The sequence below is a fragment of the Silene latifolia genome, chromosome 2 (assembly GCF_048544455.1).
Source record: "Silene latifolia isolate original U9 population chromosome 2, ASM4854445v1, whole genome shotgun sequence".
Lineage (NCBI taxonomy): Eukaryota > Viridiplantae > Streptophyta > Magnoliopsida > Caryophyllales > Caryophyllaceae > Silene > Silene latifolia.
In genome coordinates, this window is record NC_133527.1 from 4,232,225 (window position 1) to 4,293,172 (window position 60,948).

A 60,948-nucleotide genomic window follows, 5' to 3' on the forward strand; every position below is an offset into this window, starting at 1 on the left:
GGAAAATATATCTGTGTTAAAGCGTTTTTCTTTGGCCCCTTCATATGGAAGCGAGATGGCTAGTCAACTTGCTAGGGGAAAAGTAAAGGGATAGCAGAATGGGATTTGTATTAAGAAACCTTTGTTAGATAATTTAAAACAAAAATGAAGGATTCTTAAGCTAGCAACTAAGCAAGTGCGCATTTATATTAAAGGCACATAATGAGCGACATTTTTAAATGTAATAGGTAGACTCCACTTGTCTTGAAAAGCTCATGGTTTGATTATTGTGGTCGTTCAACATGTTACTTAATCTGAGCAGAGGGAAAAGATCCAAGTATATTACAAGGCGATTTTCAGCAAGAAGTCAAACTTGTTGAGTGGCGGCCAAATAGTGGAAGAACACTTTCAGTAGCATGCAAGTGAGTTTTTCTACCCAAGTTATCAATGAGTCCCCTTTTTGTTCACATGTTTAGCGTTGGTGTCTTGTTTTATTAGCCCTTATTAACTTTTTCCTTTTTAATCCTTCAGAGGTGGAATTTGCATATGGGCTGCTTCATATCCTGGCAACCCAGCATCTGTAAGACCTGGAGCTGCCTCTTTTGTGGGTGCCATTTCCAAGGGCTCTGGCATGAGATGGACTTTGGTGGATTTTCTTAAAGGTCATGATGGCGAGCATATCAGCTCTCTTTCTTGGAGCCCTGATGGAAGATATCCTTGTTTTGTCATTGGGTCATGTTGTCTCCCTATTTTTTCTCCCGTATGTTCTCATAAATCATAATTGCATACATTGAGACTCATGCAGTGTTTGAATTTGGATTGCGATTTGTTAAGTGAAGGATAAAGATTTATTAATGATTACAAACACTTAGATATAGAGTCAATGCCATGTTTCATTTATGTGGCACACGTATACCTTTTCTGACAGTGGTTCCTGGGGTAGAAAGAAAAGCAATTTTTTAGCTTTTGGTTTTTGTGTCGTTCAACATAGTGGAAGACTAATGTTTTCATGCGATACCTATGGTAACTTGGTAAGTCTGCGTTCCATTCAATTATCATACAAGATGACCCTGTATATACTTTTTGTTTGAGATTTTGACACTTCACTCCTATAAGGTCTCTTACTCCCTGCTTTTTCGAATGTTAGATACTCTTAAACAAGGTGCTTATTTGAAGACTTAGTTACATAGAAATTCTTAGTTAATAATCTTTTTCATCATCTTCCAAGCCCGTTGGCAAGTGCTACTGTCATAGGGCATCTAAGTCTCTATGTATCTTGATGTTGACAATGACTGGAATCAAATTTACTTTTTTCTATCTATTTTGCTATTAGTTTTTGTAGCTTTCTTCCCTGTCCCCCACACATGTGAATACTTTTTACTTGTGCTCTGTACATCCAATCTCTTATGCATAATTGCAAACTACTACTTTCCTTGACTAATCAGCACATATTTGGCGACTGGATCGTACGAGAGCTCAGCTTTTACCATATGGGATGTTTCTCAAGGTATGACTAAGTTCTAGCTTTTTGCATCTCCTCCTAGCCCTCGTCCCAATATTTAGTTAAGGAGAAGACGAAGTCTAAACGCTGAACGATCTGCTAGCATCTCATAAGTATTTTTCAACATAATTTAGGATTGCTTGAAATTGGTTGAGCTTGAACACAATAAGGACTTTATGTGCTATAAGGATATCTAGAGTGTGAAAATGACCTGCTAATTTTCATTTGAGTTTTGACTGTGTTTATGGGTTAGAAGTAAGTTGTCTATTGCCCTTGAATATTTGGGCTCTGATAATTTTTGTGTGGTTTTACTAAGGCCAGTTATGCGTAGTTTTTTTGTTTGTCATTGTAAGAAACAGTAATTCTTAACACGCGCTGGCCTAGTCGCCTAGCACATGTGAGAAAACCCATAGATATAATGCTGGTTGGAGTACTCCTTGTTGTAGTTGTTTGCTTAGAGTACTAAAAGATGAGGAGTCTTTGATATAGCCTTATACTGCATAGTATTGCTGCCCTGACCACTAGTCACCTCATGGCATGCCTAGTCATGTTGCATATGTTGCGTAGCCTGAGGAAGTGACACATCACTTGAAACTTCAGCAATTTAGCTCACACCTCTTTCTGTCCAGCGACTTATCGTGCCTGCTCCTTGCTTCATCACCCACATGCATCACTAGTTGGTAGGATCCAGCTTGCTCCATTTGATGCATCATCTTGGCCTCAAAATTGAAAGTCACAATTGCCATGCGCTTGCAGATTCATTGTACATGGGAAACCCGTGTTCCATTTATTTGGCATGAAATACAGGGTTGTGGCTGAGAAAAGCAACCGTTAACATCTAAAATCTCCTCCTATTGATGCATCTTAGTTGAACATTAATGAGGCATTGGCATTACTTAACAGATTATACGACAGTTTCCTCCATGTATGGAAGTCCAATCTTTACTTGGTGATTTTATCTTTGTTTTGCTGACTTAGGGATCGGCACTCCTATTCGGCGAGGATTGGGCGGGATATCTATGTTGAAATGGTCACCTAGTGGAGATTACTTTTTCTCAGCAAAGTTGTATGTTCCTGAACCTATACAAGTTTTAATATTTGATACATCATTAAGTTCATTGAGTAATGACTTGCTCCTTTGTAGTGACGGGACATTCTATCTATGGGAGACAGTGACATGGACATCACAACCATGGTCTTCAACTAGTGGCTTTGTTACGGTAAGTGAAATGTCGATCACATACCCACAAAGGTCTTTTTGGTTGAATTGTGAACTGGTACTGTGTCAAGACATTGGCTTCATTACATTTTCACTATATGTTTAGTAATAGATGTATGGCATGTATCACTGGACTGTAAGCCATCATGCGAAATGTCCTGTTATTAAAAATCAAGTGAACTGGAGCCTATATTTGCTCCAGTTCTACTTGAGTGCATGACTTTTTTTTTTGCCTGTATACTTTTATTTGCCACAGTAATTAATTGACATGAATACACTGGCCATCTTGCTTAGTAGGTATATTTCTGTTAAACTCTGCTTAGGGTTACTGGCTAGTTTTACTAAATTGGTTTGAAATAGAAAGTCTTTACTGGTCAAGGTTGTCTAATTTAGGTGTATTCTGTTATAGTGTATGTGCTTACATTTGAGGGTCTCGGTGATGGCTGTGGAACGTATGCTATCCTTCCGAGGTCATTTCATAATTTGTTTCTAAGAGAAAAAACGATTAGTTCCTTTAAAATGGTCGTGTTTAAATGTTTTTTCTTACAGGGAGCAACGTGGGATCCCGAAAGTCGTATGATTTTGCTTGCCTTCTCCGGGTCTTCTACATTGGGCTCCGTTCATTTTGCATCAAAGCCTCCATCTCTTGGTGCGTAAATTTTTCTGCTTTGTGATTTTTGTATTTTTATTTTAAATTTTAGTAACAATTTGTTTGCTAGCCCATGGATCTATATTTATTTCCACTACCCTTTTAATTTTTGTTTCACCTGCAGTTGCACACTTGCTCCCAGTCGATCTGCCAGAAATTGCTAATCTGACGGGAAGGTATGCGTATTAGTATTTTTTAATAGTTCTTTTTGAGCCAATTGCATGTGTTTCCTTGTCACCATAGTAAATCCGAGCTGCCACGAGTTCACTGCTCACTAGACTACTACCAGTATTATATGATGTTATGCTCTGTTTGAATAGGAATTCCCTAGGTTATTGGAGTGTTTCAGATTTATAGACCTGTCCTATGAAAATTCTAGTTGGTGTGCTGTGGATATTTCAGATTAATAGTCCCGTCCCAGTTATTCTTCTTATTGGTTCTAGAGTCTTTGATAATGCTTACTTCTGTGCTTTGCCAAGCATTTTCACTTTCCCACTTTTGATCTATTGTAGTCAAAGTATTGAAAAGATAGCTTGGGATGGCTCCGGAGAGCGCCTAGCCGTGTCTTTTAAAGAAGGCGATGAATCATATCAAGGCCTAATTGCCATCTATGATGTTAGGAGGACTCCTCTAATTGCTGCAACACTATTGTGAGTCTCTCTAATTCATTTATTGTGATCACTTCATTTATTTTTGGGGAGAAGGCGCTGGGTTTAAAGCATGTGTATTTTTGGGGAGGAAAAGCTCCGTAAAGCACTTCTTATTGTTTGGTGTCCGTATGACTTGTCGACAAAGGTGAATGGGTTCATTGCATTAACAATTTAACGCATGTGTATTTTTTCGGAGGAAAGCTCCGTAAAGCACTTCTTAGTGTTTGATGGCCTGACAAATCTACAATGGGAAATAAATATTCAAGATATCTGGTTATAAATCTCGCAAGTTTTCTCCTCGTACTGTAGTAAATGCAAAGAGTATGTACTCTGAGTTAAGAAATCGATGGAACATTAATGTCATCTTTGCTCAGCTCTTTTGATATTCGTGCGGTGACTTAGTATTCACACGCAGCCTTGAACTTCCAAATTTGATGGACTGTAGCAGCTAAAGACTGCATGCCTCAGTAGTTGCCTAGTTGGTCCCATCTTCCCCTTTAAATAGTTTCTGTACCTTCACATTTCTTGGTTTAAACTACTAAGGATTTTGGAAAGTTTTTCAACGGGGGATGAAATACATCCAGACCTCTTTTGAAAATATACAATACAGCATAGAAAAAGATGTGAAATATTCACAGTGGCTGTAGGACTTTGAAGTTTGAACATACTAGAATCTCATACATAGATGTTCCACGTAAGTGCTCATAGTAGGCTCTTATTAATTTATTAGCAAGCCAGCCACAAATGTCTTGAAGATGATATTTGTCTTTGAGAAAATGAACATGCACTATTGGACCCTTGGAAGGGGTCCCCAGTAAGGTAGAGCAAAATTTAGTGTTCTTTTCTCACAGTGAGGTATTTTCTTTTGCTCTCGTGGTGCTCTCCATCGAAAAAATAGAGATGATTCCCCTTTGTGCTCTTAGAGAAAAGCAAAGGAGAGGTAGCTCTTCATGCCATTAGAGAATGTCCAATAACAAAATATGGAGGGCACTTCCTCTCTCTTCCCCCCCCCCTCCTACAATAGTAAAACTCTACCACTTGCTCTCCGTCTTATACTTTGGTATGATAGAAGGTATATTTAATCTCAAAAGAAATTAAAAACATTTTATTTCTTACACATCTACTTGATATGACCCTACTTTTAAGAGAATTGCTATCTACCTTCTTTTTTCTACCTTCTCTTCCACCCTTTCCTCTCATAAACGGCTAAAATATTATATATTTTGCCTCATCCTTGCCACCCGTCCCCACACGATATATTAATTTAACCGATTGTGAGAGGATAAAGGGAGAAGGTGGAAGAGAAGGTTGAAGGGAGAAGGTAGATAGCAATCCTCTACTTTTGGGGGAAGAAAATAGTCAAACACATAGAAACTTCCTCTTGGTTCTTTTTCCCTTATATATATATAGAGCATGAGAAAGTAAGGTGCTTTGGGCAAAGAGCACTACTTTTTGCTTTTCAACAGTAGTGACCACCTTTGGAAGCACTCAAAGAGCTCTTTGCTGATTCTCTATTATAAGAGCATGTACAATAAGGGGCTCTTCAAGTTCTCTCCAAGGTGGTTCTTATTGTTTGAGAGCAAAAAAGTAATGCTCTTTGTCCACAATAGCCTACTTTTTCATGATCTCATTGTGCTATCCATGGGAAACAACGGACACAAGCTCTCTATGTGCTCTTCCCCAAGAGCAAAGTAAAGCTAGCTCTTAAAAGTGGGGCCATATCAAATGAATATGTGAGGGTTAATATAGTATTTATTTTTTTGAGATCAAATATAAATTTAGTGGGACTCATGTATAAGATAGAGGACATATATGAGACGTTCACTATTGTAGGTGTAAAGTTGGTTTTAGCTCTCCAGGGGACGGAGTGCAAATGGAGAGCAAAACAAGTGCTCTCCATGATTTGTTAGTGTGCATGCTCTAAAGTCTAAATGGGAGGGAGTGCAAATGGAGAGCAAAACAAGTGCTCTCCATAATTTCCTGTTGTACATGCTCAGAATGCTCTTCAAATGGTCCCTATAGTGGGAGAGCATAAAGGGTGTTGTTTTTTTCCCACTACAAATAGGAACTCTGCAAGTGATTCTCATGCATGCCCTGACTCTCCGACACGGGTGTCGTGTACGCGTGTCAAGTGTCGGATACGGCTATTTTGTGCGGATTTTTCAATTTTTTGGTCTAAAGTAAAGTGTCGTGTTGGTATCGGACAAATAGGTGTCGGATACGCGACACGGCAGCTAAGTGAAGTGTCGGAGTAACATAGTTCTCATGTGCTCTCCATGAATAAATAGAGGAGCTCTCTTGGTGCTCTCGGGGAAGAGCAATGAGAGGACCAAATTTGTTTTGCTTTTTTTTTTTTCTTAAATGTGAATGTAAAAAAGATGTAGAACACCTTTTTTTGCTCTCCATTTAATCTTCTATCCTTCAAGAGCAAAAATTGATTCTATCTTTATAATACTCCCTCCGTACCAATCCAAAGGTAACATGGTAAAAATTGGGGAAACCAAGAAAAGAGGGTAAAAGTGGGGGCAAAAGAGGAAAGCAACCTTGTATTATTGGGTTGGTGTGTGAGCCAAAAGTTGGTATTTGTGTAAATATAAAGAGGAAATAAGGGTATTATTGTCAATTTACAGTCCATTTATAGTATGTTACCTTTGGATTGGCACGGACACTTTAGGTAAGTGTTACCTTTGGATTGGTACGGAGGGAGTAGTAAAATTCTTTTTTCGCTTTCTTACATGCTTTCCGCCTCAAATATTGGACCCATCTTTTTTATGCCTACATTAAAAGAAAGTGCGAAAAATTTTTATCGTCTTACATCTTTTACTTGTAAGAACCCGCTTAAGATGGAAAACTATCTTTCCATTGCTCTTCCCCAATATAGCTTCTCTCCATGTTTCTTCATGGAGAGCATATTAAATCACTTAGAGCATGCAAAAAACAAAATATGGAGAACACTTATTTTGTTCTCAGTTTGCGCTCTCTCTTTCTCTCTCTTTTGAGAGCAAAATGCAATTTTACACTTACAATTGCAATACTCAATGACATGCTCTCCATCTTATAATTTGTGTTCTCTTAATTTGGTGTCACAATGTTTATGTTTAATCTCAAAAGAAATAAAGAATATATTCTCTCTCTCACATCTACTTGATATGACCCCAGTTTTAAACGGAGAGCAAGATCTCCGTTACTGGGGAAGTGCTTAGAGAGATCCTATTCGTTTTTTCCTTGGATACATGCTCTCCATCTTATAATTTGTGTTCTTTTAATTTGGTGTCACAAAGTTTATGTTTAATCTCAAAAGAAATAAAGAATATATTCTCTCTCTCACATCTACTTGATATGACCCCAGTTTTAAACGGGCTCCCCGTTACTGGGGAATTGCGTAGAGAGATCCTTTTCGTTTTTTCCTAGGAGAGCAATAAAGTTCAGGATAAAGTAAGCTATTGTGGGAGGGAGGGAGGGGAGTTACCGTGTGTGCATGTCATGTAATGCATCCAGTGGATTATCAGAGGGCCGGGTAAAAAACCCTAGCAACCTGCGTCCTCTATTTCCTTTTTCTGCTAGTAACCTAGTATTGTAATGCATTACTGATGTGCTGTTTATCCATGCATCCAGTGGATTTATCAGAGGGCCTGGTGAAAATCCCAAGCCACTTACCTTTTCTTTCCATGATAAGTTCAAGCAGGGACCTCTTCTTTCTGTGGTATGAATCATTTTCCTTGTTAACTTTCACTCATTCAGTCATTCTTGTATGAGACGGTCTTCAGAGTTAAAAGGCGGCGCTCTGATGAAGTTAGTGTGAGACCGTTCCACAGTCAACGGTTAAAGAATGGTTAGAATGGCATGAAATGGTTCACTAATAAAACTTGTACATAATATCAACAATGTGTACTAAATAAAAGGGTTGCTAAAAACACGCTAGGACTGTCTACTATAAGAATTAGCGATCTATTACATGAGTCCTACTTTTTCTAAAACCAATTTAGGGGACTTGCTTATCTGAATTCTAAATCTACCGCTTCTGCTGCCTTCTTATTTTTCAGTGTTGGAGCACCGGTTTATGTTGCACATACCCTCTTCTTTTTCGTTCTCATGTTATTCCTTAGTCGAGGTAGGTCTCTTGGATTATCATGTTTCTTTTTTAGTTATCAATTCTTCTTTCAACTGAAACAACTATGTACACGCACTCAGTTGCATTTTTTAATGAATTTTGGTGGCATACTCTTGTCATCTTGCATCTGTCATTCCGCATTTCTGTCTGACATTAGTTAATTTTGCAGGCTGTTCGCTGGAATTTGTGAAAACTGTTATCTCCTAGTGTGTGATCAAGGATGTATCAAATACCATTTTGTTGAAGAGTATGTTAAGGTAATTTCAAATTGTATATGAATCTTCTTGTGGGTATTGCTTCCTTGTATTTGTTTTCGAAATGGAAGTACCATTATTTTCTCAAGGTCAATAAAATAGCCGTCTTTGTGACCAATATAAGATACTCGCGCCTTGCTCTTTCAAGTTGGCTGAAAGTCGAAAGCCACTTACTTGGCGTTCTTTTCTTGCCAAAATAAACAAAATAAATTCTGTTACTTTAGCATCCAACTGCTTACTAACATATTGTCCTCACATTCATGCTCGATTGTAGGCGCCATTTGCCAGATCAAAATCAGAGTCAAAGTAAGAGGAAAGTATACATGATACAGTCTCCCAGTTGAAGGCGAACTATGAAACGTACACAAGTAATAGGCGAAACAAAGCAACTGGCTGTTGAAGGCTTCCTATTATTGCAGAACTTAATCTGTATATTTGTATTTTAAACATTCCTTTTGGACAGTTGTATTTATCATTTCAAGTTTTGATCCTGTGTCATTTACTCTGCCTTTTGATCTCAACATCGAGCACTAAGGTCTCTAGTGTTACTCAGATTACGATATTTGATTCAAGAAGTGCAACCTCAATGCCAAGACAATATTTAATGAACTCAAGAGTTTGAGTATCAGTATAATCTACGTTGCAAAGGCACAAAAAAAACGCCTTCCTCTCCCTAGAAAACACCCCAAATAATTTAACTTTGCACCAACGCTTTTCCCCTCACCCCTCATTGCCACCCTTATCCTGCCCGGCTTTTCGTCGGAGTTTGGGTTGCTCCATGGCCTGGCTCCGGCAAAAGGTTCACTTCTGACTTCTCCAATCTTGATCCCTCCTGCTTGATTAAACCCTCTCGTTTCTAAGATCGATCCTTCTTATCCTTTGGTTTCGACTTTGCTGTGGCAATTTTAAATGTGTAATACACGGTTTTGGGGATTTCAGGATCTCGAAATAAAAATGTCTGTAAATCATACAGACGGTTCCTCAAGTCATATATAGTAGCCACACAAATTTTGAGAACCAACAGAGGACATTTGATGGTCCCGGAACGCGATAAACAAGTCTCTAACAAAAATCGGGTACTCCTTAAAAGTAAATGAATATTTCTAATTTAGGATTGAAAATCGAATACGGTAACTCATGATGCGACCCTAACACGTAATAAAAAAAAACTAAGAGGAAATGAAACATGTCACGGTACGACCTCCCAAACGGCTCAATTTTAAGTGTATAATACACGGTTTTCGTGTTTGCAGGGTCTTGGAACAAAAAAAGTATGTAAATCATACAGATGGTCCCTCGAGTCAGATGAAGCAGCTACACAAATTTTAAGAACCAACATAGGACATTTGAGGGTGCCGATACGCGATAAACAAGTCTCTAACGAAAATCGGGTACTCCTTAAAAATAGATGAATACTTCTTTTTCAGGGCTGAAAATCGAATATGGTAACTCATGAACGACTCTGACACATGGTAAGAAAACTAAGAGGAAAAGAAACATGACCCGGTACGACCTCCTAAATGGTTCAAACTTAAGTGTATAATACACGGTTTTCGTTTAGGGTCCCGGAACAAAAAAGTGTGTAAATCTTACAGACGGTTCCTCGAGTTAGATATAGCAGCCACACAAATTTTGAGAAGAAACAAAGGGCATTTGAGATTGCTGGTACGCGATAAATAAGTCTCTAATCGGGTACTTCTTAAAAATAGATTAATATTTTTTATTTAAGGCTGAAATCGAATACGAACTCATGAAGCGGCCATGACACGTGGTAGAAAAATTGGGAGGAAATGAAACATGATCCGGTACGACCTCCCAAAAGGTTACAACTTAAGTGTAAATCATACGACCTCCCAAACGGCTCAATTTTAAGTATATAATACACGGTTTTCGGGATTTAAGGTTTCCGGAACAAAAATTCCGGTAAATCATACAGACGGTGCCTCAGGTCACATAAAACAGCCACATTAATTTTGAAAAACAACAGAAGATATTTAAGGGTGCCGGTACGCGATAAACGAGTCTCCGGCGAAAATCGGTTACTCCTTAAAAATAGATGAATACTTCTTATTTAGGGGTGAAAATCTAATACGTTAGTGAAGCGACCCTGACACATGCTAAAAAACTAAGAGGAAATGAAACATCACTCGGTACGACCTCCCAAACGGCTCAATTTTAAGTGTATAGTACACGGTTTTCGAGATTTTTGGGTCCCGGAAGAAAAATGTCTTTAAATCATACAGATGGTTCCTCGAGTCTGATAAAGCGGCCACACAAATTTGAGAACCGACAGAGGACATTTGAAAGTGCCGGTACGCGATAAACAAGTTTCTAACGAAAATCGGGCACTTCTTAAAAACAAATCAATACTTCTCATTTAGGGCTGAAAATTGAATACAGTGACCCATGAAGCGGCCCTTCACACGTGGTAGAAAAACTGGGAGGAAATAAAACATGACCCGGTATGACCTCCTCAAACGGCTGAATTTTAAGTGTATATTACACGGTTTTCGGGATTTCAGGGTCCCGGAACAAAAATGCCGGTAAATCATACACACAATTCTTCATGTCAGACAAAGCAACCCCACTAATTTTGAGAAACAACAGAGTACATTTGAGGATGCCGGTACGTGATAAACAAGTCTCTAGCGAAAATCGGGTTCTCCTTAATAATAGATGAATACTTTCTTACTTAGGGCTGAAAATTGAATACAGTAACTCACGAAGCGGGCCCCTGACATGTCTTAGAAAAACTGGCAGGGAATAAAACATGATCGAGTAGTTCAAAATTAAGTGTATAATACACTGTTTTCGGGATTTTAGGGTTCCAGAACAAAAATATTTGTAAATCATATACGCGGTTCCTCGGGTCAGACTAAGCAGCCACACAAACTTTGAGAAGCAATAATGGACATTTGTGGGTGCCGATACGCGATAAACGAGTCTCCGATGAAAATCGGTTACTCCTTAAAAAAAGATGAATATTTCTTATTTATGGGTAAAAACCGAATACGGTAACTTATTAAGCGACCCTGACACTTGGTAAAAAAAAACTAAGACGGAATGAAACATGACCTGGTAAGACCTCCCAAACGGCTCAATTTTAAGTGTATAGTAGACGGTTTTCGGGATTTTAGGGTCCCGGAATAAAAATGTTTGTAAATCATACACGCAGTTCCTCGGGCCAGATAAAGCAGGGACACAAATTTTGAGAAGCAACAATGGACAAATGTGGGTGCCATACGCGATAAACGAGTCTTCGGCGAAAATTGTTTACTCCTTAAAAATAGATGAATACTTCTTTTTTAGTACTGAAAATCGAATACGGTAACTCATGAATCGATCCTGACACGTGGTAAGAAAACAAAGAGCATAAGAAACAGGACCCGGTACGACCTACCAAACGGCTCAATTTTAAGTGTATAATACACGGTTTTCGGGATTTCAGGGTCCCGGAACAAAAATGCATGTAAATCATACAAACGGTTCTTCAGGTCAGATAAAGCAGCCACACTAATTTTGAGAACCAACAAGCGACATTTGAGGGTGCCAATATGCGATAAACAAGTCTATAGCGAAAATCGAGTACTCCTTAAAAATAGATGAATACTTCTTATTTAGGGCTGAAAATCGAATACGGTAACTCATGAAGTGGCTCCTGACACGTGGTAGAAAAAATGAAAGAAAAAGAATCATGATCCGGTACGACCTCCTAAATAGGCTCAAATTTAAGTGTATAATACACGGTTTTCGGGATTTCAGGTTCCTAGAACAAAAGTGTCTTTAAATCATACGAACAGTTCCTCGGGTCAGATAAAGCAGCCACACAAATGGTGAAAAGCAACAAATAACACCCGAGGGTGTCGGTACGCGTTTTAAATGATTTCGGACGAAAATCGGGTATTCCTTAAAAATAGATGAATACTTATTTATTTAGGGCTGAAATCGAATACGATAACTCGTGAAGCGACCACAAACATGTGGTAGAAAAACTGGGATAAATGAATCATGACCCGGTACGACCTCCCAAACGGCGATTTTAAGGGACAGGGTGCCGGAACAAAATGCGTCCGTAAATCATACGAACGGTACTTTGGGTCAGATAAAGTAGAGACACAAGAAGCAACATAGGATATTTGAGGGTGTCAGTACGCGATAAACGATTCTCGGACGAAAATGAGGTACTCCTTTAAAATTGATAAATACTCATTATTTATGGTTGAAATCGAATATGGTAGCTCATGAAACGACCTCGGGCACGTAGTAGTGAAAATGAGAGAAAAAGTAAAATAAATTGGTTTGACTTCTCGAATAGCTCAAATTGAAGTGATATACACGGTTGTCAGGATTCTAGGATCCCAGAATAAAAATGTCTGTAAATCATGCAGATGCTTTTTCAGGTCAGATAAAACGGCCACACAAATTTTTAGAAGCAACAGATAACATTTATGGCTGCCGATACGCGATAAACGAGTCTATGACGAGAATCAGGAACTCTTTGAAAATTGATAAATACTTGTTATCTAGGGCTGACATCGAATACGATAACTAATGAAGCGACCTTGGACACGTGGTAGAGAAAATGGGAGAACAAGAAGCATGACCCGGAAAGACCTCCCAAAAGGTTCAAATTTTTGTGTATAATTACACTGTTTTCGGTAGACCTGGCAAAAGTAAATCGAACCCGAATAACCGATCGAAATTATCCGAATCGACACCTGACCGTACATCCGAAAAGTATAACTTCAACTTCATCCGAAACCTGAATAAACCTGAATTGATTCGAAACTGAACCGAACTTATAATATCCGAATTAGACCCAAAACTGTTTCAACTCGAATCTGTTTCAACTGAATTTTTTGATCCGAATCGAAACACACCCGAACCGATTTCAACTTGTATAATAATGACCGAAATCCAACTGAAACCCGAAATGACCTGAATGTAGTAATTGTCATTTGTAAAACAAAAGAAAAAAGATAATCAATTATTCAATTGTTTATATACTTTTTTTTTATAATGGTACAAAAATTACTTAGTACTCTAAATATCCAGCTTCTTACTACCCATTATTCTTAGTCCTACACTCGACACTCCTACATAACAAATACTCCCTCCTATTCTACATAACCCTCCCCTTTCATGGAGGGCACGAGAATTAAGGGAGGGGAGTATTATATGATAAAGTATTGGAGTGGGGTAGGAGATTGGAGAGAGGAAAGGTATTGTGTGATTAAAATAAGTATTGTTGTGGGGTAAGGTGATTAAAATAAGAATTGTTGTGGGGTAAAGTGATTAAAATAAGATAAAGTATGAGTATTATGGGGTATTGTTGTGGGGGTGGGTGATTAAAATAAGTATAAAAGTTTGCCAAATAAGGAAATAGGGAGAGTATTGTGAATAGACGAAAAAGGAAATAGGGAGAGTTATTTAGAATAGGAGGGAGTATGAAATATGTAGTAATTGTCATTTTCCATTTTCCCCCACCATTTTTGTCTTGCTTTTCTTTTTAATTGATATCATAAGACACATTATACTTATGTGAATACTAAGTATGGATGGAGCACACATGTATCTTGAAAAGGTTACCATGTATCCAAGCTTTCCTCCATGTAGACTTCTCTTTTGAGTTTTACGACATCATGATCCATGTCATGAGTCACATGACAGGAAGTGAATTTTAGATCAATGAATGTACATGTTACAAGTATGAGACGAGGAAGCTCACACCGATAAAGCAAAGCAATTTGCCAAAAACGGAACATTTTATTCGCAAACAAACTTGAAGCTTACACAGATAAAGCACCAGCAATACTGATGCGCACATATTCTGTAAAAACAGTGAACTTGAAGAATAACACTACAAGTGAGTTCCAAAATTGAAAAACTTGTTTGCAAACATTATTAGGAATCTAATATGGTCTAAAAAGGAGTAAAAAATACAAAACTACATGAATTCCAGAATTCAAGTAAAAAAAAGAAATTATGAAGACGACAAGAAGCTTGACTTCAAGATGATGATTGAATTGTGGACCATTCTACGTCTAGACCTTGGAATTCGTCCTCTTCAATGGCTACATAGATAAAATATATAAATTAACAAATTAATTAGAAATAGGAAAAATGTAATAATGGGAAGAAATAGACAACTCAATGTAAAAACGACTTACCTTGATAGCCATATAACCAACTACGTGTGGTAATCAAAGCCTCCACATTTTCAGGAATATAAGAGCTCCTCCATTTATTCAAAACCCGGCCTCCGATACTAAATGTAGACTCTGATTTTTGAAGATAATCTCAAAGCAGGGAAGCGGATGTATATATAGACAGGGATATGTAAATCAGTAAATGTGTATCATCAGCATATGAACATGCTTTGGCGGTAAAACAAAGCATTCCCGCCCTCGTTTTGGCGGGTAAAAAGATAATTAGCGACAAAAATATTAGAGATTATCCAATTTTTATGAGGCAAAATATAATTAGGTCCGTGTTTAATGAGTTGAAAGACTAAAGGAGAGAAATCGATTATCTTTGCCATATTAGATCACGATTTTGATGGACAAGAAATCAATAATATAATAGAAAAGATTTCATAAAACAAAGAATAACCAATCAAAGGGGTAAATCTCAAAATTTTCAGAATCAAAATAATAATTCATTGATTGATTAAGAATAATTAAGTATTTACTTACCAAAAAAATAACTCCTTTCAATCTTTACAAAAAACTTGTGGTAGCCCTCTGATGACTTGCGCGCCCAAAAATCTTGTAATATCTTGGGGCTTTGGATCGTCATTTTGAGCTTTTGTTAATGGATGTGGTATTTGGAAATGATTAAATGAAGAGGCAAAGGAGATTAGAAGATTGATGAAGAGATATCAGACAATGAACAATTAATAAAAGTAGAAAAGTAAGAAAACAAGAGGTTGGGCATTAAGAAAATAGGACACGTCAAAATTGATAGTCAATCAATTGGTATATTTTTAATTTTTATTACTTAATTACCGCCACAATTTCACAAAGTAGTTTTTTTTTTAGACGGTCTAAATATAACACGAGAAAATTAAAAAAATATACTTTTTTTAATAGAATGTCAACAAATTATTGTTTCAGATGAATATACGATCATTTTACGATAAATGTAAATATTTTCTGATAAAATATTAGGACGATCTCAACTCTTAAGCTAGACGTAGTCATTTAAAATATTAAGATAAACATACATATTTGGTCTATTTTTATTCTTTAAAAAGAACAATCTAGAAAGTCCTTCCGTCTCGATCATTTGTTTGCCTTTGGTTTTGGCATAAAAACCAATGAAATGGAAGGGAGCTAATTATTAGATGACAAGTAGAACAAGTGAGTGTGGATAAATATGGATAATCTGATTGCTCATTAAAGACATTTCTAAAATAGAAAGACAAATAATTAATCGAGATACCCCAAAATGGAATAGGCAAATAAATAACCGAGGCGGAGGTACTATTCTTTTGGAGTTAATTTCAGCTCATTTCAGCAGTTCACTTCATCTCTATTTAGTTTAGCTTCATTCAGTTCAGCTCTTGTCTTCACAAATTAACTCTTACTTAAGTTCAGTTCATTAAGTTCAAGTTCAGTGAAGTTCATCTCTATTCAGTTTAATTCAGCTTCATTCAGTTCATGCTTGAGCTCTTCTCTTCACAAATCAACTCTTACTTAGATCAGTTCAGCTCCATTAAGTTCAGTTTAGTTTAGATCTATTAAGTTTAGTTCAGTTCAGATAACTTCAGTCCAAAAGAACACGGTCGTAGTATAAGTTAGGAGTATAAATTTATCTAACTAATTAACTATCTTGTCAATTTATAATTTTATACATATTAAAATTTATAATCGTAGTACATTTTGTGATATTCGTCTCTCTCGTGTATGATTTACGTATTTCATATCTTAATTTAAGTTTCTTGAGTTCTAAAATAAAATCTCGAGAAACCCGATTTATGGATAAATTTATATTTTTTAACTATTGTTACTTTGTTAGTATATAGTTGGATTTGAGTAAGATGTTGATGCAAGCAAAGTATTAGGATCGAGATAGACTCAAGACTAGCTCAAGTTCAAATTTTACCAAGCTCAATTCGAGCTTACTTATAGAATTCAAAGGATACATGAGTCGGATGATTTATAATCTTCTTTAGTCAAATAATATTTGTTTCTAATAGTATTTAAGTTTCTTTTACATATACATATGTAGGGTGGGATAGAATGGACATTTGATGGAACTCGAATGATAGATCATTAGTTAAAAATATATCAATAATTAATAAAATTAATTATAATTGGATAATAACTAATGTCAATTCGAGTTATTTTAATGTTCAATAGAGATTGAAATATTACCCGAGAAAAAATTAAAAATCGTTTCAAAGAAGAAAATCAAAATATTCAATATTTATAAATTATAATAAAAACCCAATCCCTTGACATCCGATCCGAATATGGCCCAACCCGAATCTCATCTGCTCCGATATTGACCCGACTCGAATCTCACCTGCTCCGATATTGACCAAACTCGAACCTGCACCAAACCAAAATATGTACAACCGATTAAAAGCGATAACCGAATCTAACCTGAACTAAACCGAACTGAAATCGAAATTAAAAGTTAACCGAAAGAACCCGATCCGAAAGAACCCGATCCGAAACTGATCCGATTGACCCGTTTGCCACCTCTAGTTTTCGGAAGTTCAAGGTCTCAGAACAAAAATGTACCAAAATTGACTCGAACTACATCAACTGAATGTGCCCCGAAATTCGAATTGATTCGACCAGGCCCGAACTTGACCGAGCTTTGTTGATCTGTAAGTCTGTAACTGACCCGGCCCGAAAATGACCTGATATGAAACCATTAAACTCGAAAATGACCCGACAAAACATAATACTAATTGAACCGAAAAGACGTGAAATGGTTTCTCTCTCTTATTCATTGACTCGACAACGACCCGCCCGCTATAACCCGACCCGCTTGACCCAAAACCCGAAATGACCCAATCTAGTCCGAATTAACCCGGAATCAATAAAAGACCCGAATTGACTCGCCCAAACTGGTCCAACCCAAATGCATTTTGCCCAAATAAAAACATGCACAAATCCAAATTTCATAGAATTTCCTTACCTTCACACAACCAAGGCACCAACTTTTCAACTAACCTCACTATCTTTTCCTCTTTACTTCAACAAAACAAACACTAAACACACCCATAATTCCAATCAACACCACCACCATTTTCCCATAATCACTACATCTCAAAATGGAATACACACCCATCATACAAAGCTCCACTAATTACCTAAATAACCACTTAACTACAACTTTCTCAAGATTAATCCCTTGTTTAACCACAAATTACTCACATGTTTATCAAAATGATGACACTTTTGATGATGTTTCATCCTCAAATCACTCATTTACTAAGTCATTTGTTGTTTTAGATGTGATTTGGAACATGGGTTTTGTTCTTGTTTCTGTTTTTGTGTTGTTGTCTACTTTTCAAGAGAAACCATCTTCTCCTTTGAGGGTTTGGGTTGTTGGGTATGCTTTACAATGTCTTTTACACGTGGGGTCTGCTTGTCATGAGTTTAGATGCCTCTCTTGCAGTAGCAGGTAATGCACATTTATTTAATCATGTGTTTTGATTTTAGTTGGTTAATTTTGTTGAATTGATTTGTTACATTTGTTGTTTTTATGTCGACATCAGCTAGCTTAGCTCTTAAAGTCATGAGGGGCGGTACTCCGTACTCGTAACCTGGGTCGAATTTTTTCAGCTACATAGTTGTCCCTATAGAATTGGTTAATTTTGTTAAATTGATTTGTTACATTAGCTGTTTTTATGAAGATGTATGCTAGCTTAGCTGGTAAAGTCGCGGGTGGTAGTCATGACTTGACTTTGAATCCTGTCAGCTACGTATTTCCCCTTCTGGCTCCCTTTACACCGAAATAATACTAGTTGGTTTTATTTATGTTGAGTGTTTATTATGAGTTGACTTTGGTTGGGGGTGTAAGGGTGTAACTGTGTAAGTCAATTTGGGAAATCAGTGAAGTTGACATTGAGCAAATTCTAGTTGGAATGAAGAGATACTATGTACTCCCTCTGTCCCGGTCATTTGTTGTCTTTTTCCATTTTGGGATGTCTCATTCAATTGTTGTCCTTTCTATTTTAAGAATGAACTTAATGAGTAATTTGATCATTCACTTTCAATTTGTTCCACTTGTCATTTAGTAATTGACCTCCTCCCCTTTCCTTGGTTTTTGTGCCAAAACCAAAGGACAACAATTGACCGGGACGGAGGGAGTATATTAGAAGTTGGTAGCTTAGTTTGGTGTGCAGATGGTTTCGTAGAATCGATTATTGTTGTATTTTCTTAGTGAATTGATTATCTGAGCCAGGAGTACTTAGAAAGCTGACATTTTTTTGCGGAATGTTAGAGACTATGCATAAGCTGGATTCTACGAGTAATGAATTCGATGGTAGTCAGTAAAGTGCTGAATATAGAAGATAAATGGTGTTAGTATTTTGATGATCATGATTGGAGACTGATGTCTGTGGTGCTGGGATAAGCTAGTGTGATGCGGAAAGTTAGGATTTTGTAATTTGTACATCACCAATCCACCATAGAGGAGATGTTACTTTATTCAGTGGCGGAATGTGGCTGGTTAATTAGGTAGCTACTTGTATTAGGATGATCAAGATGCTTTTGAATGGGAGAGTAAGTGTAAAGGGCTGATGGAATGCAATTGTGGAAATCAGATGAGTTGCGTTTATTGTAAAGTTTCTCATTTCAGCGGTATTATTGTTTAGTTGATGCACTCCTTGGGGAAGTTACCTGCCGTAGACGGTAACTATGGAGCACTGTGGTAGAGTTTTTGTCATTGAGGTCTTAATTGAGCTTATATGAGTATATGACGCTCTAACAATATACGGCGTGGTAGTAGCATTAGCCCTCTATTCATTACAAGGTTAGTATGTTTTTTGCAGCTCAGATGACTATAATTTGATTGTGGAGCTTGGATCCGCTCGCCCAGAAATGGTTGATAAGTATAGTAGGCAAATACAGACAAGCTAGTGTTTGTTTCAAATTAGTTGAGCTCAAGTAGTTATTTTACATATGGTTTAACTGTTTGATGGCTTCAAATGACATACTGTCATGAACATTATCCTTTACGTATTCAAGTAATATTGTTAAAAAACGGGCCTATCTAATTTTTCATTGTTTGGATATGGAGTTGGGAAATATTTGGGAGAATAATGAATCCTTCTTCTCTCCCCTCTCCTCCCTTCTCTCCCTCTCGCGCTCTCTTTCCCAGCCTTCCCCCTCCTTTATAATCCCGTGTGCGCACTGTATTAATTTGAGTGGCGGGACCTGCTTTTAGACGCATAAGCTACTAGTCTGTTATGAAATCTCGAGTGTTGTATTCTGCACTTGTACTATTGTTCTGTTTACTCAGTAATCAGTATACTATGTAGTTGATCTCTCCTGCCTTTTTGGCTCTCAGTATCATGAAGAGATTGGAATCAGCAAACGCAGTAGCTTCATCATTATGGTGGGCTTTTGGATTTTACTGGATTGTGGCGGGGGGTCCATCCCTTCTCCAGGATTCTCCACGGTTATACTGGTAAGCTGGAATTATTATACGCTCTATAGCTCCTACCACGGTTTCTAGCTTTATATAGTTGACTGCTCCCTCCGTCCCAATCATTTGTTTATCTTTGATTAAAATGCCCTTCACAAAGAGTAAAGCAAACAAATGATTAGACCGGAGGGAATATGATATAAATAAAATAAGGACAAGCCACACACTGGCAACTCATGAACTTAACACCACAGTTTTATTAACTGAGTACTGCCAGATTGTCTAATTCGGAGAAATATTTCAGTTTAACTTGTTGTCTGGTGTTTGGGGACTGTAGAAACGCCTGAGATTACGTAGTAAATTAGTAATATCTGAATATGTTGGTACGATATAATTCTTTTTAAAGAATGATATTCCCTGAACTTAATTTTCCTTGGAGTTTGAGAATTACAGCTAGTTGACCTTTGCGCCTGCCTTTGTTCGATTCTTGTTTTTTCTATTAAGGAGACTGTTTTCCTCATTCTGAATGCCACTAGATACTTTTTAGGCTTGCAGAACGCACGCTTCCTTTCATAGAGCTTAGCACAGATTTTCATTCATCTATGATCTACCCCGTCTTTCTTTCTGTTGTGTTTTGTGGAAGAAAGTTGGGATAGAAATCATAGGATCTACCCCTGCAAGTATATAGGATAAGATTTAACTCACAACCAATTTGTAGTTCCGATATCTGAGTTTACTGATATTGTAAAGTGTCAAGGAAGTTCCTGGTGAAGATGTTAGATGGCTACATCTGAGAGGCAATAATGACAATTGTCGATTTGTCGAAGTAGGCAGTCACTGAAAACAGTTACTGTATATGCTTATTAGCTGGTATAATTTGTATTTTTTTTTTCTGTGTAGCTTAAGCGCTTTCATGTATTTAGGTAGGACAGAGAACAGTACACATATTACTCCGTACATTGCAACCCCCAACTACCCTTTCCTGTCCGACATGAAAATACTCCCTCCTATTCACTATATTCTTCCCCTTTCGTTTTTGCACAAGAAATAAGAAAGTGAATTTGGACCACACAAAACACACTGCCCCACATGCAATTTAATTTGGACTACACAAATCAACCCAAAAAAGGAAATAGGGAAGAAAACCCGAATAATCCGAATAAGGAAATAGAGAAGAATATAGTGAATAAGAGGGAGTATATAGAAGCGTCACCCCGTGGTTTGACAGGATGAAGCCTTTAAAAAAGTGTAATCAATGTTATAGCAATAAGTCTGTTTTTATTTTCCTGGTTGCAGGTTAGCAGTTGTTTTCCTGGCTCTAGATGTCTTCTTTATGATATTCTTCATAGGAGTAGCCTGTATCATTTGCGTAGCTCTCTTTTGTTGTCTTCCGATTGTAGCAATTGCTTATGCCATGACAATCAGAGAAGGAGCATCTGTAGATGATATCCGACAACTTCCCAAGTACACGTTCCACTGTTCTTATACGCCAAAGATCTTGGCTTCTACCGAGTTAGACGATGGCAGTACCATTGATGAACGAGACTCTCAGTTTCAACTTTCGGTAAGAAGGGTCGTCTTGTTTACGTATTTGATACTTACAAGAAGTATTTTTCTTCCCGCCAATATAGTTATGTTTTATGAATTTGGACAAAAACCTTATAAGGTCCGATCCATCCAAGATTTGTGTCAGGAACTTTTTGAGGAGACTGCTCTACACAACTATTTGTGTTAGGAACTTAGGATTTTATTTTGTTGGGTAAAATTTAATCGAGTTTATGGTATGATTGCGTGGCAAAAAATCCTTTCTTTGATAAAGTTATCCTCAGAACCCGACTTACTGTTTGTGCTCTGTAGGAATGTTGCATTTGCTTAACTCGGTATGGAGAAGGAGCCGAATTGTGCAGCCTACCCTGCAACCACCATTTCCATTTCGGGTGTATCAGCAAATGGTTGAGGATAAACGCTATTTGCCCGCTTTGCAAATTCAATATCAAGGCCAAGGGCGATGCACTGGTCTGATACCACAACTCTTGTACTCCCTGGAGCTCGTCAGTTTCAGCTGTCAGCTAAATATTTTCCTCAACAAGTTTCACGATTACAGATTTACAGGGTATGATGTGTAATCGATTTCTGTACCGGAAACTGTTTAGTCTGCGTCTGTAGTTTCACTTGTTCATTATTGTAAATACCGGTTAGCTTAGGCCGTCTTGATTTCTAGGACCTAGGTTGTAATGATACTCCCACTGTATGTTTCATTTTGACTGTTTTTTATATAGCACGGTCTATAGTTCCGACTGTTGTCACCTGCGGTGGGGATGAGTTTTCAGAGGCGGAGAAAGCGATTTCAGCGGTTGGGTATGAATTTCAGCATCTCTATATATACTGATCAAAGTAATGCTTATATAAAGTATTCCAATTTGGGCCAAAAAGTTAAAATGTTGCATTAGAAAGGCGGAACAGACGACTTTGCTCAGAAAACACAAATATACCAACAGTTTATACATTCTTAAGCTTCTTCATCTTAGAAGGCGGCCAACGGCCTTTCTTCCTCATAATTCTTTTACGAACAAGACGTTTCCTACGAAGTCTAATCTTCTTGTCAAGTTTCATCTTCATCTTCTGTTCAAGCTTGAGCTGCAACTTCGATTCCAAAGGCAGATTCTGAATTCCAACTTTTTCTTCCTCGGCATTTGATTCGCCATTTCCGCTTGCTAAGTTGGTTTTTTCAGGATCAGCTGATACCTTAACTACGGCGACACTTCTTCTGTGTCCTTGATTTTGAAGGCTTTGTCCAAATGTAGAATGCACACCGAGAGAAACGTTTTGCAGCCTGATAGCTGCCAATGTTTATGCATCAAACATAATAATTGAAGAGACTAAACCACAGCCCCCCACACACACACACCAGCTAGTCAACAAACACCCATATGATTTAACACAAATTCTTGTTTCAGACGGACACTTTTGGTCTTATTTGTCAGACGGATAAAATGTTGCCATTTTTTAAGAAAATGTAACCAATTAATTCACAAAATGTTATGACTAGAGGTGTCATTTTTTACCCTGAAAATGATGTGAACAATAAGGGTAACATCTTATCAAAAAATAACATTTTATTGTAAAATGATGACATGTTACCCGTCTTATTTCAGACCAAAAGCAATGGTCTTAAGAAAAACGGACCGATGATTTAATTTTTATTGGTGTATACCATCCAGTTTAATCCGGATTTGAGCCGGGTAAGACTAGTAAGACAGTGAAGGTGTCGCTCATGAGTTATAACACCGCTGCATTACTCGAACCCAAAATCCCAAATGATTTCATAAATTCAATACAACCCAGCAAAAAGATTACAAAGCATAGGATATACGGAGTAGTAAAATGGGTAATCAAATAATTCAACAATTATATAATCAAAACATGAAAAATGGGAAACTCAGACACAATAAATGATTTAAATCATACAACAAAATGCAGAAAAAAAAAACCAGAAAACAGAGAATAGAGAGAGGAAAACATACAAAAGGAGGAAGCGAGGGACATGGAAGTTGATGGAATAACAGGAGTTAGAGAGAAGAAAGGTGAGAGAAGTGCCATTTTCTCTATGCTTAAGAAGCAATAGAGTGCAAGAGTGTTGGACCAAGCTGTGTTTTATGGATAAGTTACTTGATATTGTGAAAGATTATTTATTTCGGTTGGTCTCTCTTATGTAGAGCTGAGCAAAATAAACCGAACCGATTTTTTAAACCGAAATCGAACCGATAACTAAATTAAGGAACTCGATAATTCGTTTTTTTCCAGTTCGGTACCCGAAACGTTTTTTTGGGGGAAATCCGGTTCGGTTTTGGGTCCTAAAAAAGCAAAACCGGGTACCGGTTTTAAACCGGATTACTTTTTTGGGAAAAAAATTAAGAAAATGACTTTACAAAACAAAGAAGTGTGATTTGGGATAACATAAATTAAAAAGTAAGAAAGAAACCTAATTCACTGAAATACTAAACTGGTTTATAAATTCGAATCCGGGTAACCAGTTATCGGTTCCAGTTTACAAGTTGCTAAAAAACCGGGTGACCGAACCGGTTTAAAACCAGAGCGGTTTCGGTTTGGGAAAAACTTGTTTTTGAAAACCGGGTGACCGAACCGGTTTTCAAACTCGGTTCAGTTAACCGGTTTTGCTCACCCCTACAGTCATGAGTAGTTATGACGGTGTACGTTACCACAATGGCAATGCCTGTAATTTTTTTCATTTTGATTTTGATCAGGCGATCTCCTACAGACAATAGAAGCAATCTCAGAGTAGTGAAAATAATTTAATGGGTAAATCCTTCTCTAATTTGACTTACTCTTTAATTTTTGATAAGTCTATGGTTAATGACTTGATGGTTTGTTTAATCTTGTAAGGGGAAATTAGAATGTTAAATGTGTAGTTTTTTATGATTATATATGTTGTAGATGTCAGCTAACTCAGTTATTACGGTCATAAAAATCGACATTCAACTTGGGTTCAAATCCAATCTATGTTATAGTTCCACATATCAGGCAAGTAAATTAAGTTACTATTTTTGTCATGATGAAAAACTAGAGCCAACTTATTTGAGCTAGCTACTTTATTACTTATGGAAAAAAACAATTATACATAATTGCATCGTAAATTCTCGTTGAAAACAAGAATATGTCTTAAAATTAAAACGGATTAAGTATGGTGGATGAGATAAAATGAGGATGCTTAGATACTAACCAAAAATTTCTTATATATGCAAGTGAAAACATATTTGACCAATTTTCATCTTAAGACAGATATTACCGTCCTAAGAGAGACTTACCTATTGAGACGGATATTATCCCCTTTCTGAAATATTGAGTTGTTGTTAAAGAACAATTCAATAAACATTGATGATCAGACAGTTTACAAAAGTGCACACCCTGTTCTATTTACAGTTCTTGTACACACAATAGCCTCTTGACATTCAATTCCCCTCTTCTACAAAAAGTGACATTCTTTTCTTTTCTTTTCTAAAAAATACTTCCTCAGTCTCAATCATTTGTTTACCTTTAATTAAGTTAAACAAATGAACGAGACAAAAGGAGTAATACATTCACAAACATGCATCTCAAAATATAATGTCTAAGGCTCCAACATTGCCACAAAGGTCCATGTACAAGCACCATTTTCAAGCACAAATGTTTATCAACAATTTCCATGCATTACTTATTCGACCTGCACCCGAAATAATTCACGTTAGAACGAGGATTATTATCTTGAAAAAAACTCTAACATGATATTGTATGGACTTAATTTTGAAATTGGTCGTTAACTTTCAAAACCTTCACAATTTACCGATATCAGCTAGCTTAATTAGCTGGTAAAGTCATAAGAGGTGGTACTCATGACCTGAGTTTAAATCCCGTAAGCAAACCCATATTTAATAATATGATGCTATCGTTGAAGGTAGGAGATCAATGGCTAGTACCTTTACCCTCGAGAATTTGATTCATTCGTCCGACAAACATCAAAATTCTTAGCCTTTGACGCGAAAGCCTCGTCCTGACTCCTGATCCCTGGCTTAATAAGAAACAGGTCAATTGAACCATCGCAATTCTATAACTAGTAATTAGTATATGTACCACCAAATTAAAGTCCAAGTTTTGCAAAGTACCTGAAATGACTCGACCTGAATTTTTAGTGAGCTTATTTCCGACTGACTTGTCGAAATTTCTCCTGATACTGATCTGCCCATTACGACAGCTTGGGGTCTCTGGTATAAAGACATCCTGTACAAGCACCATTTCTCTGAAGTTGACTGCTGCTGGTGGTATTCTGGTCAAGAAGATTTGTTTAAGGTTGTGGATCACACCCAAATTGTGTGGATTTTTGTTCTTGTCGTACCGGTACCGGAAATTTTCATAGGTTGTCTGCCTTGGGAAACACCATATGTTAGAAAATTCAGACTGTACTGAAAGGAGTTTAACAAAGTACAGACTTTTTTTTTTTGGCAACTGTAATTCATGGCCTGTCGTAGACCTGGCAAAACGGGTCAACAGGCCGGGTTTGGGTCAGTTCGGGTCTCTCACTGAATTCGGGTTTATTTCGAGTTTGTTGGTCGGGTCTGTTTCGGGTCAAGAGGGTCGGGTTATTTCAGGTCGGGTCATTTTCGGGTCCATGAATAAGAGAGAAAAAGCCATTTCAAGTCTTTTATGTTCAATTAGAGTTATATTTTGTCGGGTCATTTTCGGGTTTAATGGTTTCTGATCGGGTCATTTTCGGGTCGGGTCATTACGGGCCAAGAAAGCTCGGGTCATGTTCATGTCGGGTCGAGTCAGTTCGGGTTTTCGGGTCACATTCGGGTGATGTAGTTCAGGTCATTTCGGGTCTCGAGTCAGTTTTTCGGGTCGGGTCAATCGGGTCGGGTTGCTTTTGCCAGGTCTAGCCTGTCGTGCCAGGCCATGCGCTATACTATTAAGGTGTCTAGGAATAAAATTGAAAAATAGACAACGAAATGAGACATAAAGCCTTTGCAGATCCTCCAGACTCGTTTAGGTGACATAAACGAGTTTATACTTTGTTTAGGTGACATCGCATTTTGAGGTGATATTGACTGTATTTAGCGAGATTAGGTCGCGCAAACTAATTAATTCCCTTGCGACAAACACGAGTTAAGTACTCGCTACTTATTTAATTGTACGATTGTATTCGCATAACATGAACGAGGATTATTACCTGATTAGTTGACATGAGGTAGAAGTGGAAGACTGTAAGCCCGCCGACAAACCAGACCACCACGAAACAGTAACAAACTAGAATTACGGACACAACATCATCGGACATGGAGTTCATCAAGGTTCCCTTTTTCCGAAGAAGGTTGATTAATGAGAAAGTGAAGACATATATGCACAAGAATGTCGATGATGATATGAACAGGATGAAGAATCTGTAGTTACGCTGCAGAGGCATTGAAAGACTCGATTAGCAAACTAATGACAAAGGCGATCCACAGGGCAGAGCTATGCTACCTCGACACTTTAATTACCGTGATTCGACAGGACACTGAAAAACACGAAAAAAAATTCATAGATGCTTCATTTTAGGCCAAAAAACACGAAATTTGTTCAATTGACACTCAGACAGGCACCCATGATTATAGGCCTGGCAAAATCAACCCGACCCGGTTGACCTGAGACCCGAAATCGACCCGAACTGCCGCACCTGAATGACACCTGAAGCCCGAATTGGCTCGACCCGACCCGAAAATAACCCGAGCTTTCATGGACCCGTAACAGACCCGACCCGAAACCACTCAACCCGAAAATGACCCGACAAAATATAAATCTAATTGACCCCAGAAGACTTGAAATGCCCTTTTCTCTCCTAATCATTGACCCGAAATTAAATGACCCGACCTGCTTGCCGAAATCCAAAATGACCCGGCCCGACCCGAGCTAACCCGAAATGGCCAGACCCGTTAATCCGATTTGCCAGGTCTAACTGCGACAGAGTAACATAGCAAAAGGGCAATGAAATAAATGTAGACAAGATAACAATGGGATGTGATTATGTGAGTCGAAGTGACGGAAAAATGCGCTTACAAGTCCTATGCATTGACCCACCCAAGGACAATGGTGATCAAATCTCTGCACACAGTTGTTGCAGATGGAACAATGTGAGGCACGAGGAGGACGATAAAGCTTACAAGTCTCACAAAACTTGACTTTAACAGTGTAGCCATTTACGACCACGTCTTTGGTCCTTGGAGCTCTTTGATTAATAGTCCTCCCGGCAGACCATTCCATTGATTGCGTAGGCGTTTCTAGATCATCTTCGTCAGGTGGTCGAAAGTTCCTAGGGACTATTCCTGGATCGCGGGCAGAGGTCATGTACAGGAACAGAAAATCCTACATTATTGACGAAAACAAATTAAAGAGACTATTTTCAGATGACCGATAATGAAAATTGAGTCGATAATATACTTACCAAGAAAGTGAGAACAATACCCGCGGTTAGCACCCCATATCCATATAAGGGATCATGTTCTTTGATCCTAACCGCCATCCTTATGCAAAATGTAACGGCAGGAAAACCTATTAGGAAAGACGATAAATACAGCGACCCTGCATCCGGACCAAATACCAATCTTCCGCCACACAGAAATCTCTGCCAACCAAAAATCAAAGGGTTCATTGAAGATTCGATTACCTTATGCATGTTATCTGACCTCAAATCATTAGTGTCGCTCTCTCGCTAAGTACATTGAACTAAACTCTAGTACTTCCTCTGTCCCAGTCAATAGTTTACGTTTGCTTTATTTTCCGAGAAAAAAGATTGTACATCAGATGTACTACATCACATTTAATGACTTTTTGAGTTTTTGTGTATTTGTTTCGAGTACTATAAAGTTTATAAATTACATTTTAGTTTTATGATGTCAAAAATCAAATTTTTTTGAGCTTATATGTAATTTTTTTTGAGTTACATGTAACTTTTTGAGATTAAAGTTTAAGTAAATAAACTCAAAAACTTTATAATAAAACTCAAAAAATTTAGATTAAAACTCAAAAACTTTATCTTAATGCTAAAAAATTATACCATCTAATGTACTACATCAGATGTATAATCCACTTACTGTTATTTTCCCCACATAAAATAAAACAAACGTAAATTATTCCTTAGGACAGAGGAAGTATCAATTAGTCATTTTAACTCCATTAAACTATACAACACCCTAAATTCCATCCATCACAAAACAAGTAAGAAATAAAACGACTCTACCACAATTGAAGGCAATTTTCGTCAGAAACCCAGATCACGAGTAGCACCATTTATTAACATCAATGTAACATAAAAAACACCACCTTTTTTTTGTCTACCATACACATGTAAATCTATGCAACAATGACATAAATTAACGAAAACATAAACTAATACTCCATCTAATACAACAGGTTCTTTACGTTTTATTTAAATACTCCTTACAAAAGAATAAAAACGTAAAGAACATAAAAATCTTCTACAACATAAGAAAAAAACGTACATTATTCCCAGGCCAAACTCTATAAAGCCTCTCAGGTTTGGCATTAGGCAAAGACCTTTGAGATGCACAACTCCACGTTGAAACCCCGTCCGGTGGCATACTATTACGTTTAGCATGCATCTTCTTCTCCTCTACCATTCCCCTGCCTATCTAACACCCATTACCATGTCAAATCTCATGACATTTGTGCAATATTTCTTGAGTTACGACTTACGACCCAAAATTATTACCAAATCTTTATTGTTTATCAGAGATTGACGTTAATTTCCCAACAGTAATATATCGACCAATGCTCTATTGCATGGAATAATGTAACACAATGTAGCAGGGGAGAAAAGACAAGATAAAAACAATAATATTTTTTTTTGTTAATGATCAGCCTCCCCTGCTAATCGATGTATTTTATTAATTAATTAATTAAAAATTTAATTAATGATTATTTTATGAGTGATTGTTCTTGTTTTGTGATGTTTTTTCTTGACAATTTTTTCTTTTTCTTTTTCTCTTTCCTCTCTCTTGGTTTTTTGTTTGGTTTCCTAAAAGTTTGTCTTGCCTGGTCATGTAACAATAATCTTCCAAAAACTAAGGAATTCTTGCCTGGTCATGTAACAATAATCTCATCTTGTGACTACATTTGTTTTAATCCAAAAAATAATAATTTGCCTTAAATTTAGGAGAAGTATTGTGTAGACGGGTGCACACATTTTCGCTCAAGGATAAATGATACAGTCCGATTATAAAACAAGTCGATATTTGGATTTGCGACTTATTATTGTACCAAGGCTCTCGGTTGTAATTGCTTAGGCCAATAACGGTCTAAGGACCCTAACGTGCAAGTACCTCTCAAGCGTGATTGAAATTCTTGAATGAAATGGTGATAGCGTTATATGTGGTGCACTAACCTAGGTTGATTAGTGATCGAAATTCTTGAATGAAATGGTGATAGCGTTATATGTGGTGAAGAAAAAAAAGATTAAGGGAGAAGGGCCCAACCGGGTTCGAACCGGTGACCTCTTGATCTGCAGTCAAATGCTCTACCACTGAGCTATGGACCCTTTGTTGTTGATTTTGGTTGCTGATAGCTATTTTAATCGTAGAAACATTATACATCCTATTAAAACTTGAACCAATTAGATTAACTTTTGGTTAGATAGTGAAACCTGGTTTATCACTGTTTCATGTAAGAATTTAAGATATGGTCAAATTGCTTAAATCTCGCTTGCTAAGCGGTTCCTTCAAATCCTGGCTCGACCACTGTAAATAGTAAATATCTTGCGTATTTTAATGCTTTAACGACTCGGCAGTTTGCAGTTTGCACTATAGTAGACATTTCGTTCATTAGTTAGCATTGGCCACGATTGCGAATGATGTTTATTTAGTTTGCAGGACATAAATCGAGTTGAGACTTAGATTTTCTCCCAAGTCCCAAATATAAACGAATGAACCAGATTAAAAACGAAGGACACGAGTAACATTCAGAATATGATATAGTTCTCTCGATCTTATGATGGCGTGTTGTTACATAGGAGGGTTTGAAACAAGATCTGGATTGTCAAAAATTTGGCAAAAATAACCCTGAGACAAGTTTCAGTACTCTTACAATAGAGGACTGTTTATTTTCGAAGGAATTGTCGACTCAACATGGCAATAAACAACCTGAATATCTTAAAAATCTCAATTTTTTTCGTTCAACATTTGTATATACATTCTGCTTGGGAAAAACCAACATCATTTGTTAAAAATATCAAGCACCACATGAAGAATGTGTATCATAAAGGCTCCAAAATCACAATGTACTGACAAATATCAGAATGTTATTCACTGGCTACTAGAATGGCAAATTTACTCCTTTTTTGACGGATGTCCCAAACTACGATGCCAAAGTTGTAGAGATGAGTAGGATGACGACTTAACAGTGCTATTGGTTGCGACTTGCGACGACATGAGCTACAAGCAAATCGTGTAGTTGATGTATTCGTCTGTTCCAGTCACCTCCCGGTATGCCGGGTTCTGTACATGCTTAAAGGCTTAAAGCAGTTCACCTGATTGAGAAACTACATCATGCTTCAGCAGTTCACCTTCAATGGCAAAGTTCTACAGGATTGGACAATTTTCCAACAGCATTTTGCAAGAGAATAATACCTGCAGTTACAGGCATAGCAGCATTCAGAATAGATATAGATAAATTTATAACATTTTATTTAAATAAAATATCCACATAATACCATTCAATTGAACAATTCAAAAACATTAAACTTTTTAACATTAGTAAGGGCAACAATAATAAAAAGCGGCTAAAACCGATAGAAACTGCAGTAGCCAAAACAGTTCGGCGATCATAATTCATAAGTATTGCCTTAGGCAAATCTACCTAAAAAGGACAATGAAAAGAGGTCTAGAAAAGAGACACAGAATCACATTGTTACCGGTAACATCATGGGAATGTGATCGAAATTTTTTCATGATACCAATAAGAAAGCTTCAATTTCAAGCATTATGAACGACATCCTAAAACTAAGGATATGCAAAATACTCCCTTCGTCCCAATCATTTGTTTATCTTTTCTTTATTATTTGTGAGGGGACTTATAATCGGAGATAAACAAATGAATGGGACCGAGGGAGTGTATCTCATATTTTTGGTAGAAGTTTTCCCTGAAATTACTGCCATTATTTACACAATTATTTTCGAAAAACAACCCACAAAATATCACCTCATCAAAACCAAATAACCCAAAACCCTAATCATAAGATAAATTCAAAGCATCAAATTTTTAAGATTAGACAACAACAAACCCATCAAACCCCAGTGCCTCGAAATCTCCCGAGTGTCGCCTATGGCGGGATAAGTCAAATGTACATAACATGTTCCCAGTGTTGACAACACATAAATATAATGTTTGAGAACTGCATTAACAAGCCTCTATTTGAAATGATTGGTAGTGAAATAAAGAGGGGGTGTTTACCATTAGAAGGGTTTAGAAAATTTCTTTGCCATCGACCTCAATGTACCTAAGATGTTTAACCTTGTCCCATTCAGGACCCTTGTCATTTACATAACTCTTCATCAAAAGTGGGCACTCAGTAATCAAGAGACTGCGTAGTTGGGTGAGACGCCCCAAAGCCTCTTTTGAAGGTAAACATTTCAAAGACCGGCATAATCTGAATTCCAATGATTCAAGAGACGAGAGGTTGCATAGCCACTCTGAAATTTCTTCCAAGTGCTCAAACCTCCGTATACTTAGGGTTGTAATCCTAGTGAGTAGTCCAAGTTGTTTAGGAAGTGACCTGATCCCTGGATAACCCACCATGGCCACCAATATTAGTTCATTGAGGGATTGGAGACGGAGAAAGGGAGTCATGTCAGAGAAGTACTCTTCTAGCTGCTGCTCGTCTTTGAACCCTTGAACTCCTATTACTTTGATATTCGGAAGTTGTTCAGTTGCCTCAAGCATGGACCTCAGAGATACTACTGAATAACTGGGGATATCCAAATACCAAAGCTTTCTAAACACGAATAAATTTGTTGGTAGAACATCCAGAACATCCTCTAATCCAGAGTTACCGATCCATATCTTCTGCAAAGATGTAAGTTCTGTAAAACTTGATGGGAGTCCTCTCAAATTTTTACAACCATAAATGAAAAGACTGTCCAGGGCAGAAAGCCCATGGAAGAAATCATCTGGAAGAGAAATCAGTGGCAGACCACTGATTCCCAAAAACTGAAGAGATTCCATGCATTTCAGGCTGGGTAAAGACATGAGCTGGTCGAAATCCGCAATTATTAGTTCTTGAAGGTTCCTACAATTTGCCAGCTCATCACGCAGTGTCATTAAAGGCAAATTGCCCATTCGCAGTGAGGTGAGTCGGGTGCAAGCTTTAATGATATCCAAGGACTCGATGCTACTAAGTTCGTCAAGCATCAAGTATGTCAATGATTCACATTGTAGGGCTGGAATAGCTTTTAGCACGGGACAATCTTCAACTTGTAGCCATTCAAGGCGAGGAAACACAACCATCACCTCTACAGTAGGCACCATCCATGTGGTTAGCCTTGCAAAGCCAGATATCACAAGTTTCCTCAGAGATCGAAATACTTGCCCAGCAGAATTTCCATAGAACTCACTTCCGATGAATTCTACATCGAGCCCACTCATGATCAGAGTACTCAGGGAAGGCAAGTGGCCAAGTATGGGAAGGGTCTGACAATTGCTGCAGTTCAGTAATTTAAGCATTGTCAGATTGTTTAGTGGCCTTAAACGACCTGTGATATCTTCCTGACTTGCAACAGCCATTTTCATTATCCATGAAGGGAACGCTTTCCCGTAAAAGTTCTTCAATTCAATGGAAGACATTGCAGGGTGAGGTTGAAAGCCGTCCAGAACATCTTCATCAGTATAACCTTCACTGGTTTCGTCTCTATGTTTGGCCCAGGTCAAAGTCATTTTCATGACCTTGCTGTGTCTATTAAGTGCACCTTTGCCCGCCTCTTCCCCATTTTTCACGTGCTCGAGTCCATGAATGCATATCTCACCCCTAAGTTGGGATAAAGCTCCGAGCTCGTCAATTGTCCATCCTTGCTGATCACTATTCAAAGCAAGATGAGGTAAGGTCTGCAGGTTCTTCAACTCTGCTAATCCTTTTGATGCATACAAGGGAGTAGTTGTGAAGACGTGTCTTAAGTTGACAAGCCTATTTAATAACGAGGGTAGATTAGTCAACCTTTTGCATTTGCGGAGCCTGAGCGTTTGTAGATGGTAGAGTTTACAGATCATGTCTGGCAGCATTCTGATCGGATTATATGATAGGTCCAGAAATCTCAGGTGTTGCAGCAACCCAATAGCAGGTGGCAGCTCCGATAGATTAATATCCTTGAGAATTAGTGTGCGCAAATATTGTGCATGAAACCACCAATTCTGTGAATGAACACCTTCAAATGAAATTGTTCGTAACTTTCTTAGTGACTTTGGTTCAGAAAACTCAGACACCATTTGATCCTGTTCAGATGTGAACACCAAATGCCTATACTCACCGACATTTTGTTGGTCGTTTGCCTCCCTGATCAGAAGGAGATCCTTTGAAAGATAGACTGCAAGATCATGAACTAAATCATGCATTTTGTACCGCAAAATGCCATCCTCACCTGTCCCATCTTCCTGTAAGAACAAATTATTAAGCAGAATACTACAAAATTCCCCACCAATGTCTTCCTCAGTCAATCTCCTTGTTTGAGATGATGGTATGTGAAGGAATCCCTGAGCCGACCAATGTGCAATCAATAAATCCTTCTCTAGTGCACGGCCTTTGGGAAAAATTGCACAAAACGCGAAGCACTGCTTTAAAGATGGAGACGGTAGATGGTTGAAACTCAACAAAAGGGATGGGAGGATATGGTTTCTGCCTTGTGGTAGTTCCCAGAGCTCACTCGTTTCTATTTCTTCCCATTCGTGTTGGGAATTCTCCTTCGACATTAGTAAGCATCCGATAACATTTATGGCCAAGGGAACACCCTTACACTTGTTACCTATTCTTCTCCCAATCTCTTCAAGACAAGAACCGTCATCTACAACAACATTTTGCTTAAGTAGTTCCCAGCTATCGTCTTTAGATAATTCTTTAAGTTCGTGCTTGTATACAGCTCTTGCAGCGTCTGCAACTTTCTTGCTACGAGTTGTGATCAAGATCAAACTTCCCGGAAGTCCCCCAATCCTCTTCAGTGATTCTCGCAAAGAATCCCATAACACTTGATCTTCCTTCCAAACATCATCTAGGACAAGCAAGAACCTTTTGCCCTTCAACTTCTCCTCAAGTTTTCGTATGATCCCGTCTTTGTTGGACAAGTCCCCTTTGTTTGATGTGACAGCTTCAACCATTTCATTCAAAAGCCTTATGATGTTGAAGTTTTCAGAGACGCAGATCCAAATTTTACTATCCCCGAAAAGTGTGTTGATATTCTCATGATCATAAACGCGTCTTGCTAATGTTGTTTTCCCAAGACCTGTAGTGTGAAAGATTAGGAAATGCAAGGAGCAAGCAATAGCATATCTGCTAGTACATGTAATATATGCAATGTGTTGATGACTTGAGTCATATCTACTGAAAATTTTGCATCACTAATTTTGCTATATTGATCCATTACTTATAACCAATACTCCCTCCATACCACACCAATGGTAACATGGACCCACTTTTCTCCTCACAAAAAGTGGGTCCATGTTACCATTGGTGTGGTATGGAGGGAGTATAATTTTGCTCCCTCCCCTGCAACCCCCTACCTAGAGGTGGCAAATGGGTCAATCGGGCCAGGTATGAGTCGGGTCAGTTTGGGTCGGGTCATTTTGGGTCTATCATACATTTCGGGTCAGGTTGGGTTATTTCGGATCTCGGGTCAATTTCGGGTGACCTGTTGTCGGGTCATTTTGGGTCGGATCACTTCGAGTGTAGTACTATTTTGATTAAGAAATACTCCCTCCGTCCCGGTCAATAGTTATCTATTTCTATATTGGGGTGTATCAATGAATAGTTATCTATTTCCACTTTTGGCAACCTTTTGTGGGTGTATGTGGGGTTAAGTGATTTGTGTGGTCCAAATTTACCCATATTAATTTCCTTAATCTTTGTGCCAAAAATAATAGATAACTATTGATCGAGACGGAGGAGTACTATTTTGCAAATTTAACCAACGAAACTTTACTTTTGATGTAAATAACATTATATGCCTTAGGGCTTGCTTGGGATGAGAGTAATGATTAAGGGAGTAATAGAGCTAAAATGAACTAAAAAATGGAGGGAAGGGATGAGGTTGGGGATAGAAATGAATAGAAATGGGGAAATATAGTGTAATAGTCCCTCCATTAAGGGAGTAATTGTTACCCACCTCCCCCTCCAAGTAATAATTACCTCCATATGGAGGTAATAATTCCTCCCTCACCTCCTCTTTCCACCCTCCACAACCACCACAAAGCACCAATCTCCCCTCATTTCCTCTTATTTTAGCTCTCATTACTCCCTTAATAATTACTCTCATCCCAAGCAAGCCCTTAGTACTTGTCATTTTGGGTCACTTTAAGTCACTTTGGACCGGGTCAATCATGGGTTGGGTCTTTTTGGATTGGGTCATCTCAGGTCGGGTCAACATTGGGTCAACCAAGGTTCGGGTCGGGTCCGGTGAATTTGGGTTTCGGGTCGAGCAAGTTCGGTCTCTGGTTGTGTCATTCGGGGTTGGGCCAGCTTTGCCAGGTTTACCCCTACCCCATCCCCCGCCACGAGCTACCCCGCCATATCACGCCCTCCACCCCTGCAACTGCTTCCCCCACCACGCCCCTCCCAACCACCATCCTAATTGAACAAAAAAAACCAATAGATAAATAAATCCCTAATTAGAAAAAAACACAATTAATTCAATCAAAAACAAAATTAATGTAACTTATTTAATAAGACGAAACAATTACTAGTTTAATATTCAAATTAAGATCTATAATTGAAAATTTTGTACGCAATTTGGTTTAGCTTTTGAGCTGGATAGAATATGGACAATTTTTTTTAGGGGAAGAACAGTAAAATGCGGACGATGAAGTAAACTTCAGATATGAAAAAAAAAATTCGATAAAAGAATGTGACGGAGATGAGTATGCTACCGTGAATTTGTGGTCTTTATCAGCGCTTATATAAGATAAGATGATAGAGAATTGGTAAACGCAGGTGAAAGGTGAAAAAGTGAGTACCTCCCATTCCGACGATGCTAACAATGGGCAAAGAACTATCTTCATTGAAAGAATCACATAACATTTCAAGCAGCTTTCTTTCATCATCCTTCCTTCCTACAAACCCACCTGAGACATGTTCCCGAGCTTGATTCCAGCTCCTACCATTTCCACACCAAACATTTCCTGCAAATATAATGCCAAATCGTCGTCATTTCCCTCTCACAGTTAATTTATACTCTCTCCCGAATCTCTGAAAGCTTCACTTAAAGGTTAGATTTGAAACAACAATTAGATTATTCTTTAAAACTGAAATTACTTGACCTACACCTAAAGGCAATATGAACAGAACTAAGCCGAACACCAATTGAATGAATCAAGAAAATGAAAAGAGTATAGGACCTCCTTACCATTGTAAGTTTCTCGTACAGCATCTCGCGCAATCTCCACCTAACCCAGCCAGCCAGAAATCAAGGTTAGTGCAAGTTAAAAATTGAATATTATAACAGAAATTTGTAATGAAAGCAAGTATAGTTCCCAAAAATATTCTAGAAATTCGACATTGGGGGTATGGAAAATTAACAATCACGCACGTGACATTAGGGTAATGGAGGATTTTGAATTCCTAACAACCGAATTTGCGTTAAATCGCAAAAATTCCACTATTTCTAAACTTTTGTGGGTGCACTTACACCCACTGAACTCATCAGAGAAACGCCCTGTATGCGACCCCTAAGAAGATTATATAAAAAACAACTCAAAGTAGTGAAAATGTTAGCAGCTAACGACAAACCACATTAGCGCTCTTAGCCAGCCACTAACCTGATTAAGACCAATACCCTTGGCCTCGGCATCTAGCTCATCAAACAACGAGAGGATGTTCCTAATCTTCAACGACATCCGAAAACGGAAAAACAAAGGGGTACACACAAAAAAGTGACGGAACTTATTAGTATTACGCGAGAGAAAATAGACTTTTTGTCGGATAACCTCATAGGCATACTCATCCAGGAGGTCATCCGTCGAATAAGCGACATCTTGGAAACGCTTGAGCCAAGTGTCCAGCAACCTGATCTTCTGGGCCTGGTGGTTGGACCCGCTTAAGTCCTCCAAGAAAGCTTCAACGTATTCAAATTTACGTCGAAGCTTATCGAGTTGGTCTCGGTAGCCTAATGCTAGCTGCACCTCCTCTGAAGCCCGACCTATTATCAAATGAGCTAGCGCCTTCGCCCCATCGATTGCCAGGCCTTTTCCTACCGCTATTGCTAGTGCTTCTGCCATTAAAAGAGATGATTATTTAGTAGTGATGTCACTCAAATTTTGGAAAAACAGCTTCAAGATGTAAGAGTAGTAACTAGTAAGGACCTTAAAAGCAGAAAAAAAGTCGTTTACCAATTGGCGATAATTAATTTCAAAACGATAATTAATTTGGTAAATCAAAATAATGCTCTTGTTTTGCCAATTGGCACATGGGGGGTTCGTTCTTCTACTAAAAATGGTCGGCTTTGTAGTACGGAAATGTCAGTACACAGAGTATAGAATTCACTTTCAGATCTGATCACTGACCACTAGTTTGGAGTATATGAATTCAAAATGCTTCCCAAATTTGATTAGTTAAAAAAATAATACTCTTGACTTTAAAAAAATAATGCTAACAAAACAGTGTCGGAACTTATTAGTATTACAGGAGAGGAAATAGACTTTTTGTCGGATAACCTCATAGGAATACTCATCCGTCAAATAAGCGACATCTTGGAAACGCTTGAGCCAAGTGTCCAGCAACCTGAACTTCTGGGCCTGGTTGTTGGACCCGCTTAAGTCCTCCAAGAAAGCTTCAATGTATTCAAATTTACGTCGAAGCTTATCGAGTTGGTCTCGGTAGCCTAATGCTAGTTGCACCTCCTTCGAGGCTCGGCCAGTTATCAAATGAGCTAGCGCCTTCGCCCCCTCAATTGCCAGGCCTTTTCCCACCTCTATTACCAGCGCTTCCGCCATTAAAACGGATGATTTTTTAGTAGTAATCCCACTCAAATTTTGGAAAAACAGCTTCAAGATGTAAGGGTAGCAGGTATATTTTACCAAATGGCACAAGGGGGGTTCGTTTTTCTAGTAAGAGTGGTCAACGGAAAACCTCAGTACACAGAGTATAAAATTGTTTCACTTTCAGGGCTCACTTGGAATGGGAGTAATTATTAATGGAGTAATAGAGCTAAAATGAACTAAAAAATGGAGGGAAGGGATGAGGATGAGAGATAGAAATGGATAAAAATGGGGAAATATAGTGTAATAGTTCCTCCATTAGGGAAGTAATTGTTACCTACCTCCACCCTCAAGTAATTATTACCCCCTAATGGAGGAACCATTACACTATATTTCCCCATTTCTATCTATTTCTATCTCTCATCCACATCCCTTCTCTCCATTTTTTTTAGTTCATTTTAGCTCTATTACTCCATTAATAATTACTCACATTCCAAGCGAGCCCTCGTTGATCAACCACTACATTGGAGCATGGTTACCGGATTCGCTATGAATACGTCTTTACCAATTCGCGATTCGTTCTTATAGAATGTGTGTTACATGTATTTTCAGTAAGCAACATGATAGAATTCGCTTTTAACAATTCGCGATTCGTAGGGTACCGAGCGAATTCGGTAACCATGCATTGGAGTATATGAATTCAAAATGCTTCCCAGATTTTATTAGTTAAAATAATACTCTTCTGCAATGAGCCGAGTTAAGAGAGCAACTCGATCTCCATTCTCCGCTACAATACTTTGACCATGTTTTTACGCTTTTATATATTATTACTTTTTGCCGAAAATACAATTTCAACAGATGCAATTATCTTTGTAACATTCATTATGAAAATTCCGGGGTACACCCTACCCATAGAAAATATCTCAAGGTTTCTCATTGGTTTGGGCGAACGATAAACTTGTACACCTTATAAATTTTCATTGCCTCAATGTTTCATAAACTTCTAAATATCTTCGTACTCCGGAACTTATTCCAAAATAATTGTCCCATTTCTCTTAAATCATCCTAAACCAAAAGGTGAACAATAAAAGTAGAATGAAGCTAATATGATCTACATAGTATTTCTAATCTCAAGTCTCTTACTTAGTCATTTGTTTATCTTTATTTTTGACACAAAGGTCGGGGAGTGGGGGAGGGACCACTGATGACAAGTGTATCGAGTTTCAGGTCAAATACGCTATCAAAGCCACTTATAATGAAACGTAAACAAATGAATAAAACAACTAAAAATAGAATAGATAAACAAATTATCAGAACAAATGGAGCATAATTATATGAAATTTCCGAAATAATCCAAATTAGAATCAACTTATATGAAAACGTAAACAAATGAATAAAACACCTACAAACAGAATAGATAGTATCATAAGACGGAGCAAAATTCTCAAGCTTGACACCTTTATAAGATAAGATTCTTACTTGATTGATTTCACGCTTAATTGGGGATTCTGGAGATGTCGAAGCTTCATTTGAATGTATTGGAGAGAAAGGAGGAAATCGTAGCACCATCGCGGTCGGTAATTGAAATGAAAGTTTTCGGGTAATTTGAGGCTAATGGGTCAATTGTGTTTAGATCTGGCCACAGCCCACAGGTCGGGGCTAGAAACTTAGGGTCTGTTTGGATTGAGTGATTTGAAGAGAAATGAAAGGAGGGAGATTAGGGATTTAAAATCCCTTATTTGCATAGCAAATGTCAAATGAGGGTGGAGGGAGATGGAGGTGGAGCGATTTGGAGGGATCCAATTTCCCTCCTTCAAGCCTAATCAAAATCTCTCCACAATAGGCAAGATTTGGAGGGAAATTGTATCCAAACCACACTCCATTCCCCCTCCCCTTCCCTTCTCTCCCTTTCCCTTACCTTCTTCCCCCTCCCCTCCCTTTCCCTCCACTTTCGCTATCCAAACACACCCTTAGGGTCTGAACCGGCTCGTCTCTTGTGTTTAGATCGTAGCACCAGCACGAGTTTGCAAGAAGTCAGGCCTGGTCAGGTCGTTTTGGATTCAGGTTGGTTATTACCATGTTATTTAGAGGTAATGGTAAATTTGCAACATACTCCGTATTGTTTTCGATTAATTTGAGTTACAGGTCCTCCGTTGGTTATTATCACGTTATTTAGAGATAATGGTTAATTTGCAACAAATTGTTTTATATCAATTTGAGTTACAGGTCAAGTTGAAATTTCCGCCTTACCTTTGCTAGATTTACAAATTAGTTATGTTAAAAGGTTAGTGGGCTGAAAATGATTTGCTTAAAACGAGTTAAATAAGACTGATTAGAACATATGAACGGGTTTGTTTTAGGTTCGAGACAATGGAAGTGTTCACATAGTTTGGTCGGGTTTAGGGCGGGGGAATAATGACCCATTTAAAGTTAACGTGTGTATATATATACATTCCACTAGGAAAAAATCAATAAATAAAAATTGTTAAAAGTATCAAGCACCACATGAAGAGTGTGTATCATAAAGGCTCCAAAATCACAATGTACTGTCAAACATCGCAATGTTATTCACTGGCGACTAGAATTTACTACTTTATCGACGGATCGATGTCCCAAACTACGATGCCAAAGCTGTAAAGATGATGAGATAGCAATGTTGTTGGTTGCAACTGCATGAGCTTCACCCAAGTAGTAAAGATGATGAGATAACATCCTATATCAAGAAGCCACTTATGATTCAACCGACTAGAAAGGGGTTGAGGTGTGCCAGAATCCGTCATAAGCATAATTTCAAACATCACCATGATACCAAAGCTAGATCAAATTACCAACCACAATCGCATACTGAGCCGATAGCCAGATATCTACCGAGTTTACAGGGAAATGACCGCAATCAGGGCTTGATGGTCTGCAGAGAAGCCCTGCACACTTCAGAGTTCAGAGATCATTCAATATTCAGTTAGTTTTATATAAGAAGGTCTTAATATATATATATATAAGGCAATTCAAACGCTCGTATATGAGACAGACTGATGTGTAGTAAATAGTAATGATATCTATTCACTGATCAGCAATATTCAGAATGGTAGAGGCACATACAACCACACCATTGATTGAGAAACTACAACTACTCGAGTAATAATTGTAATTCATAGATAGGTACTTGAATTACAAGTGAACGGAAACTACATTACGCTTTACCAGTTCACTTTCAATGTCACGGTTCCTATGGTTCGACAGTTTTTCGGAATAGTAATAGATGGCAAAGTAACTTACAGCAGTTTCCAAGAAAATAATGTTTCAGTTACAGGCCAAGTAGCATTCTCAGAACAGAATTAAGCATCAAGTCTCCTAGTAAAAGCATCAAATATAGAGAGATTTTTGAACCTTTTATTTTTTTTGTTATAAAAAATCATAATTCGCCATCTGCAAATGTTAAACATGATAAACTATCCACATAATAACCATTCAATTGAACAACTCAAAAGCACCAGACTTTTTAACATTAGTAATGACAACAATGAATAAAAAGCAGTTAAAACCGGTAGAAACTGCAGCAGCCTTAACAGCGGCGATTATAAATTTACAAGTACTGCCGTAAGGACATCTACTCGAAATGCCAATAAAAATAGATCTAAAAGGAAGAGACACATTCGCATTTTTTACTGGAAACATCATGGGCCTGTGATTGATAGTTCGACATGATACTAATAAGAAAGCCTCAATTTCAAGCATGAACAACATCCTACAACTAAGCATATGCATAATATCCCATTTTTTGGTAGAAGTTTCCCCTGAAGACAAACATTACTTCAAACCAAATAACCCAAAACCCTAATTATAAGACAAACTCAAAGCATCAAAATTTTTAAGATTAGACAACAACAAACCCATAAGAACCTAGTGCTTAAATATCTTCCGAGTACTGCTCTACCTCCTATGCCGGTTTAAGGGGGTCAGATATACGCAGCGTTATCCTAGTGTTGCAACACCCAAAAAGAATATTTCCAGGTTACCTATACAGAAATCGGGTTTGGGAATTGCATTAACATTCCCCCGGTTGAAAGGATTGGCAGTGAATAAAGAGGTGGTGTTTAGTGTTTACCGTAAAAGGGTTCAGAAATTGCAGCAGCCAAAACAGTACGACGATTGTAAGTACTGCTGTAGAGAAATCTAGCTGGAATGGCCAATAAAAATAAGTCTAAAAGAGATTGACAGTTCGACATGATAAATAAGAAAGCTTCAATTTCAACCATGAACAACATCTTGAAACTAAGCATGCGCATAATATCTCAATTTTTTGGTAGAAGTTTCCCCTGAAAATATCAAAAGCATCATTTTTTTAAGATTAGACAACAAACCCATAAGAACCTACTGCCCAAATATCTTTCGAGTCCCGCCTATGGCGGTTTTAGAGGGTTAGATGTACGCAACATTATCCTAGTGTTGGCAGCACACAAAAAGAATGTTCCCAAGTTAGCCATTATGAAACTGGGTTTGAGAGCTGCTATAACAAGCCCCTGTTTGAAAGGATTGGTAGTGAATAAAGAGAAGGTGTTTAGTGTTTACCATAGAAGAGTTCAGAAAAAATTTTCGCCATCGACCTCAATGTAGTTCAGATGTTCAACCTTGTGCCATTCAGGGCCCTTATTGACATAGCTTTCCTTCAACAGTGGGCACTCAGAAATCAGTAGGCGACGTAGTCGGGTGAGATGCATCATAGCCTCTTTTGATGGGAGACAATTCAAAGAACGACAAAGGATGAGCTCCAATGACTCAAGAGACGAGAGGTTGCATAGCCACACTGAAATTTCTTCCAAGTCCTCAAACAGCCTTATACCCAGGTTTGTAATCCTAGTGAGTAGTCCAAGTTGTTCAGGAAGTGACCTGATCTGTGGACGACCCACCAATATTAGTTCACAGAGGGATTGGAGAAGGAGAAAGGGAGACATGTCGGAGAAGTACTCTCCTAGCTGCTGCTCATCTTGAAACCCTTCAATTCCTATTACCCTAATATTCGGAAGCTGTTCAACTACCTTAAGCATGGACCTCAGAGACACTGCTGAATAACTGGAGATACACAAATAACAAAGCTCTCTAAACATGCTTAAATTGGCTGGTAGAACATCCTCTAAACCAGAGTTACCGATCCATATCTTCTGCAAAGATGTAAGTTCTTTAAAGCTTGATGGGAGTCTTCTCAAAACTTTACAAAAGCAGATGTAAAGAGCGCGCAGGGAAGAGAGCCCATGGAAAAAATCATCTGGAAGAGAAATCAGTGCCGGACAATTGATTGTCAAAGTCTCAAGACATTCCATGGATTTCAAGCTGGGTAAAGACATGAGCTGTTTGAGATTCCATATATCCAATTTTTGAAGGTTCCTACAATTTGCCAGCTCATCAGGCAGGTGTGTTAGTAAAGACATTTCAAGTATGCGGAGTGAGGTAAGTCCATTGCAAGCTTTAATGATATCCAAGGACTCGATGCTATTAAGTTTCTCAAGCATCAGATCTGTCAATGATTCACAGTGTAGGGCTGGAACAGTTTTTAGAACGGGACAATCGTCAACTTGCAGACATTCAAGGCAAGGAAACACGACCGTCACATCTACGGTAGGCACCATCCATGTCATTAGCCTAGGAAAGCTAGAAATTACAAGTTTCCTCAGATATTGAAATACTTTCCCTGCAGAATTTCCATAGAATTCGCTTCCGATGAGTTCTACATCGAGCCCACTCATTATCAGAGTACTCAGGAAAGGCAAGTGGCCAAGTATGGGAAGGGTTTGGCAATTGCTGCAGTTCAGTAGTTTAAGCATTGTCAAATTGCTTAGTGGTCTCAAACGACCTGTGATATCTTCCTGAGTTTCGACAGCCATTTTCATTATCCATGAAGGGAACACTTTCCCGTAGAAGTTCTTTAATTCCAGGGAAGACATTGCGGGGTGAGGTTCAAGCCCGTCCAGAACATCTTCATCAGTATAACCTTCACTGGTTTCGTTTCTATCTTTGGCCCAAGTCAAAATCATTTTCATGACCTTGCCGTGTCTACGAAGTGCAGCTTTGCTTGCCTGTTCCCCGTTTTTCACATGCTCGAGTCCATGAATGCATATCTCACCCCTAAGTTGGGGTAAAGCTCCAAGCTAGTCAATTGTCCATCCTTGATCATTTTTTAAAGCAAGATGAGGTAAAGTCTGCAGGTTCTTCAACTCTGCGAATCCACTCGATGCGTACAAGGGAGTAGTCGTTAGGATGTGTCTTAAGTTAACAAGCCTATTTAACATCGGGGGCAGATTAGTCAACTTTTTGCAGTCGAGGAGGCCGAGCGTTTGTAGGTGGTAGAGTTTACAGATCATGTCTGGTAGTATTCTGATCGGATTATATGACAGGTCCAGAAATCTCAGGTGTTGCAGCAACCCAATGGCAGGTGGCACCTCTGATAGCTTAGTACTCCTGAGCACCAGTGTGCGCAGGTACTGAGCATCAACCCACCAATTCCATGAATGGACACCTTCAAATGAAATTGTCCGAAGCTTTCTCAGTATCTTTGGTTCAGAAAACTCAGATACCATTTCGTCATCTTTAGATGTGAATACCAGATGCCTATAATCACCGTCTTTTTGTTGGTCCTCTGCCTCCCTGATCAACAGGAGATCCTTAGAAACATAGATAGCAAGATCATGGACTAAATCATGCATTTTGTACCTCAAAACCCCATCCTCATTTGCCTCATCTTCCTGTAAGAACAAATTATTAAGCAGAATACTACAAAATTTCCCACCAATGTCTTCCTCAATCAAATTTCTTGTTTCAGATGACGAGACGTGAAGGAATCCCTGAGCCATCCAAACTGCAATCAATACTTCTTTCTCCATTACCCGGCCTTTGGGAAAAATTGCACAAAACGCGAAGCACTGCTTTAAAGATCGAGACTGTAGATGGTTGAAACTCAACAATAGGGATGGGAGGATATGGTTTCTGCCTTGTGGTAGTTCCCACAGCTCACTCGTTTCTATTGCTTCCCATTCGCGTAGGGAATTCTCCTTCGACATTAGTAAGCATCCGATAACATTTATAGCCAAAGGAGCACCCTTACACTTGTTAGCGATTCTTCTACCAATCTCTTCTAGACAAGAATCATCGTGTATACCAACATTTTGCTGCATTAGATCCCAGCTATCGTCTTCAGATAATCCTGCAAGGTCGTGATTGTATAGAGCTCTTGCAGTGTCTGCAACTTTCTTGCTACGAGTTGTGATCAAGATCACGCTTCCGGGAAGTCCCCCAATCCTCTTTAGTGACTCTCGCAAAGAATCCCATAACATCTGATCTTCGTTCCAAACATCATCTAGGACAAGCAAGAACTTCCTGCCCTTCAACTCCGCCTCAAGTTTTCTTATAATTCCGTCTTTGTTGGACAAGTCCTGTTTGTTTGACGTGACTGCTTCCGCCATTTCATTGAGGATCCTTATGATGTTGAAATTTTCGGAGACACATATCCAAACTTTACTATCCCCGAAATGTGTATTGATATTCTGGTGATCATATACACGTCTTGCTAATGCCGTCTTCCCAAGACCTGGAGAGTGAAGGATTAGGAAATGCAGGGAGCAAGCAACAACATACTCCCTCCATTCAACTCCACTTTACATGTTTGCTTTATCACGTTTGCCAACGCAACTTTTACGCGGTAAATATCTTTAGCTATGTATTTGCAAAAATTATAAAAGATAGATAATTTTAATGTACTCTTAAAGAGGAATCAAATAAGATCCCACATGAATATATTTTAACTTATGTATCGAGAGAAAATTGAAGTTGAATGTCTGCTTGTGAATAGTGTGCAAAAGAGAAACATGCAAAGTGGAGTTGAATGGAGGGAGTATCAACTAGTACATGTAATATATGCAATGTGTTGACGACTAGAGTCATATCTACTGAAAATTTTGCATCGCCAATTTTACTATATTGATCCATTTCTTACAACCAATTCTACATAAGGTCAGCCACCTTCCACGCCTCGAGCCTCCCTCCCCTGCAATCCCCTCCCCCCCCCCCCTCCCTCTTCAAGCACATCCCCTGCCACAAGCTAACTCGCCATATCACATCCTCCACCCCTGCAACCGTTTCCCCCACTACGCCCCCTCCCTCCCACTGCCCTAACTGAACAAAAAAAAACTAATTGATAAATATATCCCTAATTAGAAAGAAAAATACAATTAATTCAATCTGAAACACAAATTATTGTAATCTAATAAGACGGAACAATTACTTGTTTAATTCAAATTTAGATCCATAATTGAAATTTCTTTACGCAATTTGGTTAGCTTGAGATGGACAAAATACGAACAATTTTGTTTCTCTTTTTTTATTAGGGAAGGACAGTGAAATGTGGACTACGGAGTAAACTTCGTATATGAAAAAACAATTCTGATAAAAAAATGCGACAGAGATGAGTATGCTACCGTGAATTTGTCGTGTTATTTAAGAAAAAAGCACAAGTTGCATTTATGAATCGTTTAATACAGGTGGGTGGGTACCTCCCATTCCGACGATGCTGACAATGGGCAAAGAACTATCTTCATTGAAAGAATCACATAACATTTCAAGCAGCTTTCTTTCATCATCCTTCCTTCCTACAAACCCACCTGAGACGTGCTCCCGAACTTGATTCCAGCTCCTACCATTTCCATACCGATCATCTCCTGCAAATATAATGCCAAATCGTCGTTATTTATACTCGCTCTGAATCTGAAAGCTTCCTTCCACTTAAAGGTTAGATTTGAAACAACAATAATAGAGTAATAGACTATTCTTTAAAACTGAAATTACTTAACCTACACCGAAAGGCAACATGAACAGAACTAAGCCAAACCTGAATTGAATGAATCACAAAAATAAATTCAAAGTATAGGACCTCCTTACCATTGTTAAGTTTCTCGTACAGCATCTCGCGCAATCTCCACCTAACCCAGCCAGAAATCAAGGTTAGTGAAAAATAAATTGAATACTATAAGAGAAATTTGTAATGAAAGTATAGTTCCCAAAAATATTCTAGAAATTCGACAATGGGGGTACGGAAAATTAACAATCATGCACGTGACATTATGGTAATGGAGAATTTGGAATTCCTAACAACCGAATTTGAGTTAAAACGCAAAATTTCCTTTATTTCTACTTACACCCAGTGAACTCAATCGTAGAAACGCCGCTTAGGCAACCCCTAAGAAGATTATATCAAAAACAACTCAAAGTAGTGAAAATATTGCTAACGACAAACCTCATTAGTTCTCTGTCTGTCACTCACCTGATTAAGACCAATACCCTTGGCCTCGGCATCTAGCTCATCGAACAAGGAAAGGATGTTCCTAACCTTGAACGACATCCGAAAACGGAAAAACAAAGAGGTACACACAAAACAGTGACGGAACTTGTTAGTACTACGCGAACTGAAACAGACTTTTTGTAGGATAACCTCATAGGCATACTCGTCCATGAGGTCATCTGTAAAATAAGCGACATCTTGGAAACGCTTGAGCCATGTGTCCAGCAACCTGATCTGTTGGGCCTGGTCGTTGGACCGGCCTAAGTCCTCCAAGAAAGCTTCAACGTACTAAAACTTACGTCGAAGCTTATTGAGTTGGTCTCGGTAGCCTAATGCTAGCTGCACCTCCTCCGAAGCTCGACCTATTATCAAATGAGCTAGCGCCTTCGCCCTATCGATTGCCAGGCCTTTTCCTACCGCTATTGCTAGTGCTTCCGCCATTAAAAGAGATGATTATTTAGTAGTGATGTCACTCAAATTTTGGAAAAACAGCTTCAAGATGTAAGAGTAGTAACTAGTAAGGAACCTTAAAAGCAGAAAAAAAGTCGTCTACCAATTGGCGATAATTAATATCAAAACGATAATTAATTTGGTAACTCAAAATAATGCTCTTGTTTTGCCAATTGGCACATGGGGGGTTCGTTCTTCTAGTAAAAATGGTCGGCTTTGTAGTACGGAAAATGTCAGTACACAGAGTATAGAATTCACTTTCAGATCTGATCACTGACCACTACTTTGGTGTATATGAATTCAAAATGCTTCCCAAATTTGATTAGTTAAAAAAATAATGCTCTTGAGCAATGAGCCGAGTTACATGTTCTTCCCGTTTGACTTTACAATCTCTGATACGACACTTTAACCATGTTTTTACGCTTTTATATATCACGGGGTATTAATGGTAAACAAATAATTGAGACGGAGGCAGTATCAATGTTTCATAATCTCAAATCTCCCCATTATTTGTTTATCTTTACTTTTAGCACAAAGACCGTGAAATAGCCAATCGAAAAACACTCAAAATTAACAAACAAAAACCGAGGGACTATCAAATTGCAGGTGCAAGATCAAATTACCAATCAAAAACACTCAAAATTAACGTAAACAAATGAATGAACCACCGAAAAATAAAATAGATAGATAAACAAATAATCGGAACGGAGTGAGCATAATTATATAAAATTTCCATAAATGATCCAAATTTGAATTAACTTATTCCGATTAAACTGTGGACAACTACTAATGAGTAATGATCCTACTAATTAAGCAAATTCTAATGCTTGACACTTTTATAAGATAAAATTCTTACCTCATTGATTTCACGATTAAATAGGGAATCTGGAGATCTTGAAGCTTCATTTGCATGTATGGAGGAATTGTGTCAAGGAACCATCTCAACCAAAAGCTTAAGCTGATGGTTGAAGTTCCTTGATTCGTTTTATATTCTAACAAATTGAAATGCGAAATGAGTTTTTAGAGGAAAAATCAGACATATAATTCTTCAGTTTAGAATTTAGACCTTGTGAATGGGTTTAGTCAATTCGGGTTTAGTCAATTTGGGTTTGTTCGGGTAAGAATTGAAGTCGGGTCGGGTTGAATAAGTTCGGGTTAATTTAGGTTTCTGTGTAGTCGGGTCAGTTTTATGAGTCTAGTTTAGATTAATGCGCCTAAAATGACTCGCTTATAAATAAAATAAGTGGTTGAAATAAGATTGATTGGGCTATGGACATATAACTAGTTTTGTGACCCGTGAAATTCACGGGTTGTTCTACTTTAGTGATTTAATACAATAACATACTACGATCAATTCAATTTACGGTTTTCATGTTTTAAGGGTTGTATAAATTCAATTAGTCTTTTATACAACAGTTTATCAGAAATTAAAATTTCATACATTAACTTAATGCAACCTAAAATGAATTAATAATATAAGTATTCATATAATCAAATTAAACAAAACTATATTATCAAACAAAGATCCCCAAAAATAGAGCATCCTCACAAATTAGATATCAAAATTTCATCAACAATTCTGAAAATAACATAAAACACAAAATTAAAAATGTTATGACAAAACTAACATTTCATACCCCCACAAAATTGAAGCTAATACAATAATAAATTGCGGAACTAAAAATTTTAAAGCAGCAACAACTTGAACAACAATTGGATCATTATTGCCGAATACTTCACCTATTAAACAATATTATACAAAAAATGTTATGTCATCCCCTCAAATTTTCCACCTTTTTGTGATATTTCAAAATATATATAATAAATGCTCAAAAAATTATTAATCATCCACGGTTCCACGTTGATGTCACCAATCTTTAGTTAGTATGTAAAATATAGTTGTTTAAGCAATCTTAGTATTTCACTTCTCCATATAATCTTCTTTCTTCAATAAATCATACCTATTAAAAAAAAGTAATACAATAATAGTAGAATTTGTTTTATGCAATATTATCGTTATTAAGTTAGTTTCACCTTAAGTAATGAAAAAAAGAGGGAATGATAATCAAATCGTAGAGATGTAAGTATATTTACCTTGGAAGAGTTTAACACAATAAATAATCTTGATAGCACCTAAATGAGAACAAAACAAACACATACTCGAAATTGAAAATGTGAGGAACACTTCATAACCCAATGAAACTTCCAATAAAAAAATAAAAAAAATTAGTTAATAATATCGGTGAGACATACCATTCTACTAACGATAGAGATAAGAAATTTTCTGCTTAAAATTTTTGCCTTCCATAAAAACTATATAAACAATTGCGGATGCGTTTTATGGCTATTAAATATTATTTTTTCATTATTATCAAATTTAATATAGGTGTAAATAAAGATCAAGTTCATAACTTTTGAGCATCCATTTTTCATTATTATGAAGTTTAATATAAACATAAATATGGGAAAATGAGAAATGGTATGTAAAAGATTTGCATTAATAATAATAATAATAATAATAATAATAATAATAATAATAATTTATTATTATTATTATTATTATTATTTATTTTTTTCATGTAAACTCCACTTTGCATGAAAGTCGTTTAAAAAGTTATCTTGTATATGTAATTAAAATATGACATATTGATGATGATAGATATTTTGGTTTTCCTTTTAGTTATATTTATAAATTTGTAGATATTAGTAGCTTTATAATCCAAATTATTAGATTTTTTTATTTACTACATATCAGACCTTTTAGCTACTATCTTTATGGTTAAGGAGGAGTTAGATGAACAAATTTAATGATTTAAATGATGAGAGTAAATTGTTAATTTATTTTTATAATTTAAATCATGATCTTATGGTTTCCACACAAAAATAAATTTTACTAAACCTTATAATGAGCTTTAATAAATTTATTAAAGTAGCCTTAATATTAACAATATAAATTAATAGAATTTAATTATGATAATCCTACATGGCAAAAGATTAAATGTATTAAGCTGCCTTTAACTATATATAGTTAAAATATGACATATTGATGATGATGATGATAGATATTTTGGTTTTCCTTTTAATTATATTTATAAATTTATAGATATTAGTAGCTTTATAATCCAAATTATTAGATTTTTTATTTACTATATAAGACCTTTTAGCTACTATATTTATGGTTAAAGAGGAGTTAGATGAAGAAATTGAATGATTTAAATGATGAGAGTAAATTCTTAATTTATTTTTATAATTTAAATCATGATCTTATGGTTTCCACACAAAAATAAATATTACTAAACCTTATAATGAGCTTTAATAAATTTATTAAAGTAGCCTTAATGTTAACAATATAAATTAATAGAATTTAATTATGATAATCCTACATGGCAAAAAATTAAATATATTAAGCTGCCTTTTAACTATATAGTTAAAATATGACTGTTCCGGGCGTAGTTCCAGAGCAAGTATAGTTACCACCCGTGGCTAATTGAATAATGTCTTGAGTTGGATTCTTCTTTGGTCTTAATCGTTCCTCTCGGCCTCTCCTGCAACAGTGAACGAACTGAGGGCTTGGCTTTGTGCCAAGCGTACTCACTCCGACGCTCAAGTCAGTAAACTCAAAGGGTTAAGTTGTGTTACTTGGCTAAATGTATATTGTAGAGAGAGAGGGAAGATATTACCAGATGAATAGTGTATTTAGGTTTAGTTGTGGATTAGTTGGATCCTTTCCTCAATGAAGGTTGAGGAGTATTTATAGACCTTTCACCTTTTGTCACGTAGTGGCCAAGTGGCCAAGTGGCTAGCAGGTGGAAAGACTGATCTACCCCTCGGCTGAGGGACCTATGGCAGGCCGGCGGGCCCTGTTGACTCACCGCCAAGGGGTCTTGGATATGAGTACGCGGATATGTGCCCCGGCTGGCAGGTTGCCATGCCGAGACCCATGCTGATAGGCCGATGGGATGCATCGGCCAGGCTGCCTAAGTCGTTGACTTGCTGTGGATACCTTTGACCTTGCTCAGTGTGTTGACTTGGTCAGCGGTGCAGAATATGCCCCATCAATTTGCCCCCAGCGTAGTCTATGCCGTGGTATGGGCTCCGATGTATGCTTGAGCGTATATTCTGCGTAAGTAACTTGTGGAAAATTGTCTGCATCGGCTTCTTCTGCGGCGGCTTCTTTTACCTCGGCCTGGTCTTTCTTAGGCCGTACCATATCCCCCCTCCACATGGATGTGTAAAGGGCATCCGATGTGGAAAAGAAAATGACGCTGGCCGAGACCAGGATTGAGTGAGCCGGTTGTTTTTGATTGCCCCCGACCGGCGCTACTTAGCTTGGTTGATCATGTTGCCGGTGGAGAGCAGATGCTTGGGAATTTGTTGAGGAAGGTGAATAGGCGGAGAGATGTGAACGGGCGTGTTGAAGACGCTTGGTCACTGTTGCATTGATTGACGTTCAACTGTTGCAACGATTGACATCCCGTAATTGCATGCCCGACACGTGTCTGTATGCTGATTGGTTGACGCCTCATGGGCTGTTCGCTGATTGGTCCTTCTTTATGGGCTTTTCCCTATAAATAGGGCAGTTATCCCGTGAAATTGGCCACCAATTTCATTCTCCAAAACTTTTCCTCTCTAAACTTTCAAAGGCTTCTTCGTCTTCTAATTTTCAGTTGTTACTCCGGCGAGTGTTTTTCTTCGAGGTAAACAAACAAATTTCTTCACTTTTTATTTTGTTAAATAATTATTGCTATTATGTCTTCTGCTGACGCCGGGACTAGCACTTCTGTGCCGGATGGTTCCCCATCGCGTCTTGATGGGGAGGGGATACTAGACGCCATCCCGATAAGGTTTGGTGGCCCTAGGTCTCCTTCTCCCGTAGCCGATCCACCAATTTTGGAGGGACGGGAGGATGAGGGTGACGATGCTGATGAGGATGAGGGGACTCCTTCTGATGGTGGGAGGCTATCTATCCCAGATCATGGCGAGCCCTGCACGACTGGTCTTGACCGTGCTTGGTCCCAGAAGTTTGCCAGTTGTTCCGGCGAGACACTTTTCGGAGGCCATTTCTTCTTCGGTGAGGGGTACAAGATCGTTATCCCTAAGAAGGGTCAGGCGGTCTGTTGCCCTCCACCGGGTCACATCGGCGTGTACCTCAGGCATATGGAGTATGGGCTGCGGTTTCCTCTGAATAAATACGTCATGGCCATCATCAAAGCTATGAACGTCGCTGTGGCCCAGCTTCATCCGCTGGCCATGAGGACGATAGTTGGCTTTGTGTGGCTCTGTCTCTTTAGGGGGGAGACCCCGACAGTCAATTTATTCCGCCGACTTCATAGTCTTCGGCCGTCGATCTCCGGTAAAGTGGGTTGGTACAGCGTACAGACGGAGCCAGGCTATGTCTCCGTGAACAAGCTTACTTCTTGCAAAGACTGGCAACGGCGGTGGGTGTACGTCCAAGTGCCGGAGGACTACCCGTTGCCTCGGTCTTTCCAGAGCCCTGTTTACTTGCGGTGTGAGAACCGGGAAGAGTATAAGGAGTGTACCTCCCGGGGTAAAGTTAAAATGGACGCTTCGATGGTCCCCCTTACTGAGGACGAGAAGCGGGCGATCTGTTGTTTGATCTTTGAGAAGGGATGGCTGCCCCCGACTCAGATCATTCTTTAGGATGAGCCGCTCTGCCACGTCGGCCTCATACCGGCCCTCAGCCAGGGTGAGTGGGGTCGGTGTGAGGCCCATTTTTGCCTGTTATGCTCCTGTTTTTAGAGCTATGTTTTATTTATTTCATGTAATTCTTGTTTGGTTTCTTGCAGACCGGTTTGGCCAGGGTCTGTCCGAGAGTACCTTGAAGAGGTTAGACCTTGATAAGGACGGGAAGGTCGTTGAGCAGCATCCTACGGCTGAAAAAAGTGATCGTAGACCGGCTCCCAACGAGCTTATGGATAAGCAGCTGAAGTCGCTGGATCTGTCGGCGGCCCAAGTGCGGGTTCTCGGTGGCGTGCCGAAGAGAACAAAGAAAGCAGCGTCCAGGTTGGCGGCGGCGTCTGGGCCAGCTACCTCTTCGACCCCCGTGGTTCAGGAGCCTGTGGAGGTCATTGATATTACTGGGGGGTCGGTGACCGTTGCTAAGGAGCCACCGCTTGCTTCCACCGTTGCCGGGGAGAAGACTGACTCAGCCGGCCCTCGAACGAAGAGGGTTCAAACTGGTACGGATCTAACTTGTGGTTCGATTTAGGCTGTTCGCTTGGACATCCCGGATGACCGGCTTTCCGATGTGTCAATGCAAGGTGACATGGATGCTCTGTGTAAATTTTTGTAGATCCTCCTTCGGCGGTGCCGCTCTCACCGAACGGCAAATAGGGAAGCGACTGAGAAGGCTATTGAGAAGGCGGGTGGCGGAAATGTCATCGTTGACTCCTCGGTCCGCAAATTTACGCCTCCGAGCTTGTGGCGGAGGGCGTGAAATTGTATAAGAGGTCAAGCGAGGTGGACCCAACAAGCCGGCTCCTATATCACGGAGCGGGAGAAAACCATGGCCCAAGTGCGCCACGCGATTGCGAAGCTTAAACTTGACCTCTCTGCCGCAAGGGGGAAGCCGCGAAGGTTAAGTGGATCTCTTCGGCCCAAGCGCGTGGAGGAAATTGAGAGGTTGCTAGCGGCCGAGAGGGCCAAGGTTGAGGAAGGCGACGCCGCCACTTTGCCAAGATGATGGGGGAGCGGGACAGGTACAAGGACGGTTATGACGTCGTGGTTGCCAAGGGGGAAAAGTGGAAGGATATGTTCCACAATCAGGCGGAGGCGCTCAGGGACGCGCAGGCCTCCCTCGCTCAAAAGGAGAAGGATATTGCAATGCTTCAAGATGATCTTCTCCCTAAAATGTGCGCCCAATTCCGGGACCAGGCCGAGGAGGCGACCAGGGAGGCAATAAGAAAGCTCGTCCCCGAGGGCTCTTTCCCGTGGGATAAATGTGAGCGGCTTTTGGACGAGATGGCTGATGCTGCGGAGGCAGCGGCTACAGAGAAGGCGGAGGCGGCGAAGGCGGCTCAGATAGCCGAGGCCAAGGCGGCCTATGATGCCAAGGTGAAGGAGGGTGACGCGCTAAAGGCACTCGAGAATGTCGAGCCCTCTTCCGAGCCAGCCACCGAGGCTGCGGCTGCTGCTGATGGAGGACAGCAACAGGCATAGGGAGACGGGCGGTCGTCACCAGACTCACCTGGCGTCTCAGATAGCTTTAGCTGTTCGGGGGCCAATTATTGAGCCTTCTCTCCCTGCCATCTTTTGGCGCTTCAAATCCTAAGTCTGTAACCTTTTGTTTTTTTGTTTCCTTGCTTTTTGTAAAGCTTTGGTAGGTAGAGTTTAGGCTATCCTTGTGGGGACGGCCGTCGTCTGTACTCTCCTTGCAATTATTTTCAGTAAAGTTTTATCTGTTCCGTCCTCGGCTTGGCCGGGACTTTGATCACGATCCTTTACCTATCTTGCGTTATTAATTGAGTGCAGTTAGAATGCATATCTCAACTGCAACGTCTTTAGCATTTCTTCTAGCGTACCGGTCATTGTATCCCCGTCGCTCTCGGCTAAGGCCGAGGTAATCGGGGTTATGGCTCGATAGCAATTCTTCTAGCGTATCGGTCATTGTGTCCCCGTCGCTCTCGGCTAAGGCCGAGGTAATCGGGGTTATGGCTCGATAGCAATTCTTCTAGCGTATCGGTCATTGTGTCCCCGTCGCTCTCGGCTAAGGCCGAGGTAATCGGGGTTATGGCTCGACAGCAATTCTTCTAGCGTATCGGTCATTGTGTCCCCATCGCTCTCGGCTGAGGCCGAGGTAATCGGGGTTATGGCTCGATAGCAATTCTTCTAGCGTATCGGTCATTGTGTCCCCGTCGCTCTCGGCTGAGGCCGAGGTAATCGGGGTTATGGCTCGATAGCAATTCTCCTTGAGTGCCCGCCTGGTGGCAATTTTGTGGAGGGAACAAACACTTTGGTGGAAAACTTGGGTGATTCATTTGTTTGTTATGATCGTGCGTTGGGGTGTCCACAATGGGTTTGGACACCTCCGCCGCTACACAAAGTATTTCCTCAAGTTATCGGTGTTCCAATGGCTCATCAAAGGCACACCTCCCATGTCTGTCAGCCGGTATGTACCCGGCCTCATCTCTTCGACCACTTTGTAGGGACCCTCCCAGTTGGCCGTCAGCTTACCATGAATATTTCCTTTGTTGGTGGCAGCCGACTTTCTTAGGACTAGGTCTCCCACTTTTAGGTCTCTTTTGTGGACTCTTCGGTTGTAGGCTCTTTTCATCCGGTTTTAATATACTGCCAAGTTGAGGCGTGCTATATCTCGGCTTTCTTCGACCAGGTCTAAGGAAGCTTTCAGACCTTCCTCGTTTTCAACTGGGTTAAAGGTAGCCGTTCTGAATGTTGGAACCGTCGCTTCAATCGGTAGGACTGCTTCGGAACCGTAAACTAAGTGGAAGGGGGTGTACCCCGTTGCTTCTTTCTCCGTGGTCCGAAGGGACCACGGACACCGGCGATTCATCGGCCCATCTTCCCTTGAGGTCTTCGACTGTCTTCTTCAAACCGTTTAGGATTGTTTTGTTGGCTGCCTCTGCCTGCCCGTTGCTCTGTGGGTGGCAGACGGAGGAGTACGCAAACTTGATGCCAAGCTCTTCTAACCAGTTCATTATCAGGTCGCTCCAAAACTCCCGGCCGTGGTCAAATACCATAACTTGGGGTAATCCGGCGGGTTATAACATTTTCCCAGTTTACCTTTCGACGGCCGTGTGGTCTTCGGCTGGTATCTGCTACGACTTCAACCCATTTGGTGAAGTAATCAACGGCGACGATCAAGAACTTCCTTCCTCCGGAGGCCGTTGGGAACGGCCCTAGCATGTCCATCCCCCACTGTGCGAAAGGAAGGGGACTAAGCACCGGTTGTAGGTCTCGGAGGGCGTGTATCACCGGGCGTGCATCGACGGTTCGTGCACCTCTTGGTCTTTGTTCTGAATCTTGAAGCATGGTGGGCCGAGAGTAGCCAGCGCGGAGAGCTTTGTGGGCTAGTGTTCTTGCCCCCATGTGGTGTCCACAGATGCCTTCGTGAATCTCTGTCGATGCTCGGCTCTGCGTCGGTGGACCGACACACTTCAAGAGTGGTCTTATTACGGATCTTCATGTACGGTTCCCCTTCGAACACCAAGTATCCGCGGCAATCCTTTTTATTTTGGCCGAGGGATTGCGGCCCTCGGCAATTCACCCGTAAGTTTGTATTTCATTATCGGAGTCATCCACGTTGTCTCGGCCTCTATGTTTCCCACCATGCCGACGGTCTCGGTGATACTCTTCGCATTCCGATATCTACCAAAGCACGGTTGGTGACATTCTTGATGGTTGAGCTGGCAAGTTTGGAGAGAGCGTCGGTCCGGTTGTTCTCGGATCTGGGAACGCATTGGATTTGGAAAGATTTCAATTTCGCTATGTCGGCCTTTACCCTCTCTAGGTACCTTACCATTCCGTCGTCCCGAGCCTCAAACTCCCCTCTCGATTTGGTTAGTAACCAACGGTGAGTCCGTCTTCAACACAATGTGTTCTCGCTCCGGCACCCTAGCTAGCTCGACTCCGGTTATCACCGCCTCGTATTCGGATTCGTTGTTCGAGGCCGAGAAGGTGAATTTCAAGGCGTACTCAAACTCGTCCCCGTTTGGGCTGATGATAAGGATGCCGGCTCCTGAGCTGTTCGTCGTGGAGGAGCCGTCGGTGTAAACCTCCCATATGCCTGGGTTTGGCTCTTCTTGATATGTGCATTCGGCCAGGAAGTCTGCAAGTGCTTGCCCCTTTATCGAAGGCCTTGGTTTGTACTGAATGCCGAAACCAGAGAGTTCCACTGCCCATTTGATGAGCCTGCCGGATTGTTCGAATTTTTCCAAAGCTTTCTCTAATGGCTGATCGGTTAGGACCGTCACGGGGTGTGCGTCGAAGTAGGGTTTTAACTTCCTTGTGGCAACGACGACGGCGAAGGCTGCTTTTTCAATTAGTGGGTAATTTCTTTCGGCGGGCAACAGCGTATGGCTGACAAAGTAGATTGGGTGTTCTTGTTTGTCTTCTTCCCGATGATCACGGCGGCGACCGTGGCCGAGGTAATCTGCTATGTATAGGTATAGCGTCTCCCCCGATGTCGGCACAGACGAGTTGGGAGAGTCTGAAGATGAGCTTTCAGTTGCTTGAAAGCCGTGCTCTGTTCCTCCCCCCAGCTGAAGTCCTTATTCCCTTTCAATACTTTGAAAAATGGGGTGCTCTTGTCGGCTGACCGAGAGATAAAACGGGCGAGGGCCGCCATTCTCCCGGTTAGCATCATAACCTCTTTTCGATTCCTTGGTTCCGGCAGGTCTAGGATTGCTTGGATTTTGTCTGGATTTGCATCGATGCCTCTGGCACTGACAAGTACACCGAGGAATTTTCCTGCCCGGACACCGAAGTTGCATTTCATTGGGTTGAGCTTCATCTTGTACTTCCTTAGTGAACAAAATGTTTCGTGTAAATCGGCTAGGTGTTCGCTGTCAGACTTGCTTTTCACAATAGCGTCGTCGACGTAAGCCTCAATGTTTCGCCCTTTTTTATTTTGGAACACTTTGTCCACCAATCTTGTATACGTTGCGCCGGCGTTTTTCAAACCAAACGGCATCATTTTGTACATGTATGTGCCGTTAGCGGTGATGAATGCGCATTTGGGCATGTCTTCCTCAGCCATGAATACCTGGTGATACCCCGAGAAGGCGTCTAGCAGGCTTAGCGTGGTGTATCCTGCCGTGGCGTCGATCAAGCTATCTATTCGAGGCAAAGGGTAACAATCTTTGGGGCATGCTTTGTTAAGTTGGGTAAAGTCCACACACATTCTCCATGCCCCCGATGATTTCTTTACCATCACAACATTGGCTAACCACTCAGGGTAAGTGCAAGGCATAATAAAGCCCGCCGTGAGTAGTTTATCTACCTCGGCTTTGATGGCCTCATCTTTCTCGACTGAGGAGTTCCTCATCCTTTGCTTGACAGGGCGAGCGGTGGGGAGTACGTTCAGTTTGTGAATAATTACCTCCCGGCTCACGCCTGGCATCTCGGCCGCTGAGTAGGCGAAGACGTCCTTATTCTTCCTTAGCAGGTCCAGGAGTTCGGCTCTGAATTTTGGTTCCAGGTTGACACCGACGGTCACGGTGCGGCCTGGGTCAATCTCCACCTCCTCTGTCTCTGCTCCCTCGACCATGCTGATGGTTCGGTCGTTCTCGGACCTGGGAGTGTGCTGTATCTGGAAGGATTTTAATTTGGAAGCGCCGGCTCTCACCTTCTCTAGATACCTTGTCGTCCTATAGTCCCGAGCCTTGTACTCTCCTTTGATCTGGTTGGTCAATGAAAGCGAATCTGTTTTCACCACGACATGCTCCGCACCGGCGGTTCTGGCTAGCTTGACTCCGGTTATTACTGCCTCGTACTTGGATTCGTTGTTTGAGGTCACGGAGGTAAGCTTCAAGGTGTGCTCAAACACGTCTCCGTTCGGGCTAAAAATAACGATGCTGGCTTTCGAGCTATCCGTCCTGGAAGGGCCGTTAGTGTGTATCTCCCATACGCCGGGATCCTTCTCGTTCTTCGAGACGAGTTTATGCGCTTCCCCCCGGTCCGAGACGTATATCAATGTCAGGGCCCGGATGGATATCACAGCGTCGACTTCGCTCAAAGTGATCCGACCTATGAGAACGTCGTAGTCAGACGTGCCGTTGATGACCACGAATTCAGACATAACATTTTTGGCTGCGCCTCCCTCGCCGAACCTCACCGTGTCTGATCCGACCCCGGGGCTACTGGCCGGCTCCGGACAAAGGCGTACAACGGGTTGGTGCGGGGTTCAGTCTTCAATCCTCAGACCGAGGCTGAGAAAGCATTCTCTGTACATAACGTTTGTGTAGGCGCCTGTGTCAATCAGGCACCTCTTCACCAAGTGGTTGGCTATGTCCAGGCGGACTGTAAGTGGGTCGCTATGAAGAGCGATGACTCCCTCGTAGTCCTCCTGTCCGATGGTCATATCGGGGATGCTGGGAGCGGGGGTGGCTGTGTTGGGCACGAAGTTGATGGCCTGATATGGTTCATTCAGGTGCCGTTTGTGCCCATGAGCGGACCCACCGTTCCCGTTGCCCCTGTTGACAACATGGATTACTCCTATCCGTTCAAAGACGGACTTGCTATTTGACCCGCCGGCATCTGATCTTTGGCCTCCGGCAACATATTTGCCAAGGCTCCCCTTCCGGATCAGTTCTTCGATGGCGTTCTTCAGATGTCGGCAGTCGTTGGTTAAGTGTCCGGTGTGGCCGTGGTACTCACAGTACTGGCTCGTGTCACCGTCACTCCTCGGCCTAGGGGGTCTTTCCCATTTCTGGCCCTCGTTCTTGCTCAAAGCGAAGACCTCGGCGGCCGATACGACCAGGGGGGTGTGGGCATCGTATCGTTTTTTGTAGT

At 39.7% G+C, this 60,948-nt stretch overlaps 7 protein-coding genes and 1 non-coding gene across 9 annotated transcripts in view; 2 read left to right on the forward strand and 6 right to left on the reverse strand.

Moving 5' to 3' along the window:
• Positions 1-8,977, forward strand: part of LOC141642053 (aladin) — a 10,589-nt gene extending 1,612 nt beyond the window's left edge. Inside the window, exons 5-16 of the mRNA XM_074450716.1 lie at positions 302-401; positions 511-690; positions 1,428-1,486; positions 2,459-2,546; positions 2,625-2,700; positions 3,249-3,348; positions 3,473-3,524; positions 3,861-3,998; positions 7,614-7,701; positions 8,042-8,109; positions 8,279-8,366; positions 8,638-8,977. Of these exons, the coding sequence (XP_074306817.1) occupies positions 302-401; positions 511-690; positions 1,428-1,486; positions 2,459-2,546; positions 2,625-2,700; positions 3,249-3,348; positions 3,473-3,524; positions 3,861-3,998; positions 7,614-7,701; positions 8,042-8,104 (944 nt within the window). The 3' untranslated portion in view covers positions 8,105-8,109; positions 8,279-8,366; positions 8,638-8,977. The remainder of the gene's footprint in view (positions 1-301; positions 402-510; positions 691-1,427; positions 1,487-2,458; positions 2,547-2,624; positions 2,701-3,248; positions 3,349-3,472; positions 3,525-3,860; positions 3,999-7,613; positions 7,702-8,041; positions 8,110-8,278; positions 8,367-8,637) is intronic.
• Positions 8,978-17,504: 8,527 nt separating this feature from the next.
• On the forward strand, positions 17,505-22,267 carry LOC141642057 (E3 ubiquitin-protein ligase At4g11680-like). Its single transcript, XM_074450723.1, has 4 exons — positions 17,505-18,005; positions 19,896-20,015; positions 21,270-21,537; positions 21,831-22,267. Exons 1-4 carry the CDS (start codon positions 17,653-17,655, stop codon positions 21,993-21,995), a joined length of 906 nt encoding a protein of 301 aa, XP_074306824.1. The 5' UTR covers positions 17,505-17,652; the 3' UTR covers positions 21,996-22,267.
• A 65-nt stretch (positions 22,268-22,332) lies between these two features.
• Positions 22,333-23,650, reverse strand: LOC141642058 (large ribosomal subunit protein cL37 alpha-like). The gene is made up of 2 exons (XM_074450724.1): positions 23,498-23,650; positions 22,333-22,813 (listed from the first exon to the last, which is right to left on the reverse strand). The coding sequence occupies exons 1-2, from the start codon at positions 23,571-23,573 to the stop codon at positions 22,473-22,475; spliced, it is 417 nt and encodes a 138-aa protein (XP_074306825.1). The 5' UTR covers positions 23,574-23,650; the 3' UTR covers positions 22,333-22,472.
• A 1,106-nt stretch (positions 23,651-24,756) lies between these two features.
• LOC141627957 (putative protein S-acyltransferase 3) lies at positions 24,757-29,536 on the reverse strand. Of its 2 annotated transcripts, none has more exons than XM_074441158.1 (7): positions 29,003-29,536; positions 27,946-28,125; positions 27,561-27,866; positions 26,695-26,916; positions 25,634-25,889; positions 25,448-25,539; positions 24,757-25,194 (listed from the first exon to the last, which is right to left on the reverse strand). In XM_074441158.1, exons 1-6 carry the CDS (start codon positions 29,138-29,140, stop codon positions 25,496-25,498), a joined length of 1,146 nt encoding a protein of 381 aa, XP_074297259.1. In that variant the 5' UTR covers positions 29,141-29,536; the 3' UTR covers positions 24,757-25,194; positions 25,448-25,495. The 2 variants fall into 2 exon arrangements, with proteins under 2 accessions (XP_074297259.1, XP_074297254.1); XM_074441153.1 differs by having other exon boundaries at positions 25,448-25,535; positions 29,003-29,465.
• Positions 29,537-29,985: 449 nt separating this feature from the next.
• On the reverse strand, positions 29,986-30,057 carry TRNAC-GCA (transfer RNA cysteine (anticodon GCA)). Its single transcript has one exon. It is a non-coding gene; the product is annotated as a tRNA-Cys (tRNA).
• A 589-nt stretch (positions 30,058-30,646) lies between these two features.
• Positions 30,647-37,985, reverse strand: LOC141627638 (putative disease resistance protein RGA3). The gene is made up of 5 exons (XM_074440871.1): positions 37,527-37,985; positions 37,115-37,154; positions 36,726-36,890; positions 31,968-34,999; positions 30,647-31,144 (listed from the first exon to the last, which is right to left on the reverse strand). The coding sequence occupies exons 1-4, from the start codon at positions 37,983-37,985 to the stop codon at positions 31,980-31,982; spliced, it is 3,684 nt and encodes a 1,227-aa protein (XP_074296972.1). The 3' UTR covers positions 30,647-31,144; positions 31,968-31,979.
• Positions 37,986-43,247: 5,262 nt separating this feature from the next.
• On the reverse strand, positions 43,248-48,450 carry LOC141627653 (putative disease resistance protein RGA1). The gene is made up of 5 exons (XM_074440886.1): positions 48,309-48,450; positions 47,992-48,188; positions 47,610-47,694; positions 47,225-47,389; positions 43,248-46,263 (listed from the first exon to the last, which is right to left on the reverse strand). The coding sequence occupies exons 1-5, from the start codon at positions 48,448-48,450 to the stop codon at positions 44,828-44,830; spliced, it is 2,025 nt and encodes a 674-aa protein (XP_074296987.1). The 3' UTR covers positions 43,248-44,827.
• On the reverse strand, positions 43,265-44,713 carry LOC141627644 (protein SUPPRESSOR OF npr1-1, CONSTITUTIVE 1-like). Its single transcript, XM_074440878.1, has one exon. The coding sequence runs from the start codon at positions 44,711-44,713 to the stop codon at positions 43,265-43,267; it is 1,449 nt and encodes a 482-aa protein (XP_074296979.1).
• Positions 48,451-60,948: the final 12,498 nt, after the last annotated feature.

Excerpts from the sequence above, each read along its gene's own strand:
- LOC141627638 (XM_074440871.1), bottom strand. The coding sequence starts at position 37,985 with ATGGCAGAAGCACTAGCAATAGCGGTAGGAAAAGGCCTGGCAATCGAT. Across the intron at positions 37,155-37,526 it reads AGGGTATTGGTCTTAATCAG|GTGGAGATTGCGCGAGATGC; the intron begins GTTAGTGGCTGG and ends TGGCTGGGTTAG. Across the intron at positions 35,000-36,725 it reads TAGCATCGTCGGAATGGGAG|GTCTTGGGAAAACAACATTA; the intron begins GTACTCACTTTT and ends TTCACACTACAG.
- LOC141627644 (XM_074440878.1), bottom strand. The coding sequence starts at position 44,713 with ATGATTTTGACTTGGGCCAAAGATAGAAACGAAACCAGTGAAGGTTAT.
- LOC141642058 (XM_074450724.1), bottom strand. The coding sequence starts at position 23,573 with ATGGCACTTCTCTCACCTTTCTTCTCTCTAACTCCTGTTATTCCATCA. Across the intron at positions 22,814-23,497 it reads GTCCCTCGCTTCCTCCTTTT|CTATCAGGCTGCAAAACGTT; the intron begins GTATGTTTTCCT and ends AAACATTGGCAG.
- LOC141642057 (XM_074450723.1), top strand. The coding sequence starts at position 17,653 with ATGGAATACACACCCATCATACAAAGCTCCACTAATTACCTAAATAAC. Across the intron at positions 20,016-21,269 it reads GATTCTCCACGGTTATACTG|GTTAGCAGTTGTTTTCCTGG; the intron begins GTAAGCTGGAAT and ends TCCTGGTTGCAG. Across the intron at positions 21,538-21,830 it reads ACTCTCAGTTTCAACTTTCG|GAATGTTGCATTTGCTTAAC; the intron begins GTAAGAAGGGTC and ends TGTGCTCTGTAG.
- LOC141627653 (XM_074440886.1), bottom strand. The coding sequence starts at position 48,450 with ATGGCGGAAGCACTAGCAATAGCGGTAGGAAAAGGCCTGGCAATCGAT. Across the intron at positions 48,189-48,308 it reads CCAACTCAATAAGCTTCGAC|ATGACCTCATGGACGAGTAT; the intron begins GTAAGTTTTAGT and ends CTTATTTTACAG. Across the intron at positions 46,264-47,224 it reads CAGCATCGTCGGAATGGGAG|GTCTTGGGAAGACGGCATTA; the intron begins GTACCCACCCAC and ends TTCACTCTCCAG.
- LOC141627957 (XM_074441153.1), bottom strand. The coding sequence starts at position 29,140 with ATGGTAGAGGAGAAGAAGATGCATGCTAAACGTAATAGTATGCCACCG. Across the intron at positions 25,890-26,694 it reads ACCTCATGTCAACTAATCAG|ACAACCTATGAAAATTTCCG; the intron begins GTAATAATCCTC and ends TTCCCAAGGCAG. Across the intron at positions 25,536-25,633 it reads TTCAGGTCGAGTCATTTCAG|GGATCAGGAGTCAGGACGAG; the intron begins GTACTTTGCAAA and ends TTATTAAGCCAG.